This window comes from Cygnus atratus, chromosome 3, assembly GCF_013377495.2.
Source record: "Cygnus atratus isolate AKBS03 ecotype Queensland, Australia chromosome 3, CAtr_DNAZoo_HiC_assembly, whole genome shotgun sequence".
Lineage (NCBI taxonomy): Eukaryota > Metazoa > Chordata > Aves > Anseriformes > Anatidae > Cygnus > Cygnus atratus.
Window position 1 is genome coordinate 89,429,898 of NC_066364.1, and position 72,089 is coordinate 89,501,986.

Below are 72,089 nucleotides of genomic sequence, written 5' to 3' on the forward strand. Positions count from 1 at the left end.
TGCAGATGTCTCCACCTCTATCGTGGGTATCACTGACTCACATTTTGCTACCCATTAAGGCAGGCGGCTATATTTTCTAAGGCATTTTAAGGCAACCACTGTAGTTGAAAGACTGTAAATACTGCTAGACCTCCAGACTATGAGCACTGCTGCTAAAAATCTTGTGAAAATTCATTAACAGCCACTCAGATATTTCAATAGCTCTGGCATGAGATGCAGACATTAGCTATAAACATCTCTTATTTTATCATAGTACTGATCAATTCTAACACTTCCTGTCTCACTGCATCTTCTTTAAAAATAAACAGCCCCTTGAAAAAACACTGTTGTAGAATAAACTTTTCTACCCCCTTCAACAGCTGTCCCAAATCCTTGCCGTATAATATTTTGCTACGCTGTATTTAACTGCAGACTAGATGCTGCTGGTCACCAATACTCCATACAAGTGGTGGCATCTGCTTGCATAAAACAACTCGCTTTATCGGCTCCTTACACCTTCAAGCTCTTTGGAACAGGACCAGCCTCATCTGTGAGATGCATTACAACTATAGGGAGCTGTAAAAAGAAATTTAATTTCTCGACTGAGAGGGTAAATTGTAAAATTTTTATTGCAAAATATTAAAATAAATTACATTTTACAAAGACTTAGCAAATATTTACATACAGTGTGATTCCAGTGACAATCAGCAACAAAGAATAGACAGACAGGCATATTATGGAGTGATAGAGTCAGAACTGTACAAACTTCAAAAGCAATTATGAAAGACAAGCTAATTTTCTAAAAGGTAAATCCATCACAAGTGGAATGAATCCAACGAGGCACAAAAATCACAAGTCTACAACAGAACTCTTGGTTTTCTGTTTAGGTCAACAGACTTGTATATTGCTTTTTGCTCTCCTCATCAGCAACGCTTGTCTGTCTCTACTTGTACTCTCCAAGCTCAGCTGGAGAAAAATATCTCAACATATACAGCTGTGTCACCACGGATCTGTTATCAGTCTCTATGGTTTTATTTCTGCATGTTTTGTGACATCTATTGCCAGCAACAGATTCACAAATCATTAGGTTCAGAAAAATTTAACACATCACTTCTTGTATTTCCTCAGTGATTTCGTACCAGTGTATCAGATGTGTTAGATTGCCTGCCATGAGATATGTATCTGAAAACTATGCCCTTCTGGTAAAAACAGGCTTCAATAGCACAAGAAAAGAGCAAGAAGTGTCACAATCACGTCATGAAGGATGGGGTAACCTAGTCTATAACATTTAAAAGGGCCTTTATAGGAATAGATTTTTGTCACATTTCAAGATTTATTTTTCTATTTTTTAAAGTATTGGCTCATCTTGGCAAAATTAGTAAGTTACTGTTGTGAATGCAGACCTATGCTTCACATCATGTGACTGGAAATACAAGCTACTTATAGGCAACAGGTAGAAAGAAGAGTTTTCACTTCTACTCCATCTTTTCCTTATATGTGCTTTTAAATTATTAAAAAAAAAAAAAAAAAAGACTCCCCTTTCCTCTCTTTCCAGTAAGAGATCTGCCTCACCTATAAAAAGTAATTACATAGTGTTAAGGGAGCTCCTAACATCACTAGTTAGCCAAATTAGATCTTACACGGCATCCAAAGAAAATGTTTCCAGGTTGACCAGATAACTGAAAAAACTACAAAACCTTACCAAATAGCACTAGGGAATTCATTGAAATTAATCGGAGGCACTTTTGAGGCTGAAAAGCTCAAAATCCAGCCTGGACACCCCTCTAACTCACTTTTCTCAAGACATGGAAGACAGGCAGACAAAAAACTGTCTTGCTTAGCACTTCGGTACTTCTGAGATGGCACCATAATATTAAAACCCTTGGGAAATGGTTCAACTTTTTGGAGAGCCAGCATGAAAATCACGTGCCAACCAAATCCCTCCAGAACACTGAAAACAAGTAGGGTTTAATGAGACCAATTATGTTGGCCCCTGTAAAGATTATTTTTTCCCCCCAGTATTAGAACTGCATTAAGGCACATGGTGGGGATGTCTTGAGAACAGTTTTGTAAGGTGTGATCATGTTTCCCCAAAAAAGTGGGAATTTCGTACTTTGTTTTAATAAGTTTAAACTATTACTTTAAACTCCATGATGCTGATTATACATACAGTCTATGCTGACTACATTGGGAAAGGCCAAAGAGCTGCATCTAACATGATAATATGAAACAGATCCCATCCATTCTCAGCTCTGGCATACAAGTGCACTTCACAACGGAGAATGGAGAATCTGGGTTCCAGTGTGCAACAACCCTCCCAATCAAAGAAGCCCAGCCAAATATCTGGGTCGTATTATTTCTGTCTTAAAGAGAAATTTATTCACTTATTATTTTGCAATGAAGATCAGACTTTGACTATGCTTTTCCATTTCATATGATTTCAGCAAGCATTTTCTCTCCTTACTGTCCTGTAGCTTTTTAACTGTTGCTAAAACTTTTGATCTTTGCATCAATAATGGAAGACAAGTCGGAGGACAACAAAAGCTATATGGAGTGCTTTTTCATTTTCTTTCAACCTAATATGAACATTTTTAAATTAAAAAAATGCAGGCTAGACTTGTTACACAAACACCTTGTATATCAGGTATGCCATCTTACCTAAAATTTCTTAGGGTTACAAGGTACAGCTGTCAACCACAACCCTTCAGATACAAAGAAATAGTTGAAGAAGGGCTTGGAGTCATTTTAAAACAATGCAGGGGTGGGTGTGTGTACGGTGGGGGAGTCATTTAGAAGTAAGTCAGAATCTTTTTGATAGCACATCTCCCTCTTTTCCTTCAGATGCAATAACATAATGCAATTGTATTTCAAATTAGAATCTCCCCAAATTATTATCAAATACATACTAACTACTGATTCCAATGATGTTGGTTCCACATTTTTGTCAGTATAACAGGCTTGGCCCTAGTTCACTTTCTATTTGAAAAATCTCATATACGTGGAAGATGCTGAAAAGAAATCAATACAGACAATTTCTCTTATTTCACAGCAGGCAACTTCAATACTTCTTGTCAACAGGACATCCAACCAGACTGCCAGTTTCCAAAGGAGAGGCCGGCAATTGAAGCTGCAGCCCATATTTGTAGTTATTAGAAAAATGCAGTAATTCAAGATTAGCACTGTAGGATTCCATAAGCTCATTTTACAGAGCTAGCAAGTCGGCCAGCATTACACTGAAAATGAGAATGAAACAACTTAACTGTTCACTGAACTTTGAAAACTTGAGGACATAGTGGAATGACTTAAACACAGCAAAACTATACAAAATAACAGAACTTGAGATGTTAAGGTTCAAAGGTCTTGGCTATTTTCTGTTCCAAGTAGATTGGATACAACCGAAGTCAGTACCTTTTGCCAATGCATAATCAACAGCCTCATTTGAAAGAGTTCTCCAGGTTAATGCAAGGATACGGAAAAAGAAAAGGAAAAAACATGGTATAATTTTCTTTGCAGCCAAAATGACTTGGGCTTAAACGTTATGAAAAAGACATATTTCCTTCTCAATGAGAAGCCCATTTCCAAGCCACATATAATACTTTCAGGAGCTTAGAGCCAAAGTCCCTTTCAAAAAGTGCTTTATGGCTTTAAGTCACTTGATCACATCTCAGCTTTGCACAAGATTTGACATTGTTCAGCCTTCTTGAAAGTGGGATAGAATAACCATTGTATACGCACATAGATCAGGCTTTAAAACAAAACAAATAAGCAAAGTATAATCAACTGTTTCAAAAATCATCTCTCATTCAAGTCTAGTCTGAAGTACCAAGGCAGGGAGGAACATCAAACAATACTGACTAACACACTGCACAGGTCAGCAGCAGTGCTGCAGGTCCCTTCTGACAGGCATTAGGGCATTTAGAGAATATCTGCATCTCCAAAGGCGATTTTTTTTCCCCTCAGAAGAGCAGTGTCACTAAAACTTCACCTGTACATAGATACTGTATAAGGTTCATTCAAGTATTTCCTCTAGGAAATGGACAGTGGAAGGACACTTTCAACATTAAGAAAAGTCTGTTGCATCCTGCTTGTGCTCGTACATGCTTTGATCAATAGGTTTTCCAGTCACCTTAATCTTCAACAGTTCTGGGGCTGATGTGCAGTTTAGCAGCCCAATTGGTGAGCTTCATCCCACAGGATTTTTGCCTTCTCAATCCATTCCTTGGAATTTTAAATTTGAATATTTTGTTCACAAAACTACAACTATGATTTGACAAGCACTGACATATTCCAGACAGATGTTTTAGAAGCATCCTCCTCTCCTCAGTCTGCCAGTGCACCCCAGCTCAGATCTGTGTGCCCCTGGTATTCCATCTAAAGTTTCTCATTAAGAACCACTAGTGGTTGCACCATTTTTTTTGTGGTACAAACTTAACAATGGGTAGTAAAACAAAAAAAAAAACAACACAATACAAAAACAACCCTTGCTTTCATTTTTGATCAAAGCAGGATTCAAATCCAGGTTTTCAGAGTTGAAGGGCTAGTGGAGTAACCGAACACATTTGATGCCCAAACCAGTCTCTTTGCAACAGTATAGTTAAACTCCAAAACTAATTCCTCAATGAAATGCGTAAATGCAGAACAGGTCCAGTGTATTAACTAGTCTTTTCTTGTCTACTTTGTTCAAGAACCATAAAATCCCAAGACGGAGCAGGACTCCTGATTCAACTGTTATTTTACAAGTCTCTTCAGATAAGCAAAGCTGATGGGCTCAGAAACCAACTTAGGATAGGAAAAGGACACTGGAGGTCATTAGTTTGGGTCTTGCTTTTGTTTTCAAAGAGACAGGAGAAGTTGCAAAAACATGCTTTTCTCCTTGCTCCATTAATTTGTTCAATATGCACTGACCATTTTCAGAAAACCACTGTCCAGCATGTTTCACGTTGCAGCCTTCACATTGCTTACTGTATTATACTCATTCATCAGTTGTTCATAAGGCACAGAAAGTTCTAGCTCGTTGTTGGTAAAGGTAGATTCATCAGAGGATGGGAATTTTACCAGTTTTTTTGCAGTTTCAGGTTCCTCTACAAGATTATCATCCATGGAGGATTTTGAAGTTTCCTCATCATCTGAGATATCTTCCTCTTCATCATCATCCTCATTTACAAACGTTATATTGGCATTCTCAAATATTAAGGGTCGATAGTCTCTGGAATCCCATACTTCACCTTCTTCTTCACTTATCCTGTCTAGCTGGTTTACAAACATGGTTCCTTCTAGGGGGCTGTCTCCAATACGTTTATCATGCAGGTGTCTGAGTACATGACCATTTTGAATGTCCAGGGAAGACTCCTCATACTCAAATGACTCTGTTTTTGTGTAAGTCACCTGAGCATCTTTACTGGCATTCTGCATATTTTGTTTGGTATTTTCTACTTTGATCATCTTGTCATTGTTTGTCTTCAGGGCCTTCTTCCCAATTTGTTTAATAAGATCATTGTAGGTCTCTTCCTTCTTTGAAAGGAAGCTGAAAATGTTCACATCCTTGGAGGTACCCATTTGAAGGGGTTTTTTAGACCTAGGATGGTTGTCAAAAGACTCTTTTCTTTTTTTCCTCCGTTTCTTGATTGCTTTATGAACCTCCACAAACATACTGACCTTCCAGTTGACAAAAAGTGAAAGCCAAGCTAGTCCCAGATAGATCCATAACTCCACAAAGTATCTGTAAAGGGCATGATAGTTTGCATCCGGATTTACGCCTACAAAGAATTAAAAACAAGAACATTATTGAAAGAGGACTCACAGATGAGAAATTTTAAGTTACTACCCTGAGAAGCACTCCATTCCATACAGTCTGACCGCTGGGCTACAACATAAAATGGCAGCACATGCTCCTTGTAAGCTATAAAAGTAACTTTTTTCTTTTTGAAAAAATATAAGCATTCCCCCAGCCCTTAAAGTACAGGTGTAGGTACTTTGCTTGAGAAAAGGATCAGCCTCAGAATTCCACTTCCCAAGGACCATCTCCAAAGCCCCAAATAACATAGCAGATTTTAGAGAAAGACAGGATTTATGAGATAGACACCAGTATGTTCAGCATTTCCTGTTGACTAGTTCTAGACAGCTGCACAGTATCACACAGCGCTGATGCACTCTGCTTAGGTGATCCCCTTTAAAAATGCTTAACTGTCATGGTGGATAGGAAAGCTCCATGCCTGAAATAGGGACCTGGGGCAGCTGAAAGAATGACCAGCTCCAGAATTTGGCTCCAGACTAAGTCAGTAAAGGTCTTAGGTATCTAAACTAAGATGGAAAAGCCAGATGCAGTCCATTGGAGCAGTACTCAGATTTTATTGAATCAGAAAAATTCAGAAAAATGTTTTTAAAAAGCTTAGAAAATAGTTTTTAGAATTAGAGTTTAGAAACAGAATTGCCACACACTGTGCATGTAGTAAAATAATACATAAAATATAATTACTTACCAGCCACAAAATCTCCAAATCCTATGGTGGTGATAGTGATGAATGAGAAATAGAGGCCTTCAATGTAGTCCCATCCTTCAGTCACCATAAAGACAAAAGGAGGAATAACTAGATGGACCAAGACACCCCAAACGATGAAAATAGCTGTGCATGTAATTTGTGCCTTCCTCTGCAAAGAAAGAAGAAAAAAGTCAGGGAAAAAAAAGTAATTATCTTTTCCTTCCATGGCATAGAGCATCATTTGACAGCATCAGTCATTTCAGAGTTTTGTACTAACAGTTTATCAGCTGTAACTGAAGGTCACTGACTGAAGTGAACACAACTATTTTCTACAACAGTTCATTTGTGCATAGAGGGTCAGGACTGCTTATGTTGCTTCTCTCCTATTGATGCTTCCTACCTTTTGGCACTCATCTAACCTCTGCACAAACCCTGCTTCACAAAGCTGCATACACACACGTTTCACCAGCATTTTCTGTACCTTCTTGGGTGTTGAACCAAGGCAGTTGTTGCTCTATCTGAAACTAGGGCCCAAACTAGTCCCACCCTCCTCCATACACTCAGTCCCTGCATTCGCTCCCACCTCTGTGCAGTTAGAACTGAGACAAAACTTGGCCAACACAAAAAAACACCAAGTAAAGTGCTTATGTTAGCACAGAAGCAGGTAGGAACAAAGCAGGACAGCTCATTTCCATGCCAGAGGAGCTTGTAGAGAACGTTTGTGAAACTAGAGCCTCACCTATATTGATCCTATAGGTTTCTCATGTATGGAGATATATGTCTTCAAAGAAATTACAATATTTATTACCAAATGCTTCTGCAAGACCTCATTTTCTTAAAACTTCTAGCAGAATTAACATACCCAATCCACCTCCCAGTTACTTTCATGCAACAACCATTTGGGAAATTCGTATTTGTACAAGTGTTTGTTTATTACCACAATTAGCAGATGAATTAAGCTTATACTTTATGCATCAAAAATACACAGCAGGAGAATAAACAAGCAGAGGACCTTACCAGGCTTACTCCTCTTTTTGTCAGAAACTGGCCTAGCCTCTTTGCACGTCCTCCAAAGAACTTTCCCAGAGCACTGATCCATGTCAAGCAGAGAGGAACTCCAAAGAGCCCATAAAATATGCAAAAGAGACGTCCAGAGGGTGTCTTTGGTGAAACATTTCCGTAACCTAAAAGAGATAAGCATATGCACAGTCTGTCTGTGTTGTATAGAATTCAAGGCAATTCTACCTATACATAAAACAACATTGTGTGGCCTTCTGCTGTATCAGATGCTCCTTACTTCACTGTCTATGAGAACATTAGCCTACTCCAGCTGATCTTCTGAATCTGGATGCCTTCCAGTGCTACTTCAGAAAATGTGTATTCCATTACTGTAGGCTGAGAGGAGTACTACATTTTAAGTGTTCCCTGGATAGTGTGCATCTTTTTCCTTGACAAGATGAGATAAATATGAAATAAAACTCATCTCAAAACCTCTAATAAGATTCCCCAGCCTTGAGCAGTAATGTTAAAAGCTCGAGTTTGAATCAATTTTATGAAATAAAACCTCAAAATTCACCCTGAATTTAGCTTTCCCATGAAAGATCCATTAATGCGTATTTACTTTGTGACCTGTTACCTTCCCAGGGTAAGGGTTTGAGAGTTAAGTGGAAGGTGAGTTGTGACACTGCAAGGCATTTTCAATTGAATTTCATTCTTTGCTGGTCACAGAACCCAAAAGCACATTACAAACTTAAAATCAGAATCCCTCCTGAACTTGTGCCAGATTTTTTTATTTAGGTTCCTGACTTCGTGTCATAAACTAGATTATAAGATGGGTATTGTGAGTTTCAAATAATGAAAAACACAGTGCTGTATACGACCTAACAGCAAGGCTTCCATTTACATGTACCTCCAGCCTTCTCTGGTTATTTTGCATTTCTGTTTATGTTGTAGGGGTAGCCGGGGTGTACCAATACCTTGTAGCAAAGATTACTCCCTAAAAGATGGCAATGTACCCTCTGTATGTCAATGCAAAGGGTTTTATAAGCACAAATCAGTAACGAGATTTAGAAGACCACACTTCTTGTTCCTTGTCTTCTTTAAGAGTTTAAAAATAGTCTAGATTGTTCTGTAAGCCAAGAACACTGCTAATTCAGTAGCTGAAGAGGGTGAATGTGAGCAACAGGACAGTTATACAAAAACCTTATATGCATGTGCTTTAAATATTAGTTTAATGAAATGTCTGGTAATGCTTTTGGTTAGGGACTTTATGATTTGTTAATTTAAGTGCATGAATGAATGAATAGAACTGGAATGACCCCAATTATCCCCATCAGCACCTTGACTCAGTTACTTATTAGAACAACACACTCTTATATACACCCATGAGTAAAGTGCCCAAAAATATTTTTCCTCTACAAACCTGTGTATTCTACACAACTCCAGCCATAGCAAGTTTATTCAGTGACTAGCCTGACACAGAAATGGAAGAGTACAAGCACAGCGGATCATAAGGAAAACTACAGTTAGGACAGTTGATGTAGCAAATGCTTACCGATTGTAGTGATTACAGTAGCAGCAAAGATCACAGCATTAGGCCAGTTCCAGTTGTTGAAAGTGTTGTTCCCAGTGATGGCAACCCCCTGACCAGCAGCATTTGACACAACCTGTAGGAAACAGTTTACAGTCATTCTTGGGAAATCCTGGAAGCCTGAAACAAAAATGTGTCTGTCCCTCTGGGATTTTCTCCCTTTGTTTACACTTGCAAAATGACCACATAAGTTTTTTTGTGTGTGTGTGTTGTTTTTGTTTTGTTTTGGCTTTTTTTTTTTTTTTTTGCGAAGGCCAGCCTAGTAAATTAAAAATTTTATGAAATATGAAAAATTTGCTTCAGCTAGTAAGAAGTACTGCAGATGCTCTGACATTTAAATAAGGGTTTTAATCAGATAAGCTCTTACTTGATTTACCAGTTTAACCCAAAGGGATCTCTTCCAGATGCTCAACACACTCCTCCAGGCTGAACTAGCATTTAACCTTCAGTGTAGTTCCTGAATTTGGTTTAATGTTTGGGACATCATCAGAACTACTATCCATTTCAAAACACTGTTACATGTCCCAGCTTGACTTAGGTATGAACAAGACGTCACAGAATCCCTGGCAAAGAGTGTGTGATTCATGTTAATTCACCTGCTGTACCTGGCAAAGTCAGACCATCTACAAGCCAATGTAACACTGTATTTTCAGTGAAGAAAGACAAATTAACACTTTTCCAAAAAATTTAATGTAACAAGACTAATTGATTTTGAATTTGGTCCCTTTTTCATTCCCCATTTTCCCCCATAGGAAGGGACTCTGAACACAGCCTCCCCTGGCTTTCCAAGACTAGACTGTAGAAAATACACTAATAAAAGAACCTGATGATTTAACACACAAAGTCAAAGCTTCAGATCAACATTGGACATCTTGCTGATTTGGACGTGTATTTCTAGCTCCCTGAAGTGAAAGAGAAGTACAGTTTACCACATTCTCTCCTGAAAGTCCCTAGTTATATAAATCTTTCCTCTGTCACATAATGCTGCTATTAAAGCCTTATTAGCTTGCTCTGCTTTTTTCCCAACTGTAAACCAAGGTGGTCTAACCAAAACTCTAAGGCTACATTCACATACAGAGGTGAAGGTGCCACCAAAAGATGATTCAGAATATTATCTCACTTTCCATCTCTCCCTTGATAAGTTTGAACACAAAAACTAGCTTGAGCTAAATATCTAAAATTAGGTTTTATATTCATATACATATTATATATATATATATATATACATACGCATTCTTTTAACATGACAGGTGAGGTTTACCTTAAACTGGTAATAACTTACATAGGGGCCTACAACCAACCCTTCCTTCCTTCATTTGCCCCTTCCTTCCTTCCTACTTGATTAAGATCTGATCCTGGACCTAGCAAAGACTCAACACAAAGTTCAATCACTGTTAAAAACATACACAAGTTAACACAAGTTTTAATTATTCTTGAGACTTACATATCACCACCCTTCTTCTGTAATAAAAATGCCCTCAAAGTGAATATATTGAGCATATATGAGATGCAAACAATTTAATTAAAAATGCACTTTCAACACACAAGCTATTATGGAAGATAAAAGGAGAAGCACTGAAAGTGAATGAAGGTACAGAACTAAACCTTTCTGCTGGAAAACTGAAGGTGTGTGCAAAGCTGCATGCGGTCTTTCCATAGCCTCCAGGCTCTCACCAGAAAAGGATGCAGAGAGAGTTCTCACCAAGGCAGTCATTTGTCAAAAGAAAATAGCACTTAAGAAATAGCCCTAAAACGGGCAGTTTGACAGCAGACAAGTAAGCCACCCGCTTCCAAAAGAATATTTGAGGCAGCTATAACAGATCACAAAGTTCAGCTGAATAGAGACCAAAGTAACTTCATTTCTGCCACGCTCTGTAGATGAATCTCCTGAAAGTCCCAAAGACATCCAAAGCACTCAATAGACACAATCTGTGATCTATCATCCCTGAAAAGATGCCTTGACTTCTTCCACTGCCCAGCAAAACTGCACGAAATGGTAATATCAAACACCAGTTCTCCAGTTATTTTCTGCTGTAAACTCACTTGGATTTTTATTTTTTCTCACAAAGCAACTGATCTCATACGAGATGCACTGAAGTATGTTTCCATTGTCACTGGGCCATTATCTCATTGCATTACTCCACCTTCAGTTCATGAGCACAGTTCCCCACTAAGTATGTACAGTTACTTCAAGGTCTGCCAGTGTTTGAGGTCTGGAGGTGGGAAGGGGGCCCAGATCCAAGGGGAAGAAGCTGCTGGGATGGGTAGCACACGGCTGCCCTTCACACCCAGTCATCTGGCATTTTGGACAAGATAGCAGGTCTCTGAGCCATATAAACACTTAACATTGGGAATCACAGCTACTCTCCAGCCAAAGCTGCCACCTCCTTCTTGTCCCTGTTAGCATAGCTATCTGCTATTAGCATATGATTGTCTGCAATCTTCAGTCTAACCTTTTCAAGTTACTTTTACTCCCAGCTGCAGGAACAGAGATGGTCACAAAACAAGCTTTAATAGCTTTGGTGCAGCAGGGAAAATGTAGCTGCTTTCCAACAAGCAAAACTTTTGCCCATACTGAAATGATTAAATATTTTGGCTTCAACAAATAATACAAGTGGACACTGTACAACTGAACAGCAACTATGTTTGCCTTTTTTTTTCCCCTTGGTAAATATGTTAGGCACTGTCATAGACACCTCTATTATCATAAGCTAGGATATACAATGTCCCGGGTTGCCTGCATTGGACTTCTTAAACTACGGAAAATTTACTTTTAAAGGCCTTCACATACAAAAACAGAGGGTGAGGAGGGAGAGGAAGAAGAGAGCAGATTGTTTAAGTGCTCTCAATGCCCGGAGAGATGTCATTTAGAAAACACATCTTCAAGTACGCCCAAATTCAAAAGCTGAAAACGGTTTGCTAACTCGGAATTTACATGTCTCTTTAGACCCCACCTCATGATGGTTTAGTATGGAAAAAGTGAAGAAGAACTTATTTTCTGTCAAATGACTTTTGCCTCACATCAGTCAAGCCTCCTCCTCTCCTCCGTCACTCCCCACCACCCCAATTCTGTACTTTGGCAAGTGAAAAAGGAAAATAAGATCGCTTGTCCCTAGAGCTATTGCTGAGAGTAAACAGACATTGCAACTGCAGAGCGATTCTTAAGATGCAAATAAAAGTAATGCATCTTCTGATTACATTAACACAAGCAGAAACCAGGAGGTCATCTGAATATAATCAAGCAGACAATTTGCACATTTGCAGGTACATCCCCAACAGACAAACCCCAGGACTGCTTCACTCCAGCTCTGTGCATCTCCTGGGTTTGGTGACATTTTTACAGGCTCTCTGATGATCAACTTTGCTCAAGATTTACCAGAGCACACAAGAACTACTTGTTACATCTCCTGTGTCTTGGGCAAAGGAGAGGAGCATCTCAGATGCTTTGAGAACATACCATTTGCATCCCCCTGTACAAGTAACAACATGACTGAGAAGTTCTCAAAACCAACTTGAAGAGAGAGAAAACAGAAAGAAGCAGCCTTGACCCACAGAAATATGAATACTTTCCTACCTCTGTTTATTCTACTACGCCGTTTTCTGCTTGGGGGCAAGCCCAGAACAGCAGCAAGGTCACCCCAAACTGGGAAGCCACATACTAATATTTCTTCAAGTTGTTTTTCTTCCTAGTGGCCTCTCAACATTTGCTAGGGCAAGTCTCTATGGTGGTTTAAAAGTTTGCAATAGTCAGCCAACTCATCTTGGTCTTCTGGCTTTGTAATAGCAGGAGGCATGGTGAGTTTGAAATTTGATCGGTAGCACTACAACGTAAAATCAGTCACAACAGAATGACATTTAGTCCCTCTAGAAGTAATGCGATGGTATAAAACTAGAGGAATTGGCAAACTGGAGTCTGTCTGCATGCTTAGGAGGGAGCATTATTGTAACTATGTGGAACGTGACATTTTACTTCAGCTTCTTAAACTTCAGAAGAAAGGAAAATGGGACAGGACTATCACTTTCTGCCATTCGATGTGTGAAGAAATACACATATTTTCTTCTTTCTAGGAAACATGTTTAGCAGGTGGCTTCCATCCAGTAAGAAGTCCCGAGTAAAATGTGAAACCTGTTAAAAGTCAGTTGTACAACTCCATTACAAAAATATGACTTGCAAGTAAATTCTGATCTGAAATCTCTTTAGAGTGGTACCTTTAGTTAGATATTCACCTCTAATAAGAAAGAGGTTGTAAAGAAGGCAGCGTACATACACCATTTTCAGACACCAGTACTGATTTTTGAACTAATTCATCATTATCTAAACCCAGTCATATTTCAAACTCAGTCAAGTTGTTATAGCTGTAGTTCACACAGAATTATCTGAATATGAGTTTGAATGCATTTGACTTTTCTGTGTTAAGACAGGAGAGAGATGGATCATAAGACTACCTTTGCTACAGCAAAAAACAACTTCCCCAAGTACTAGCAGTTATTCCTGCAGTCTTTGGCACAGAAGCAATTCCGTACCAGCGCAAGAATCACAGAATGGTTGAGGTGTGAGAGGATCCACATGTGGTTAGTGATGTTATATTAAGTTAAGGACTGCAGTAAAGCTGTGATACAGGTTTTGCATATCAGGTAGGCATAATTTTATATTTGGAGTGAAATCCTAGACACTTTAGTAAGGATTGCCTGAATCTGACAAAAATAAGCAATAGGAAAAAAGAGAACTTCTGGGGTGCTTATGGCCAAATGAGCTAAACACACAGAAAAATAATCAGGCTATATATACTAGAGCAAGAGATCCTGCCCACAGGCACCCTATTACATACAAAAAGAACAGCCAGATACTACTTAGTGCCAGGTCTCCTTTGAAGAGGCTGAAGCCTCTGTGTTATTCAAAGCATTCCCTAGAGATCCGACACATAAGCCTAAGGGTAGCTTTAAAGTTCTCTCAGTGGTATGAACAATTCCCCTTTTCTCCATAAGAAAGGGGATGTGATTGAACCATTAAACCCGAAGTGAGAACCGCTGGCTTTCATTCTACTCACAAGTATTATCATGTGTTTCCTACAACAAGGGCAATCACAACTGTCTGGTGCGTCCAAAGCAGAGCATTAAAGCAACAACTGATGCGTCCTTTCAGGTCTCCTGGGCTTTATCCCCACTTCCGAAAGACTGTGAAATCACCTTCCTTCATCTAGGTGTGAGCATTTAATGCACAGATAAACACTGAGCACTACAAATCTACCAAGATGATCTTCCTACAAGGCATAAAGCTTCAGCAGCAATCTCATTTTTCACCTCGACATCCAAATCTTACACAATTTGAAGAAGTCAGGAAACTGTGGAGGAGTCACTTAATCACAGGTATATATAATACAGACAATTTAGCCATGCATAATAAAATTGTCCAGGTTTATAGGGTTTAGATTTACAATAATCAGATGAAACTCTATATTGCTGTTCCTTTTTAAGCAGTTTTTTAGTTTTAAAACCAAATTTAGCAGCAAAAGACTAACATAGCAGGATTCAAGTCTACTGGCAATCACAGCACTTCTGTGTTGTCTTTGATTTACACAAGGCATTTTAGCAGAAGAGTGATCTCTTCTGCTAGCCAAAAATGGAAGGAGATCCACACACAGAATGAAAGCTACATCTGCTTATATGTAGATGCCAGTGCCCACCCTGAGATGAGAGAAGTCTAGCCATGGCTCCCAAAACAGAATCCTGATCAACTCTGCTTTTGGACTTCTGTGCTGGTGAAGTCTCCTTAACAACAGCCTTCCATAAAGGAACCTGCAATGTGCAATGCGGTACAGAGGAAAGGCACAACTCCAATAAACAAATCAGAACTAGGACAGAGATCATCCAGCAACCTCCAGAAAGCCCAGTTAAATGCTACATAATACCAACAAAGAAGTATAGGTGACATTCACAGTCTATGAGTAAAACGTGTTGAGAGATCACCTCCAGCTACCAGAGAAAAAATAAAGTGGTGCAAGAAGCTGTATGGATATTTTTCACGGCGTACAGAATCAAGAGCGAGCTTTGGACTTCTTAAATGGCTTAAAAAATGAATAAATAAATCAATCCATATCGCGCAACCTTCACACCTTTCTTAGGCAACAAATTGCCTACATTTTTTGCAGTTACCTGGCTTATCTGGCTAGAGCTATAAAGTTACAGTAGCAGTCAGCTGTTTACAATAATCAGATTTTAAATGCAATCAAAACATATTTAGTCGTTGATGTTTATCTTTGCAATATTTTTTTAAAAGTCTCTTTTTTTTCTATGCTCCAAGGCGAGATCTACATTACACAGTTTGGCTGACCTAGATAATATTGTCTTAGGATTACGTGTAAATAGAGAAAAGAAGTACACTACATCAGTATTCTTTTTCAAGAGAAAAAAAATAACGCTCATGTGTGGTCAGACCTAGACTGACAGAAGAACTTCATCAGACTCCTTGTGCAGGCAGGCAACACAGTCACCATAGCCAGAAATGTCCTGCTCTGCTGGCATGTTGCACTTGGACATCTGTTTGTATATTAAAAGCAGCAGAAGCAATTTCACAGGCACAGCCTGAATTTGTAAGTACCATACAGCTAGATCAAAAGTAGTAGATTCACAGTCAAACTAGGAATATGCCACGAATTAAAAAAAAAAACAAAAAACCAAAAAAAACCATAATCTGTTGTTTTGAGTTGTACTTGCGGGGAGGGGGTGGGGGGGTGGCGGGGTGGAATAAAAGGAAAAAGATTCAAGGCAACTGCCTTCCTCCTCCCCTTCCCTGATGTGTCCTGATTGAATGGAGGATAGTGCACGGAGAAAATATTTTCCTCACTAAAGTCTCTTGGCAGCATGGGGTTTGGGTAAGGAAAGGGAAAGGGAAGCCAACTATGCAACTAATGGTTTTACCAATGAGTACGACTCAGAGAAACTTTTTTCCCCCAATCACTTTTCATGCCTGGATATATGAGGTATATACATGTAATGATTTATGAAATTTTTCTGTTTGAATTCTCCAAAACCTTCACATTAACCTATATATTCTTGAAACTACAATATTTCAAGCCAGCCTTTGCTTCCAAAGATAGCTGCACTACTGCTACGAAAACCTTGCTATGCCACGATGCTTGCTTTGGTAGCCAGAGACACAACGTGGCAGAGCTGCAGAAAGACAAGAGAATACATGTAAGTAAGGTTAAATGACTTGATCTAGGTAGCTCAAATGGCAGCTCTTCCGGTGTCATCTTTAGGAGGACTGCTGTGTACAGAGAAACCAAAGCTCATCACTTCTGGGAGACATATGAAGAAAACCTTCAAGGGAACCAAACCCTGTGGCCCAAAATACAAAACAGCAGCACCTTGGTTGGACTGGCACATTTCTGCCAACCATGTGGCATCTGGCAAATTCTGTACGTAATCCACCCAGCTCAGGAGTTCGCAGGAAACCATGGCTGTAACTGTCTACCCCTCCAAAAGAGCTCTAAGTCACCAGAAAAACACAGACCTGTAGTTCCTGGAATCCTTTTTTTCCCCACTCCCATCTCTAATTTAGGACAGGCTTATCCTGATAGCTCACTTGGACTCCTAGTTCCCAGCTGACTGAAATACACTGGCATATGACAAGGGCCAACACAAAGGGCCAAGAGAACAAGCCTTTCAGACTGCCTTAGCCACTTTACAGTCCACGCAGGACTATGCTAACTAGCAGGCCTTTGGATGGTTGACCTTTCATTTCCCTCTCAGCATTATCTGCATTTGCAATATGAATATGATGTTTGTTAGGACAAGAACTATGCCAGATGTGAAAAGAAGACTTTTAGCTGAGTCCTGGATTTCCTACTTCACTTCTGTGGGGAATGGTTTGCGACCTTTTTTGTAGAAAGAAAAAAAAGACAAGTGAACCATATTGTCTCGATCTAACAGGCAACACCCTTGTGTCTTGCTAACCTGTCAAAGTTTTACTGTCCTTTACTGACCTATGCAGAGAGTAGAGTTAGAAGGTGGTTGGGGCAAAAGGTGCAGGATATGAGTCAGCAGCACCTGCATGAGAGAAGGATGATAGGGTTGAATAAAACAAGAAAAATTCCACATTTGTTAAAGAGGACATTGCTTAACTGCACAAGTCTGATTCCAGATGAACTGAGCACGTGTAAGTGAATCCTCAGTTAATTCAGCTACTGTGTTTGGCATTTTTTTCAAGCTGTCCTCCATGAAAAGTTGCCAGGTTCTCCAGACTCATGCAGATCCTAGCACTTGTACAGTCTATTTTAATGAGTGTAAGATCCAACATCGAAACAGGAAGCTTTTAATAGCATAATGTGATTATGGGCAGTAGCCACCTACCACAAGTCAAAAGTTGAAATTTAGTCAAGCAATGGGAAGTAGTCATTGAGGGAATAACGTCAGCTTACTTCTAAAAGAATAAAAAACACAGCCCTCACATTTGGTGTTGGCAGATGCAAATAATAAACCTAAGCAAAAGCATACATTAACAGCACCTGAAAAGCCAAAGAGACCAATATTAGCATACAAGATTCCTTCCCTCTTATCTATGAATTGAGCTAGAACAAAAATAAAATCAAACCCTGCAAAGCAAGTGTTAGTCCCACTGTTTACATTCCTACGTAGAACAACTACAAATAGCAGGGGACACAATTTTTCTCCTTTCTGTCATATGCTGCTTTAAAAAATGGTTTATTAAGTGTTGTTGCAAGTAAAAACATATTTTGCATTTTTTAATCAACAGTTTAATCTTAAAATACTGTTCCCATCAAAGGGCACACTTTTGAAAGTTACAGCTTAGAAAAAAAATCCTGGCAAAATATGGGTTTACATACTTGAGGGGAGGGTTTTCTTTCCAGCAATGCAAAAATTTAAGCCTGAACGAGATGGTATTTTCACACTCCTACTGACACAGTAAATAGAATGTCTTCAGAGAAACGAAAACTAAGTTCTCCTTGATTCTTTTTCTTACTTGCTTCAACATATCTGTGTTTTTTTTTTTGTTTGTTTGTTTTTAAAACAAGGCAATCATAAAAGTTATTTAAATTGGCTAAAGGTGATTTTAAATGATCTACCAGTATCTTAGCATACAAAATAGAAAGTTACATATATAGGTCAAATGCACTGTAGGTACCACATTTTAACCAAAAGGATTATTACAAAAAGATTTAACTTGCTCTGCAGAATAAGTTTAACTCCTCTTGTTGATGCTTCGTTTACCGAAGCAGCTTCTCAGTGTTTCATGCTATTTATGCAATGGTGATTCCGTACACACATACAAGTTGCAGATCCAAGACACTTTACAGTTATTACTTTCCCTCCATTAGGCTTAACTTTGGTCTGTCAGCAACTTGGACTTCCATCTAAGCATACCTCTTCTTACCCAATAGAGCCTCCAGCACATGCCACTTTATACAGAGCTGTCCCTGCATCTAAGCCCAACATTTAAAGAATGCACGTAAATACATGCCTGGTTTTCACTTTGCATAATTCTGTTACATAACAGGACAGCAAACTAAACATTGTTTGCATCTGTTAATATAAAATACAGCACACCCAGAGGGCCCTCTTGATTTACTAATTAGTTTGTTTTGTCACAACTCTTTATTGAAAATACTGGGGAAACTCCTGTTTCTAGACTTCAGTGTGCCTAGCACTAATTCATTTATTTTAGCAGACTTACTGGTTTTATTAGCTGGAGAAAGCACAGAGTGGGCTATGTTGTCATGCATTGGACTTTGAAACCAGACAGATTCCAACGAAAGCCTGTGCTATGAGGAGAGCCGTGGATTACAGCTGCTGATTCCTTTACATCTACTGATCAGCCAGAAAGCAGAACAGGCTGTGCAGTAAAAACACCGGAAGATCAGTGCTAAACATGGGCATACAAAGTAAAACAAAGCAGAAATGGCCTTTAGCAGAAGGAAAACACTCTCGCCTAAGTGACTGCATTACTCTGCTGTTAAAAAACAAACAAAAAAAAACACACGTACGTCCTCCAAAGGCCATGAATGACTAAGCTTGAAGACTAGAAAGCACTCCGATCTAAGCCCTACATACTGATATGCTAGAAAATGTTGCTATTTAGTGTAACTCTCAGGAAGCTACATGTGAGGTTTATTTAGGTGCTCATAACTGAGGAAGAACACAGAAATATCCCAAAGCAAACAGGGATTGCTGAACAGCAAACATTAAGATGCATCAGAAGCAGCATGGCCAGCAGAGTGAAGGAGGGGATTGTCCCCCTCTGCTCTGCTCTTGTAAGGCCCAACCTGGATCCTTGCGTTCAGCTCTGGACCCCAGCATAAGAAGGACAGGAACCTATTAGAAAAAGTCCAAAGGAGGGCCACCAGGATGATCAAGGGGCTGGAGCACCTCTCCTATGCAGACAGGCTAAGGGAGCTGGGGTGGGAGATGAGTGGTTAGAAAGCTGCCTGGCAGAGAAGGACCCGAGAGTGTTGGTTGATAGTCGGCTGAATATGAGACAGCAGTGTGCTCAAGTGGCCAAGAAGGCCGACAGCATCCTGGCTTGCATAAGAAACAGTGCAGCCAGCAGGGCTAGGGAAGTGATTGTCCCCCTGTACTCGGCTCTGGTGAGGCCACACCTCGAGTACTGTGCTCAGTTTTGGGCCCCTTGCTGCAAGAAGGACGTCGAGGTGCTCGAGAGAGTCCAGAGAAAGGCGACGAAGCTGGTGAGGGGTCTGGAGAACAAGTCTTACGAGGAGCAGCTGAGGGAGCTAGGATTGTTCAGCCTGGAGAAGAGGAGGCTCAGGGGTGACCTTATCGCTCTCTACAGGTACCTTAAAGAAGGCTGTAGCGAGGTGGGGGTTGGTCTATTCTCCCACGTGCCTGGTGACAGGACGAGGGGGAATGAGCTAAAGTTGTGCCAGGGGAGGTTTAGGTTGGATATTAGGAAGAACTTCTTTACTGAAAGGGTTGTTAGGCATTGGAATGGGCTGCCCAGGGAAGTGGTTGAGTCACCATCCCTGGAGGTCTTTAAAAGACATTTAGATTTAGAGCTTAGTGATATGGTTTAGTGGAGGCCTTGTTAGTGTTAGGTCAGAGGTTGGACTAGATGATCTTGGAGGTCTCTTCCAACCTAGGTGATTCTGTGATGTTGTGATTGTTCAGCCTGGAGAAGAGAAGGCTCCAGGGAAACTGTGGAGCAGCCTTCCACCACCTAAAGGGGGCCTACAGGAAAGCTGGGGAGGGACTCTTTGTCAAGGGGTATAGTGATAGGACAAGGGGGAACAGCCTTAATGTAAAAGAAGGGAGGTTTAGATTAGATATTAGGAAGAAGCTCTTTACTCTGAGGGTGGTGAGGCACCGGCACAGGCTGCCCAGAGAAGCTGTGGATGCCCCATCCCTGGAGGTGTTCAAGGCCAGGCTGGATGGGGCTTTGGGCAACCTGGTCTGGTGGGAGGTGTCTCTGCCCATGGCAGAGGGTTGGTATTAGATGGTCTTTATAGTTCTTTCAACCCCAAACCATTCTGTGATTCTAAGATATCTCTGAGAGACAGTTTGTCAGATAAGCTAATTAATTCCTACTTGCACCTAAGTTATATGAGGTTAGCTGTTCTTTTCAAATTTTACACTGCCCAGCCTCAGAATAACCTGTAAGTATGGAGAGAGTTTAAACAAGAGCATCTTTCCTATGGGCTAGTGCACTATTGCATACAGGCTTCTGGACTTCTCAAGAATTTGAGGAGTGGAGTTTCTCAAAAGCATTTGTGTTTCTATGCAATGCAAACAGAAATAAATCTTAAGAGATAATACTGTTACAGGTCTCTACCTTTATTAGGGTAATGGCCTAAGAATCCATCCTGCCCTTGCAGAAGGGACCTTCCTTCTAACTATTCTCCTAAATATAAAGGAGTTGTCCTCCCCTTCTCCTCCCAAGCACTGATGGCAGCTTTTTCCTCCCCCTGTAGCATCGTTATTTTAACTCACCACCAATTATGCATATTAAACCAGGCAGGAAGTTCTCAGGTAGATTGAGTCTCAAAGGGAACAGAGCACAGACTTACATCTGGGCACTAGATTTTGTTTTACGTTCTTGCAAGTGCAATGTGTGTGTGAGAACAGTATGAAAAAGCTAGCATTTGTAACAGAGACCAATCATCAAGCTTTTTTAATCCAAAACTACTAGCCCTGACAGCATGGAGAAGAGGGGAAATAATTTTCTCGGCCTGCAAAGGGCATTCTCAGTGAAGATAGCATTGCAGGCACAAGCATATTAAGCCACTGTTCTCTTACTCCACACCCTACCTAGCTGGAAAAAAAGACCAGGGTAAAGAATGCACATTTGTCACAGACAGGGACACTTGTTACTTCATTCTTCTAAGTGCTCATTTGTTTTCTTGTTAGCTTACAATTTAACCAGATTAAGTGATCCTTTGAAAAGGCAATCTATTGATTAACCCATATTGTGCAGAACAAGCCATGCTCTTCAAGAACAATCTCAATTTATTAACCAAAAATAGCTCTAATTGGTCAGAGACCAGGAGGGAGGGGAGAGGGAAGAGGTTTATACATGTAAAATTAAAAGATTTATGATTTAGTCTGGCTTCAGCTTGTTATCAGAAGGCCATGCAATAAATCAAGAATTTAGAGGAGACGTAAAGAACCATCTTTGTACTTGCTTGAACCTGAAAGACTCATAAAAAATTCAATTGTAGCTAGTATTTATGAGTCCAGAGGCCTCAAGACACAGTCCAGTGGAAACAATTTGTGAGTCTACAGTCAAATTAATTCCACATTATTTCTTGGGTATAGAGAAGGTAAGCAACTGTGCCAGCAACTCCCTGCTTGGAAAGATGATCAGAATTAGACAAAGTATGAGCATGATTAAATTCACAGGATACAGAAATAAATAAGTAATATCTTGGACATTTCTATAGTGCCAGCATTAGGTCTTCTGAATATTCCACTTTCCTCCCTCTGTCTGCCCATCCCCAAATTAAAGCCAGATGTTCGTGAGCTGACCATTCCAGTAGTTAATACAGATGTAAATGCTGATCTCTGCACTGAATTCTGCCCTACCTACAGCTAGCCCTTATGTTGCTCCTATGTCAAAAAAGTGAGTCTTAGCATTCCTGTAATGCACTGCAACACTACCTTCTCAACGAGCCTTATTTACCCGGTCAAACAGCATCTTTCACTGCCACCCCGGTAACTAGAACCACTGCCTCTTCACTCCCACCAGGGTGAGCACCAGCTTTGCAAAGTTTATGCTCTGCATGGAAAGTTACAGCTCAGTAATAAATCTAATTGAGAGAGCTTGCCTGAGGACAGGTTGCTTCCCAAGATGCAAGTGCATGCTTGTTTTAACTTTTGTCCTTTGGCATGTGGAACAAGGACTAATAGAGTGTTAATAGAAATGGAAAATATCCCGGGAAATGATCCCCACTAACATGACAAAAGAATTGTCTCTTATGGGACAAACAAGTGACCAAGGAATAAATGTACCACTTAACACCCCTGGCTTCCCAACTTCTACAGTACCTGCAAAACAACAGAGAAAGTAGCTCCAGGAAAGGGCATTGATTTAACAGAAACATACACAATATGATCAATTGCCCACAGAAGAGAAACACTGGAAAGTTGTCTGATTTGGCTGAATTATATCCTCCCACAAGAGACAGCAGGCTGGCAAAATGCAGCTTAACGTTTGTCAAGTTGGTACAAATTCCTTTTCCAGTCTATGCTGTGGACAGAGGCTCTCCTTCAATTAACCTAAAGAAAGAGGAGTGTTCCAAAACTTCTGTATCTTGAAATTGGATCTTATTGCCCTTGAAGGAAATATGGGTTTTGTAATTGATTTTATTTAGAGAAGATAAGGTCTTATACAGGTAGAACATGGGCTGCGATAAGCTCCAGCAGTGCTGCAAGCACAGAAGTAATGACATAGAAGTAGTGACAGAGCAGTCATCTGGCAGACTGGCCATATCTTCCACAGTTCCAGTTTCCTGGCAGCATCTCAGTCCTTATAAATGGAAGGTCCAATGCCATTCTTGCTGTTACCTGTGGACTTGAGCACCTGGTAAATCTGGTGACATTATAGACTTTGACATGCCTTAAATATATAAACACCTTTTTCAGATATTTATTGCATGGCTGATTTGACAGGCCTGCAAACAGTCCTGACCAACTGTACACAAGTAAATTGTATTATTTTGTTAGTTTCAAGGAAAATATATCTTAATGAAGAACCTTTTTCAAAAAAAAAAAAAAAAAAAGAATTGGTATTTTAAAAGCCTGACTTAAGATGTTCTAGGCACCCACCACAATTTATTCTGCCCTTCCTTTCCCATTCCCTGACATATACCAGGAGCTGTAAGTGCAAGGAGAAATACCTGTTTTTCATTATGTCTCAGGCACCCAATCATACATTTTAGGCATCTCAAAAACAGAAACACATCAATAAAGACAAAACAACAAGAAGTTAAATGCTTGAAATCTCTTTTCCTTGATGTATTACTGTCATTCAGCAGAGCATTGGTGAAACTCAGCTGGCATGATTAGCACACTTTTAGTCATCCACCTTCAAGAAATGGGAGCAGAAGCAGACGGGATAGAAGAATGAGGGGACTCTCGTATAGGCCAGTCAAAGCAATTTGGACTGCAGAAATGCGAGCTGAGAAGGGATGGAAGTGCTGTCTTTGTACTAAATCAGAAACAGGAATGTAAGACAATAAATAACAAAAGCCATTTAAATGAAAAACAGTGTTGGTAAAAGAACAAAATAAATTGAGCATGATCAAAATTAAACTGTAAATTAAAACAAGTTCTCAACCTAAGTAATAGTTTTTAATCAACTCATTAAGCGTGGTAGTGTAGATGAACTTCCCCATCTAAACCAAGCTCCAGCTTAACAGTGGTTGGTTATGTTTAACGAAAATATTTCTATGATGTGGTGTTGCAGGTAAGATTTCAGATTTGAAATCCTTATTACAATTACAATGCGTTGGGAAGAGTAATATTGTCCTACAGTAACATCCTCTTAGTAACAAAGAAAAGGAGTACTTCAGACAGAGGTTATAAGAAAGAGTAAACAATGTCACCCTTTTCTGTGGCACCATTCAAAGGCATACAGGAGCTTATTCTCAAGGACTGGCATAGGCTGAGATAAAAGCTGAAGAGTAAAACAGGTTACTTGGGAAGAAACAACCATACTGATAATCAGAACAATAAAACTTTAGCAGCACCAGCATGACTTATATTTTTTGTGGAAGACTTCTACCAAGCTTTAAAAGTCTCTCAACAAGGCCCAACCAACATAAAATACTTGCTTCCTTTACTGGGTACACTAATGGTTCTACAAGGTGGAGACAACACCTTCCTGATTTTGTAAAGCCTTATCATGAGATCACATTTATGAGAAGCACAAGTCAAGATTACTGATTTTGTAGTGATAATTTGCACTTGTTACTTGTACAAAGTGCTGCTTTACTGAAGGTTTACAGCCGGCTGTTATGTCTACTGCTATCGGACAAAACACAAGAGCTGTCCTCTTCAGATTAAGCAAATTTTGCATGAAAATATTCCAGCTGATAATGTAAACAGAAGCCTAATCAAGGACTGCAGTGGAAACACTACACAACTCAAAGAAAAGTGGAGAAGGGTAGGTCTGCATCTTTTTGTTTCATTAAAAGCAAAGCGAGAGTTTTGCTTGCCCTTGCAGCTTTCATTTATAAGCAACTGTTTTACAAAATAGTAATTTAAAAATAGACAGCTTCAGAAATTTTCGGTCAAAAGGCATATAAGTGCTTTTTTTGTAAAAAAATATCACATTGTGTACATGTGTTTGTGGAAACCTACTGTACTTGGTCCAACACGGATTTGGATAACGCTTATTGATTTCACGGTCTGCAACAAGTTCTGTGTTTTGCCTTTTTCTCCATCCTCATGGAAACTCCCAGTTGTATTCCCAAACTACCTCTAATGAAAGGAATGTCAACGTCTGAGGCTTCAGTTTTCACACAGCAAATTCAAGAATGAGGCCACAAAAGGAGGTTCAGCCCAAACAAGGCTGGACCTAAGCGCAAACCTTTTTGTCCTTACCAAGGGGAACAAGGCCAAACAAGCACTGCTCATGTGACTTTACAAAAAAGCTGTGAGTAGTCAGGTCTTTGGAGATATTTCGTGCTGTTTCTGTGCCTTAAGTGTGTAATAGTGAAGCCTCTCGTGGCTGTATCGGCAATTTTCATTTGTAGATTGCATCATGTAACCAAGTCCCTAAGAAAAGCAAAGAAGAAAACGCCACTGTTTGGTCAGAAATCAGGTAGTCTTAAACTGTTACAGGGTGATTTTTTTTATTTTTTAGACAAATTGAACAGTTATTGTTGAATAGCTAAAGTTTCCCCTCACTACCAATGCCTCTCAAACACAGCATTGTAGAAACTTAGACTCACGTGTCTTTTGCAGGTTTTAAATGGTCCAAATGACTTCATTTGCCAGTGCCAAGGAACTACAAGACAACCTTCATATGCAGAAGTCAGCCAGCAGATCCTGCTGCTAGCCTTCTTTTTGCATTAAGAACTAGCTAGCAGCACTCTTTATTAATGACCTCCCAGCCTAACTGCGCGAAAAAATGAGACTAAGAGCAACGTATTGTAATGAGAGAGGGAATGAATTCCCCTGCAATAAACCCAAGTTCCGTAATATTTTCTATTTTAGCACAAATAAAATCATATTGATACTTAGGTGGTAAGAGCCCGTTAAAAAAAAATTGAGCTCTACTTTCATTCTGAAGTAAAACTAGGTGTTACTGTTTCCTCTGGAAAAAAAGTTCTAATTTGTAGGGATATTAACCTCTTGGAGGTATGTCAATATTTTTACAGCATGCACTGTTTAAGACCTGGTTGTGTATCATGTATAGCATGGACAGTTAATTTTCCTATAAGTCATAATTCATAGGACAAACAATGTGAGGGATATTAATGGAAAGAGATCAACAAGGTTATTTCCTTTTGTGGCTTTCTGCAGAGTTAAATAATAAGTGAAACTCATAATTCAGCAAATTAGTTAACTGGAACGATTTTGTCATAGCAGAATTGAATGCTAAAGCTTACCTAATTGTGATACTTGCAGATCCCATGCTTGAATGAACTAAGTGCTCTTTAACTTTATATCCCCCTTTCACTTATGTGCAATGGACTTAAACACCGACAGTTTTGAAAAGGCAACTGGCATCTTTGAAAGATCATGACTACAAAGTTTGACATTTCAGATGGATTTTTTCCCCACTATTAATTTCAGGACTAGATTCCAGTTTAATGAACTAGTTAAACTATTTTGATGAAAAGCACATTCATTGCTTTACCAGCATTCCCTTGCTTTTGTGATTAATACAATTATAGAACTGTTTCTTCTTCACTTTCCCAAGTTCCACATAGACATGTTTTGAAGACAAATTAACTAAAGGTTACTGCTGCATGAGAGCTGCAGCTGTTCTGCAGATGCTGAGTGCCACAACTTTTCTTTGGCCTCAGAAGATTACTATCATTCAGAAATAAAACATATCAGAGGATTTCATAGCTTTCATTAATACAGTTTAACTTTGAGGGCTCCTGTGCAGATACCGTTATACCACTCCTTTCCTTGGCTGGAAAAAAAAGGTACTTAACAACTCTTACGTTGCATCTATTGCTTCAAGAAGCTGGAAAGCAGTAATAGCAGATTAGGCTTCCTTCCTATCTGAATACATACATGGTGACTGATGGAGCCAACTCCCCTTTAGAAGGGCTTTGGAAAATGCTGTTGTCCCCATTTTACAGATAAGAAAGTGGAAGCAGAAGAGTCAAGAGTTTAATCTATCCCTCACACCAGTTGGTGACCTATGTAAGGCAGGGTTAGAACCAGACCGCATTTACATGAGGCTATTGCAACAGAGCTGTTACCGATTGCATAAATAGATGCTAACCCACACAGCAGTCTGAATTTCCAGAATAATGTTTTTCTGCTTAGCTGAAATTAAATTAAGTAGATTTAAGTTAAATCAAAACAATAACCCTAGTGTCAATGAAAACAGTTTATGGAGATTAATTTACTAGCTGGAGAGATGTTGGACCATATCTTTGTAGTGCTGCTTTTTATTTTTGTTATTTTCTTTCTACAGGCAAGGCCTCAAGACCTAGAGCAGCAAACAGATCAATCTCTGCAGATTTTACCCACCTATAAAATGGCAAAACGGGAGTATTTCAACAGAAAAATTTTGATATTTCACTAAAGAAGTAAAAGGGGAAGTTGAGTTTAGAGTGAAGCTTCATTCCCATGGTGCTTTCAGTGTAAGAATAGTTCATTAGTACAAGACAAGCACAGGTGATCCAAGCTTGATAATTTTGCCTAAAAATGTTTTTCAACTCATTGAATGAATTACAGCATATAGTAATATTGCATTAAGAAGCTTATTATACCATCCCCCTCCCCCCCCATTTATAGCCATGTATAAAAACATGCATCAGGTTAAGAAAATCCCAACAGCTTCTAGGATCAAAATGTTACAGTCTTTTAGATTTCATTCCCCAGATTTCTATACAACATTAAAAGTCTTGCTTCTCTGAAGATAAACTAAGAGGTGCTGCTGGAAAATGCTGGTAGCTTCACACATCTCATTTCCTATTTAATAGTCCATCTTAAGGAAAAAGAAGGAAAAAAGCAGGTTCTAGTAAAACTACTTATGCTCGTCTGACACTTCAGTGAGCATACACATGCTAGAATAAAAATCTTATTTTTCCTCTGACAGCATCAACTCAATGAAACAAAACTAAAAGTGATCAGACTTGGGTGGAGCAGAGCACTAAGTATAATGTCATTTTTTAATCAAGCAGACTTTTGAACTACACAACAGGAGCAAGAGCCACACTGTAACACTGTAGACCATTAACTCTTTGGGGGCATAACCTTTACTAACTCACCTCGTTAAGCCAAACAAACAAAAAGGTTTCCAGGGTAGTTTTAAGTCAACCAAAAACTTTACATAACCTCAACCGCACTGATCTCTCTGCCTGTATCATTCCATCAGACAGCAGGAGGAGGCAAGGCAAGCTTCCAACATCAACTTGGACAGGATGCTTTGTAAGAATAGCAAGGTGATGGGTTTATGTTAGAGGAGTAGCAAGGGAAAGAAACTGCCACAGAAACAATATTTGCTTTGAGACTTCTGTTATTATGTATTTAGCTTTATCCATGGCATAACTTAAAACAGAATTTGGTTATGTACTACAAACCCCCCCATCCATCTCAAAGATCAGTCTTGAGCTAATCTAGCATTGAAGGGAAGGAGAAGAGGCTACTCCGGACAAATGTTTTCAAATATAAATACAGAGATCTGCCAGCACAGTTACGGCAGGATATGAAGAAGCGTGATCAGTAACTAAGATAACTGTGCTGGGGAAGGGCCTGATCTAGACACTCTCAGACCTGTAACAGAGTAAATTCCCGAGTGTGTCTTGTTCCATGCGATGGGGGTGTGAATTTGACTGGTAATAACATCACTTTGTTGGTAAGAGCTGCCTAGGCATCAGAATTTTTCTTAAACACAGTTATATCAGCATACATAAAACCTATTTTTGCAGGAATAGCAGAACATTAAAACCACTTGTACATGTACACTGGAGCAGTCTTTTCTATTTTATTATGTTCAATGCTACACTGTTATGTACACAGAAGAGGATCTTCCCGTGTGAGCCTCCAATCTGTAACTTGGACCAAAACCAAAATAAACAACAAAAAAGAGTACATACAGAACTAAAAGATTATCAAATTTTTTTTTTTGAGGTAATATCACATTTAGTTCCTGAGCAAAAACTGATGGCAAAAAAGTCACTACATATATCCTGTATAATGTGTATTGAATAAACAAAGTTTTTCAACTGAAAAATCTTTAAGCAAACTTGTTTCACAGCTTGAATTTAGCTTGAAAGTTTTCAATTGTTTTTGCTGTAATACTAAGCTAGCAGGTCTTGGTGATTAATTAGTCTTCAAATTGAGCTTTAGCAGTACAAAATTTTTTCACGCTGTTTTTACATTTTTCACTCCCAGCCACCTGAATATCAAGCCAGCTTTGCTTAGACTTTGCAGTGGCAGCATCATACAAGCTAGTTCATTAACTGTGATAAGGACGTTTGCCATGTCATTACAATGCTGTTTTACATCTTACTACTGAAATCAAAAGGAAGATGGGAAATGCTCTAACAATTACCAAAATGAGAATTTCCCCACTAAAAACACAGAGAAGAAAATGAGTTCATATGATGCAGAACTGAGAAGGTATGGGAGCCCACAAAGCCCAGCTTCAACCATCATCTACACAAGGCATCGGTGACTTTGGAATGAATGAGGACACAGCTACTTCACCTACTGCATTTTACATGTAACAAGTTGTATCCGTTATTCACTCAGTTTCAGCAGAATTACTGCACAGAAAAATTCTGCTCATTTGGTGCAACTTTAACCCTACCTCACGCTCACCATGCCCCCGTTATCAAACTACCAAACTGCACACATCCAGATTGAAAGTTTCCCATATATTCGCAGGTCACTCTGCTGTGGTTTAGCCCCAGCAGGCGGCTCAGCACCACCCCGCCACTCGCTCATTCACCCCACATGGGACGGGGAAGAGACCTGGAAAGGTAAAGGTGAGAGAACTCAGGGGTTGAGATAAAGACAGCTTACTAGGTAAGTCAAAAGCTCCTTGGACAAGCAACACAAAACAGGCAATCCATTTGCCACTTCCTATCGGCAGGCAGGTGTTCAGCCACGTCTTGAACAGCAGGGCTCAGCACGCATCATGGTTTCTTGGAAAGACAAATGCCATCACTCTGAACGTCTCCCCCCCCCTGCTTTTATTGCTGAGCCACATGGTGTGGGACATCCCTTTGGTCAGTTGGGGTCAGCTGTCCTGGCTGTTTCCCCTCCCAGCCCCTGGTGCACCCCCAGCCTGTCAGTAGACAGGGCAGCTCAAGGAGCAGGAAAGACCTTGGCCCTGTGGGAGGGAGGTAATAAATAGTCTATGCCCTGTTATTTCTCAACTGCCCCACCCTGGGGATGTACAAAAGCCAAACCACCCTGCCATCTTCTTGCTACTCTATTACGGGAAGAGGATCAGCTTCCCAAGAACTGAAAGCTATTACCAGTTCCTCAGAAGCTGGAGGCAGAGACACTTGCACTCTGATAAGCAGAAAAACCTCCAGCTTAAAAGCTGCTTAGCATCCAAAACGCTCAGAAAGCCATCAAAACCACAGGAAAACTTCAGTTACCTTAAATAAGTGAGACAGTTTTCTAAGATGCACAAAATTCAGCTGTAAGCACCTAGTCGACACTCAGTGTGAAACTACTTGATCCTCACTATGAAACAAAAACACAGCTGTGGAGACATCTGCCCAAATTACCAACTGTCTCTACTGTAGCAGAGCTGAGCAAACAAAGCCAAGGCACGCTCAAAGTGTGAACTGTTATCTTAGATTTAAGAGGTAAAACAAAGACATCCAGGTTCATTTCACTCATCAAGTTGACAGCTTTAGGACTTTGTGGAGACTATGTAGAAACTTCATGAGAAACTGCCTTTATGCTGCAGATACAGCCAGCTAAGGTACTACCTTGAAAATCTGGTGCCACCATAGTAAATTACATAGGGACACAACAGTTATCTACTGCCATGCTGCTCTGATAGAATCAAATTCAAAGTTCCATATTCTTCCTTTCCTTCCCCTTCCCTCCACCTCAACACCCACCAAAAATAAGTTGTAAACATGGAATTATTATTCTAAAAGGGCAAATTGGCAGTGATCACTCAAAAGAGGTGAAAAGCTTTCAGACTGCACGGATACCAAGGAGAAAGCATAAATTTCTAAACATGAACTCCAATGCCCTTCAAAAACCCTTGTGCCAAGGTGAACGCTGATTACAGAATTGCCCTCGATGACTCTGCAGTCACGTACGCACCACTTACACAGGCCTGAAGGCTGAAATTCTAACTTAACCAGCAAGTTATCATAGCCCAACTATTTAAGTCGGTTTTAGCATATTAGCATCCCAGTCTGCAAAGCTCCTCAGCAGTAACTGTAACAGCTGCATCTGTAACAGAGTATTGCAGCCAGACAGCTGCAAGAGAAGCCGTGGAAGAAGTCAGTACCAGCACTAAGACCTCCCTGTTCCTTGGGTGCCTGGAGGAGATTCATCAGCCTCACGTCCCTTGAAGGCCAGAGAAAACATACTTAGAGCTGCTGTGTCTCTGGCAAGGGACCACACATGATTCTTGAGCAACTTTGCTTCAAAGATTTTTTTTTTTTTTTTTTTTTTTTTTTTTTTACTCCTGTAGAGTAGGTTGGGAATAGGAGCACTTGGAAGTTATGCACAGAACTCATCACGTTACAGCATTAGTGGATAGGGGAAGAGCAACTGACATCATCCACTTGGGCTTATGCAAAGCATAATGCATGATGGACAGCACTGATGGACATTGGGCATGGGCATTGATGCTGTCCGTCATGACATCCTTGTCTCTGGAGGGAAGAGATGCCATCCTGAGGGACCTGAGCAGGCTTGAGGTGGGCCTGTGAGAACCTCAGAAAGTTCAACAAGACCAAGTGCAAGGTCCTGCAGCTAGGGTGGGGCAATCCTAAGCATAAATACAGGCAGGGTGGAGACTGGATTGACAGCAGCCCTGAGGAGAAGGCCCTGGGGATGTTGGTTGATAAGGAGCTCAACATGAGCTGGGAATGTGTGCTTGCAGCCCAGAAAGCCAGCCATATCCTGGGCTGCATCAGAAGCAGGCTAGTCAGCAGGGCGAGGGAGGGGATTCTCCCCCTCTGCTCTGCTCTCATGAGAGCCCACCTGGAGCCCTGCGTCCAGATCTGGGGCCTCCAGCACCAGAAGGACATGGATGTATTGAACAAGTCCAGAGGAGGGCCACCAGGATGATCAGAGGGCTGGAGCACCTCACCTATGGAGACAGGATGAGGGAGCTGGGGTTGTTCAGCCTGGAGAAGAGAAGGCTCCAGGAAGATCTTACAGCACCTAAAGGGGGCCTACAGGAAAGCTGGGGAGGGACTCTTTGTCAGGGGGTGTAATGATAGGACAAGGTGGACTGGCTTTAACGTAAAAGAAGGGAGGTTTAGATTAGATATTAGGAAGAAGTTCTTTACTCTGAGGGTGGTGAGGCTGCACAGGCTGCCCAGAGAAGCTGTGGATGCCCCATCCCTGGAGGTGTTCAAGGCCAGGCTGGATGGGGCTTTGGGCAACCTGGTCTGGTGGGTGTCCCTGCCCATGGCAGGGGGTTGGAACTGAATAGTCTTTAAGGTCTTTAAGGTCCCTTCCAACGCAAAATATTCTGTAACTCTATGATCACTGATGACTTTGACATTTTAGCCAGTCCACCAAAAATACTGTACCATAAATGACTATTATTTCTACCTCAGGACCTTCACAGAATTACTTTCAGGTTCCATTAGCTATGTCACTTGTAAGCCACCATCATCCAACAACTTCAGGCCTTCCTCTGGAATCCAAACTACTGTTAAGGAGCGTATACCTTTGCTATTAAAAAGGGTCAGAGTTCAGAGACCTGTGATAGGTCCAGCTGAGACTTCTTTATTTGCACCTGTTGTAACCTCAAAGAGGTTGTTGCTGGGTTTTGTTTCTGAACAGCTGGAACTTGCTTACACAACATTTGCAAGATGCTGGCGCAGAACAAAGTCAATTTAGTATTTGCCAATTTGCTCAATACTATCTGCTTCAACCTTTTCGCTAAGGCAGAAATACAGTCCTACAGATAGGTACAGCAACAACTGGTTCCACAGCGAGGATTAAAGGCAGGTCAATCATGAGAAACACTACCAGTGCCCATGTTGGTAGAAAAGGAACATGGAATGTGATTTCAGACTCAGCAGAGGCTATGATATACCACTCGTTACTAGTTTCTTGCTCCCTTTTCATTACTCATATTTCTTCCTAAGAAAACAGTGTATGACGCTTGAGTTTAAAACATTTCAGAAGCTACTTCACACCCAACAGTTCCTTTGATCCACTGGAACTCACACAACACACACACACAAACAAAAAGAAAAAAAAGTATATTATAATTTCCTTACTCATTTGACTGTAAATGTAGCCGCTAGGGTAAGGCATGCCTGGGAGGGATTTCTCCTGCCTACAATTAAGATGTTGGTAAGTACATAATTAATACCGTAATATCTAAGACCTCTAATATAAAAACATGATAAAGTAAGATGGATGGGAACAGAAAATAAACTGCAAGTCCGAAGTTTCTTGCTAAAGCACCTACTGTTTTACAGAGAGGATCTAATAATACCAGGTCCTGCTGTTGAGGAACCTGAATCAGAAGACAGGAAACAAAGCAAGACAAAGTTACGCCTACAAACTTATGCCATCCCTTCAACAAACATATCTAGTAAAGACAAGGAGTGCATATCGCATGCCATGCTTTTAGGGGTTTAATCTGACTTCAAGTACGGCTCTCCTGAAGATGTCTGTAGCAGCATACAGAACTTCAGGTGTTACCACAGTGGTATTTTAATTTAGATGAACAATACACAAGAGCACAAGACTCCCAGTTGTCCCCTATCAATGTCACACTTCTAACTGCGGAACAGGATCAGAGCATATAAGCTGAACTCATTTTGGACCAAACTAGACCTGAAGATGTACTCCATGAAGAAATCTAATACATGTGACCTACTTGCTCGTGAGCATTCAATCCATAGGATCATACAAGAGTCAGCAAGAAGTAAAAATCCCTGCAAATGCAGACACTCATCATCACGTCCACAGCACCAGACATTTTGTTCTCTGGGTCTGCTCTTATTGAGCTGCACTACATGCTGATATAGACAAAACTTTAGAGCATTTGGTTTCTAGTTTTTAACAAAAAATCATAATGAGACCTTTTTGAAACACAGAACACAATGAGAACAAAAAGATTATCCCAGTGGCATAAAAACTAAATAGATTTTATAACCTTTCAAAAGCCCTTTCCGGATATAGTTGGTTCAGTTGAATTTTATATATAAAATATATAATTACATATATATATTATATATATTATTATTATATATATATATATATATATAATTATACATATATATTATTTCAAGCAGTAGCATTCTTTCTTGCTTCCCAGCTAACCAAACTATTGACTGCCACTTGCAATCCATCTTGGTTCTGGTTTTACGCCACTACATTAACATCTACGTGCAGTGCCAGCATGAAATGCGATTGCTTTGAAGGTCAACACCACCCAAAGAAAAGCACAGCAATTCATTTTGTTTAATTAACATTAATAGCAAAAGCAACAAATTGTTTTAAAATGGAAATCTACACGAAGTCATCATTACACTATTTTCACTGGGTACAGAAGACATTTTGCAATAATAACACGTACAGTATGAAGCAAAGCAGGGGTTTCATGATCTTTTAGGACAACAGGCTGTTGATAATCGACAAATCTACTTGCACACCATGCTCTCTAGAGCAGAGCTTGCCAGAAAACACACCTAGCAGCAGAAGGTAACATGTCAGGTAATACAAACATTCCATCCCCAAAAGAACAGAAGGACAACATACTAGAAGCACTCAAGGATTAAGTCCATAGCAGGAAAACTAGAACTTCTGATCGATTGCTATTGCTCCATCAGCAGAGAGAGTTGCAGCATATGCACTATCAGGTTTGTTTAACTATGTTCCAAGAAAGTTTAAACAATGTAATGGTTAAACAGGGAAAAGCCTGGAGGGACAAACAAAACACAACAGACAAGCATGCCTGGTTACATACAACTTTGCATGGAGGTACACTGAGAAAAGCTACGGCATGAAGGACTACTGGCCTGTCCTCAGTTTTCCTCTTCTTATGCTGCAGCAGCAATAACTCACAGGCTGAGATGCCACAGATACACTGTGGGCCGCAGTCCTGCATTTTAATCTCCATTCATCGCTGCTGAACTTAGAGGATGCAAAATTGAAGTTACACATTTGGAAGCATCGGGCAATAGCTATTTCTCAGGCATAAGCCTTAGCTTATACTGTCAAGTTTTCATGTAAGAGGTATTAGGTACTGCTGTTAACAGCTTTGTGGTTAAACATTTTCATTGGCAATCACTTGCCCTTGTCTGGTAGCTGCTCATTTTTACTTTGTTCAGCCCATATGAAAGTCTTTAGAGGACAGATTATCTGGCATTTCAACCAAGAAATGCAGTATACAATTAGTTTCCTTCACCTTCAATACCTTAGATAGAAGGAATCAGGAAGTAAAAGCCCAAACAAACAAACCCTAGAAGCCTGAAACCTTTCTAATTGTATTTGTGCACCTCCTGAAAAACAGAGGGGAAGGGAAAAATTATTAAAAATATGCCTGCATTAACTTTACACATGTGACCAAATCACTCTACAAACAATGAGGAAAACCTATTAGTTCCTTTATTGAATGTTGAACTAATGAAAAGCATTTCAAACTTAACTTTTTAGAAAACTTGAGTTTGGAAGTGCACCTGTCAGTATTTGCAAGTGGAGAAGATATCATGGCTTTAAAAAAAAAAAAAAATCAGAAGAGAAACTACTATTAAGCCACTTGAGGTTATTTCCTTTAGCATAATCCTCCTGTGTGCCAAGTATACCCTAGCAGAAGCTCTCCTTGAAAGTCTTCTAAATGTTTGTTCACAGCACTGGGCTCTAAGTCTAAACATTTAGTTTCCTAAAGCTCTTTGTCAGGCCTGTTTACAGTCATGTATATTTTTCAAATAAAGACCTCAATTATTTGTTCTTATACTCAGTAAGTTTGTATGCTTCTCCTAAATTAAGCCAGTTTCTCTTTTCTTTTTATTACTGTTTTTTTTTTTAAAGTAACCGTTTTCACTTCTCTTTAAATTCTTCCCTTTCTTTTCACCAGCCTTGAGGTTTATCAGTGGGAAGCATTTAATTTATTGATGACTGTGGTGGGCCAGTAAAAGAGACTTCCCAGTAAACAAGATGTAGCTCAGTGTTGCAAACCTTTGCTCATATGAATAGTGACATGAGGGTCAAGAGGGCTCCTCCTTGGATGAATAGCTCCTTTATCATTAAGCTGATGTTTCACAATCAGGATGGAGCAATAAAGAGTAAAAGTAAGGAACTACAGAATAGGGAAACGACTACATTGCCTTACATTTGCTTCTGTCATCAAAACTCATTCCTACAGCAGGGTAGGCAAAGGTGTCATCACTGTGGGTCTCACAGCCTTCTTCCTCTTCCTCCTCCCAGAGTCCCAGGACAGACTCTGGGCCACAGCAGCAAGGCAAGGATAAACCATAGACTTATATCAACCAGCCTCTACACAGTCCAGAGTCAGTCACTTTTAACATAAGAGTCTAACGTACTCCAATAAGAGTTTAAGGAGTACTTCCATTACACATTACAGTTAGGGTAAGTAGTATGGCACTTAAAATAATTGAAAGCAAACTGATTCTTCACGTGACTTCTAGGTGCTCTTTTTAAGCTTACTTTTAGACTTTTAGGATTGGGAGAAAAAAAGACTTTCTTTCTAGCATATCCTAAAACACTCAGCTTGTGAGCTTTGTGAAAGTGTTTGTTAAACATTTCAATAAAAGTTTATTGCAGTGTATTTGTACTGTAATCAGGTGTTGTGAAATCTTCTATTACAGAATGCAAGCTTTAGACAGTATTTGACATAATACAGCCCCCTTAATAATCACTTGAATTGTTGGTATAAACATACCAGTCCGTACATGAATTGAGAGTCTGTGCTGATAAAAACAAAAACCAAAAACGAGTAGGTTAAGTGGTTAAGATCACCCTACACATCTAACTTTGCAGCCATTCCACACACTTTCCATTACACTTACAGCTAACATAAGGCTGAGATGAACACATGAGCTAACCTGGGTGGGGAACAAGGGCAGCAGAGAGATCTGTCTCTGAATAAGTCAGTCCTTGTCACCTTTCAGCTTGCTTCTGTAAACAAAATTGAATTGTTAGTTCAAGTTGAACATTTCTTGGCATCGTTGCATTTTACCAACAACCATTTAAAGTCTTATATCTGGTGATATTTGCTAAAAAATTTTATCTAGTGTTTTTTAAATTGGGATATTAAAGAGAATATCAGAGAAGTAACTAGAAGAGCTGAATGTGGCTCCACAGAACAGTAGTGGGCACCACAAGAAGAGAGATAAAAGGCTTTGAAATGAACTGAAGGCCATGAAACAGGAGGCAAAAGCTGAGAAATGGGTTAAGTCATGCAAAATCTCAGGAACTAGTTCTGGGATTCCATGGAAGAAGCTCAGAGGAGCAAAACAGAAGTGTGGATTAGGAAAAAAATACATGTTTTAAAATCAACAACATTCTGGATGAATTGTAAGAGAACAAATTTGGGGGGTTAATATGAGAGCAGGGAGATCGGGATTTGCCAAAAGAGAACAGAGATTTATAATGTTTAAAAGAATTAGCAGAACCCAAGAGAAAAAGCATAGATAGTGCTTGACAAAGCACTGTTACAAATACTATTTCCAGTATACTTCACAGCTTATTCAAGTTGAAATCCTGATGCCCTTACATGATTTTTTTTCTCCCTTCTTTTTATCAGCTGGGCTAGATTTCACCCTTCCGTTCTCCTCTGTAGGAAACGCTACTTACTTCCCTCCTCACCACTTCTCACACAAAATGAGAACAGCAACAAAAGTACAAGTCTAGATGAAAGCAAGCAGTGAAGTTTCCAGTTACCAACAAGAGTAAAAGAAGAGCGAGCTATGTTTTACGTTTTAGCTAAACTGGGCTTAAGAGGACAGCAGAATATCTAAAAGTGATCATCAGACCAGCAAGGTCAGACATGGAAAGTAAGGTATAATTGGAAGCAGTACAGAGACAAAACAGAAATACACCAGGAGCTAACACACTGAAGAGGGAAGGCCCTCCTCACTGAGGTGTGCAGAGGTACTCAAAACAAATACTTTGATCTGCCCACAGTTTGCTTTATGCTCCTTCTCCTCACTAACTCTGCACCCATCACCACTCTACAACACGCTATAGTCCATCCTAATGAACTAATCTATAACTTTTTCCCTGGTCATTTTATATTTTAGGAAAAAAATCTTTCTGCAACTTCAGGATCAGTTGTGATAAAGGTCATGGAAAAACACTAGCTAAATGATTCCCTCATACCAACGTCAATTTCATCCTAAACTGAGCCAGAGTCTGGATTCTGAATGATATCTACAGCAAGTCAAGCACACTAGGTTTAAGGTACACCCCAGTCCAAATAAGGTTTTTCTCTCGGGGATCTTGGACAGGTTTAGGATAACCTAGACTAAGATTTCAGTGAGATTCCAGTACAGCAAAGGCATCCTCAAAAGCACAGCACATCTTTCATTTTCCCAACATCCCTCCACAATTTCGAGCCTCCATCCACCATTCCACTCCATACCACAACATTGTATTTAATGGGGGTATTGAGACGGTAACAATAAGGACACTGCCAACAGAAAGCTCTACTATCTGAAGCAGACAGAAAGCAGCCACCAACTGAAGGACATAGACTTAAACCACAAACTTTTAGAACCAAGAACCATACCCCCTTCTAAGCTTGCACAGTATCGATTACGCCAACAGTCATGAGTCATTTTCCCCGTCTTCTGTATTTTAGCATTTTAGTAGACTTCTTAGTGAATTTAAAAATAAAGTTTTTTAAAAATCCGAAACACAATGAACATGAGGTCTAGTCAATATAAACATCTCTGAAATACAGTCCCAAAGGACTCATTTCCACCGCTGGAGCCCCGCGTATCTAGGCAGCCTATTTTCCACGGTTCACCGTTGCTGGCCACCATCTTTTAATGGACACCACGTCCATAAAAAGACACTAACCAAGTTTATACTACTCTGCGATTTTATACATGCTATTGATTAATAATTAGATTTGAAGAGGCATTCTGCCAGATAAGAGGGAGGACGATTAATCCGCTCCGCATGCTTAGAAAGAGGTCTTTGGGCTGAAGTGGAAGAGGGCTGCAAGCATCCCTGGGTGCGAGGCGCTCAACCCTGGGCGGCCTGAACTTTCCTTCAGCTGCCCCGACTGACCCCTCGGACCTGCACTCAGCGCCCAGACAACTCACAACGAGGGCATTCAGTACGGGGAAGAAAATATGGGAAATAAATAAATATAAGTCCAGCCCAAACAGAAGACGCTCAAGACGCTCGGCTTCACCTTCCCCTCCTCACACACGAGGGAGGGAGCCCCTCCGGGTGGGCCAAGAGCCGCAGTGAGCACCTCGGTGCTGGGCTGGCAGCGAACCGGGGGCTCCCTCCTCGCCCCGATCGCGGGCCCCCGGGGCTCGGAGCTTTCCTCGAGGAGGCTCCGGGCTCGGCGGGGACGGGACCACCGCTGGCTCTCCCCGGGGAGCCCGGCACTGCCCCTGCCCTGCTCCCGGCCCCGCTCCCGGTCCCGGTCCCGCCCCGGGGCGCCCGGCGGCACCTGCTCCCGCCCGGCCGCCAGCCCGGTACCTGCAGGATCTTGTCCAGCCCCTCCTGGCCCAGGCAGGGGAACTGCTTGAGCAGCTCCGTCTTCTGCCGCTTGTAGTCGTCGGTGGCCGAGCGCCAGTGCGGCTCCTCCAGCACCTCGAAGATCGCCGCCCCGATGGACAGGTAGAAGATGATGGCCGAGGTCAGCAAGGGGCCCCTGTCCACCATGGTGCCGCCGGCGGGGAGGCGAGGAGAGGAGAGAGGAGAGGAAGAAAAAGGGCCAGAGAGGGCGGGCGGGCGGAGCGCGGCGGGCGGGCCGGGGAGGCTGCCCCGCGTTGCGGCCGTGGGTGCCCGCGGCCGCCCCTGACACCTCTGCCTTGCCCCGCCGTGCGCCGCGCCGCCTCTCCCGGCCGCTGCCGCTTTCCCTTAGAGCCTTCCACACTCCCCTCCCACTCTCCTCCTCCCTCACTTCTCCTCCTCCGCTCCGCTCCTCTCCCCCCGGCTTGCCTCCTTCCCCCGTTTTTTTTTTTCGGTTTTTTTTTTTCTTTCTTTTTTCCCTCCCCTCCCTCCTTAGCAGCGATTTGAATTTGGTGCCCTCCCGCTTCCTCCCCCTCCGCCCAGCCCCAGCGTGCGCATGCGGGGCTGCGGGCGGGGGAGAGGCCGGCGGGGCGCCCCGAGGTGCGGCCAACGGGTGGCCCCGGCTCTGATCTCGGTCCTGGCCCCTATCCCCATCCCAATCCCGGTCCCGGTCCCGATCCCGGCCCTCACCCGCCCGTGAGGGGCCGCGCCGGGGAGAGGAGGGTGCGCGACCTCCCCGCCGCCGTTGGGAGCGAGTGTGGGGGCCGCTGAGGTGAGCCCGGCCTCGCTTCCTTCAGTGACTTTTTGTTACCGTCGCTGTTACTTGACTTATCCTGCCAGGTTCCCCGGAGGTTTTCGTTTTCGACGCTGGAAGGTTGTGAAATAAGTCGTTTGGCAAAGCGCTGGAGGAGAGGTGGCAGCAGCTCTGAGGAGGACAGAAGAGGGGCGGCAGGCAGGCTTTGCCCTTGCCCCGGGATGTTGTCCGTGGGTGTTATGGACCCTTCACCACAAGAACAGCATCTCCCTTCCGTCATGCATTTTGTACACTCAATAAATCACACGTTTGTGTATGCACCCATGTGTGTGGGCCTGTGAGTTTCCATGAGATGTTCAAGCTCTCTGGGGTGAAGTTCGCCAGCTTGCCGTGATCATGGAGCCCTTCCCAGGAGTCTTTCAGGGCCACGCTCCTACACAGTTGTACATCAGGGCTGCTGGAAGTGGAGTTGAATGGTCAGAGAAAGATCAAGTCAGTGACAAGATAGAGCTGTGTGTTACACGATGTGGCAAAGGGCTCCTGGCGTGCATGCAGTTCGTGTTAGGAATGCTGTTATTGTGGTATAACTTAATTCCCCGACTCCCCTAGCCCTCTTCCCCCTGGACAGCAAGAAAATGGTCAAAAATGCAGAGGTGTCCAAAGGATTTTGAGGTGCTTAGGTATGTCAGCTGGAGTCCACACACCAAAGGGCTGAGGTCAGCCTGCTGAAATTCTCATGTGGCCCTAATTGAAATGGGAGGAGGGAGAATGGAGAAAACTGGAAAGAGGAAGGAAACAAGGAGAAAATACACAACAAAGTATGAGAAAGGAAAAATGAGAACGTGGAAGGCAAAGGAACTGCCTCGGTTAGGAGGTAGCCAGAGACACCTATCTGTAAAACTTTGACTCATGCCAAATGGATGCTCTTGTGAGACTGCCCACAGAAATTTACATGGCCCTTAAGCAGTCCTTCCTACTAGCTTGTACAGTGCTTGATGAAAATACATCTGCCAGAGGTTCCTGGCAGCTTAAAAAGCAGGACTGGAGAAACCACAAAATCCACAAGCATGTTACGTGATCAGCATCGCTCTTTTTTTGCATGGGATTCCCCAGTTATGTAAAGGCAACATTAAGAAGACAAAAGGATTGCCAAACTGTAGTAGTAAAAAAAAAAAAAAAAAAGTAATTATGTGCTAGAAGAGAGATCAAGTAGAAGGTGGCATAATACACATTTTAAAAATAATGAACGGTATGGGGAAATTTCAATAACTTATTTTAAAGCAAAAATGGGGGGTGTTTCATGAAGTTGTAAGGCAGAACTCTTAATTAAATGGAAAAGAAGGATTTCATGATGCATGATTATTGCAGGAAAATTATTCCCAGGTGCTATCATTTGGCCCAAGAGCTTTGCAAAACTTGAAAAGCCATTGGCCATATAAATGAGTAATGTGAGCATCCATCATTGCCTTACTTAAGGATTTAAAATTAAAGTTAAAAAGAGTAAGGTATGTAAAAACTCAAAGCAAGTGACTGAAAGCATTAAGCAAGACGTTTCCCATAGGGTGAACTATGATATAATTCTACTTCTGGTGTTCTCGCACCTTCTTCTGAATCACCTGCAAGTGGTTAGGATATTCCAACAGCAGGAACAGTAGTCTGACACGTTATAGCAGTGTTTCACTTGTGTGTTCCTGACCCTGAACATCTGTGCTTCATAACTGGAAGGTATTTGATTAAATTTTGAAAATGTACTCTTCTCCATCTGTCTCCGAGTCTCTAAAGGCCCATTTATATTATACCATTGAAACTCTATCTTAAAGGGATGAGGAATGACACGAATGACCCTGAACCTACTGCAATTATATAAGCACGGATGAGAATGCTTTCAGGCATTTTAGAGGAAGTTTGTTTGCAATTTCAATTCAACATTTCTGCTTTCCACTCTAAACTCTCAATCACTGATTGCTTAATTAGTGCTCTCAGTAACTGAGTCAGTCAGTGTTTAAAAACAAACAAACCTGTAGATCACACACCATTTTTCCCTGTGTTGAAATGCTATTGCACTTGTTAGACAATCTCCTTGTGTTTCTCCAAGTTCCAAAGAGATGATCCTGGTAAGGATAATACCGTCTAGAAGAATAGTTTATTCCCCAATGAACAGTAGCCAACTACTCCTGCAGTTAGTAGCGATCCTCTCAGTATCAACAAACTTCTTGCATTGAGGTGTTTTACTTCTTTTCTGCAGAGCAAATTACAAAGCATTTTTTCATGCTGCTGTCCAAGCAAGTGCGGCAAGAAAGAATGTTTCTGTAGCTGGCCTCTCTTTGCACCTCCTGATTTAAAATGCCTCTCCTGACCTCATAAAAGATCCCATATCCTTTTATTCATGGCCCTTTTATACTCTCTGTTTCCCTTGGATTAAACAGTACCCCTATTGTTAACCCACAGCACCTGCCACATAGGCCCCACAGCTTTTCATGCTAGCTAAATTAATGAAAAGTCTAGGGTTATTCACTCAAAGGCTTTTAAATCTCATTAAAAACCGGGGGAGAAACAGCAGATAGCACTCTGGTGAGCAATACTACAAGTATCAATCATTTGTAGTATTTGCATAGGTCATTATTCAGGCTGTCCAGTCCAAAAGGAAATCTCTTTCATCCAAGCTGTATGTCTAAGACACATTTGCTGTACAGATGTTTCCTAGAACAGCCTGAAATGAATGAATAAATGTCAAAAAATGTTTTAGATGGAGCAAATAGAAGACATTATTTGGGCAAAGGGAACCTGTCATGTAGTGTCAAAGACTGTGTATTGAACTGAGTACAAACAAGGAAAAACGATTAGGTCTCTTCAAGCCTGTGCTATTTTTCACTTGGAAGTCTATTTTTGGCTCGTCAATGCCCCTGTTCTAGATGATACCTGTCAACTCTGCATCTTTTGGTTTTCTTTATCCATCACAATTTGGGCACCTCCAACATCGCTTTCAAGTGTTACACATCTAGCCATAGTTTTAAGTAAGCTGAGAGGTGTACTATCGTGACTAGCAGTTCTGCTTCTTTAGTACAGTTGGGTGTGTACAGAAAGGGTAAGGCTGGTCTGCAGATGATGCAGAATTTTATATGAGACATTTGTAGAAAGTTCAAAATTTTTTCCATGCATTCATTCACACCTTTTGGACTAAATATTTATACATAGCACATTTTGTGCCCATGTGTACCATGAACATACAATAACGTATTCTAAGTACAAAAAAGAATAAAAACCTTACCAAAACAATGCACATACCACTGCAACAGACTTCTTCACCCATGGGCAGATAATGAGTGAACAAACACCACATGACAGATGTTAGTCATACTGCTTAATGAATAACTGGTGATGAGTACAATACCTGTGTGGAATGGCTGTAATGTGTTCAAGGAAAAATACACATTTGGACCATCTCTTTTGCACTGGGATACCCACAGTGTTGGAGAGAAATGTCTTCATCAGGAAGTCCAGATATTTCAACATTTTTTCGGTGTGTACTTCCTTGACTGCCTTGCTCCTCAGCCATCCATCCACAGCTGTCTTGGGATCTTCACAACTGGATGATGAAACCTCATTTCCTTCAAAATATTTTACAAAGAAAGACTCTGGCCTTGTATTTTGACTTTCCTGTGGCCTGAATCTTGCAGCTGAATGCTGGTAGTACCAAATGCTTCTGATAGTCCTTGACTCGGACATTCATGCCAGTGATCTGGAAAGTTCAGAGTACAGCTTTATAAAAAAAAAGAGCTTGGATAGTTTCAGTTCTGGACAGGGTTTCACCATCACGATACCTGGAGCACGTTAGTATTCTAGATGGTGTGCTCAAGACTGGCTGAGCACCATGGCAACAGAATAATGCAATTTTCTGTGATTTTGTTATGTAAAACATCACTGCCAGGTCTTATTTTGGAGTGATTAAGAAGGAGTTAAATTCTATTTGTGTACAGTAATATGGATGTAACATTCCTCTGAGTCTTGCTTCCCAAACCAGTTTAAATTCGCTTGCATCTTGTGTCACAGCACGAAAAGGCTTCTCCTGTGTTATGGTGAACGTACTGGGCAGACCACAGGGCAGAATTCAAGGAGCTGTGACCTCCCCCCTCCCCCAGTGGGGTTGCTCAGCGGCATGTCTGTAAGCCAGCTTGTGCAATGGAGGCCCTTGTGTGGGACCGGGCAGTTCCCACATCCACGCTGGGCTCCATTCCGTGCCCGGCATGTAACCCTCACGTTTTGTAAGTCAACGTTACCACCTGCTACAAGGAGCTGTTCCCACCTACATCTTCCCTTTATAGAAACAGAAGTTGCCACATTAATTTTAGCAGAGAAAAGGCAGAGAGGTTGACGGCTTTTCTTATCCATCTTGAGTGAATACAATCTTGTAGATAACAAGTGAGGACAGTTATACACCTCAAAAACATTGAAAAGGAGCACATTTTTATCATATATTCTATTTGTCCAAATCCTGCAGCACCAGCTTGTTAGGTTAGCCTGGGTCATAGCTGGGAAAAAAAAAAAGTTTGAATGAGCAAGTGAGAGAGTGGCTTACATGCTGTTAAAGAAATATCTATTTAAGAATTTTTCTGTATGGACATTATTTGTTTTTGTGTGTGGTATCTTGTAATGGAAGAAGGGTCATGACCCATGCTGTCTCCAAGCACGCGCTTCTTCCTTTGAAGCTGAGTCCCTGGCATAGTCTACCTCTGCAACCTATGAACCCCTTCGCTTGTCACATTACATTGTCCTTTCTGATCCCTCCTCCACCATGTGTGGTATCAGAAAAAAAGACAGCAAAGGTTGAATAATACCCACAGTTGTCCTGCATGAGAGTCACAATGCAAGCTGCTTGTGGCTCATAACTTACAGTTTGTAGCCTCCTGGACCATTACCAGGAGAGACATGAGGAAGTTCTGGAGGGAACTTGGATTTCAGTGTTTGTTGCCCTCCAATGGTGGCTTTCACATGCCAAGACCCAGTGCAGAAGTAGCAAGCAAGCCAGGTCACCAGTAGATATGACTTTAGGGAGGCAACCTAAAGTTAGAACAGCAGGAAAACCTCCACCCGGTTCTAGTGCCTCAGTCAACAACCAGGTTGTTGTCATGGCTGCAGGCAAGAAAGCTGCCTGCAGGCTCTAACTTACACTGGGCCTGGTCTCAAGGTGAGCACCATGCTCTAGGCTCTCATTGGCTTTGCCGGGATGCGTTGTGGGGTCACAGTCAATTACAAGATAATCCATGACTGGAGTGGTAAGGCAAGTCAGCTGCTGAAGGTTTTCCTCATTTTGTGTAGCAGTTAGTACTGCTCCGTTCTTCTTTCTGTCCAGTGGCCCTGTTGGTCTCAGAGCAGAGCAAAATCTGAGGAAACCGGGAAGCAGTGTGTGAAAGGAAGCAGATTAAAACTGGCCACACTGCTGCATGTGACAGCGGTGTTCCCTTCAGGAGCTCTTGGGGAATTCCTGGTAACTCAGATCGGAACAAGGTGTGGGAGCAATGAGGTGTGGGAGAGGCCTGACAGGAATCAGAGTTGAGGAAAAGCAGAGAGTATGTGAATAGACAACCTTTAACGACACCTAAGGATCTGCTAAAATTGTGAAAATCTTTGGAGCAATTGGTGGGGAAGGGGGAGAGAAGACAAAAGGTGAAGGAAACGTTAAGATGAACTGAGGTGGTGCTCTGTAAGGTACCCAAATGGAGGTGAACACCCATACCTGGTTCTTTCTCTCAAGAGGAGTGTCTGAGCTGGCCAGAAGTCCCCAGTGTATATTGCATTGCCAGCAAGGGTTATAGAAACTAATGGTTAGCAGGCTGTTAGAGGTTTCACAACTCACTCCCATTGAATATTAGTTATTTATTTTGCCAAAGAGAGAAGGGGAAAAGGGGAGGAGGAGGAAATAAAAACTACATAGCATGGTTCAGTTATTTGAAAGGCTGAGTCAGTAAGGAGATGGGTGAACTCTGTAGAAGGCAATGCTTCAGTCAGGAGAGAAAAGTCAGTGCTTTCCTTGCATGTATTTAAAATTTCTTTGGAACAAGGAATCTACGCAAATAATGTAATCTTGCACAGTTTATCAGCCTTCGCTCAAAAACTCTCACTGATGCGGGATACTTGCAACAATAGATTCCTCAGGCTGGAAGCTTGCCTCTTGGTCTGCCTCAGCTTTTCCCTTTGCTTCACTCCCTACTCTCACCCCCAATCTTTTGCAATTCAGTGACAATCACAGTTAATAGAAGGTGTGTCTGTGATCCTATAAAGCAATTTGCATCATCATCTTTTGTGATGAAATTTTCACAGGGAAGGAGGAGCAGCAACATTTTGCCCAAGTTAAGGTTACACTGGCAATATACCAAGCAGCCCGAAGCACTTAATTTTCATGAGAGATCTGATTACAGCAGCCCGTATTTGAGTACAGAAATTTGTCCTGCAGAATCTGCAGCCCCTGTGCTGCTTCCAAGGTAAGCCTAAATGCAGTCTGGAGCTTAGAGTCTTGCCTTACAGCCATTGTGTCACAAGCACATGGACAGGCTAGGGTTGCCTTGCTGAAGTTACTGTACTGCAAGTACAACAGACAACGCGACTGCCACCTCTGCCTTACCACAAACATCATTTTTCTTAGCTGGGTTGAAGAAACTGCATTGCTTTCACTAAACAGAAGCCACCAGAACTTGACAGTTGACGTTAACTGTGTTGTATGTTTTTTCAGTTTGTGTCTATTATAAACAGATGACAATGCAACTCTCATTTTAACTAAAGGAACTGATAATTGACACAGCAGTATTAAAGCATAACAAACATGCAATGTCTCAGCCAGTTGAATACAAGAACTGTCAGAAATGTCTTTCTTCTGCTGGGCTGCCTAGTGCAAATACAGCCCTGCTTATTAAACGAGGCCTCATTTAGTTTTGGGCTTGTCTCAACACTAGTTTTACAAGCACTTGGGACAAGATCATTAAACCTGCATATATCAGCTGAAGACCTGCCTCTCAAATTTCCTCCTAATGCTGGGAAAGGCCCTAGTTACACAATAATATATTAACTAACAAATAATTATTCTCAGCAGTGGGAAGTGAGGTATTTTGCAGCTCTCTGGTGGAGTGTTCAGATACCTTATATGAAATCTACAGAGATTAAATTCCTTAGCCCTTCTTTATAGTTGGACAGCTTGCAGGGCATGCTGCAATGTTGGCATCCAAATCTGCTTGGGGAGCAATGTGGAAAGATTAAAATTGGAATACCCATTATCATGATACTGTGTGGAAATCTGGCATCTCTTAACAGAGCAGTGTGGGAAGGACATTATTGGGGCTTATAAGTAAGGCAGAGAACAGATTTTGATACCTAACATCACTAGTACAGAAGGGTGGGAAAAGCTGGTATGGTCCTTCATTGGAAAGGCACAGTGGGGATCATGCTATAGCAGGGAATGGCTGGGCATTGTGAAGGAAGATGGCATTGGAGCCTACAGGAAGGGTCGTGCATGGGTGAGAGCTCACACTAGCAGCTTGATAGTTTGCCCATGCATGTGGAAGCAATATGCACCCTTCAGTTAGTCACTGCACTGAATTATGTTTTCAGTTGTACCTTGTGGAGTGAATAGCAAATAACTTTAGACTATAACACTGTCCAATCTGTTCCCCCATATGCACTCCTCTTCTTTTCCAAAGAATACACCGTACCATGCAGTAATGAGAGCATTCAAATAACAATGGAAAAAATGACTCTGATATTCTGCTGAACTAGCTTGAAAGCTGCATATCCAATTCTCTGCCTTTTTTGGTCAGTCTCTTTACACCATTTATGCCTGGTTTTAAACAGACTGGACACGATAAGAGATTCCAGCACACCTGATCCAATTTTTAAGCTGAGCTCCACAGAAAGGCAGACATTATGCAGTCTCAGAGGGGAAAAAAATAATAATAGAACTTTCCCTGCTCCCAGCACATTTATATTTCTTAAAACCATCAACATGATACGAGAGTGGGAGGTTATACATGAACAGGAATGCAGGACACAAGAGGTCATGTCTTTCTGTAGCACTATTATCTCACATATGGGAGGTCACTTCCAGGCAATATATCAGAACTCACAAACTGTCTTCTAAGCACCTGTGAAAAACCACTGAAACCAGCACAGGCCACCTGCGAAGTGCAAAACCATCAGCCAAAATGCCACATTCACAAAGCTGAGCTATAAAGTCCTCTACAGTCCTCCAGATTCTAAAGGTTTATTGTTCTTCTGGAGTGAGCTTCTGGCACACAACTTATTCCCTTTAAACTCTGAAATGTTCTCATATTCTTTTTCTTTTCACCATATCCTGTCCGTAGCCAATCCTGCAGTCAGTTTGCCTTCTGGCTGGATAAACTGCCTCCGCTGTAATCCCAACATTTGCTGGGCCAATGGAAAAGATAGTGGAGCCAGATACATAGGATAAGAATGGTATGGACATTCTCACCACAGGGTTGTGCATAGCACAATACCGAGTGAAGTTCTTCCCTGTGCGCATGGCCATGATACAGTTTATACAGCACTTGAGCTCTACTTAAACCTCAGCTTGGCTGTAGATAACACACAAATCTTGTGTTATACTTCTGTATGTGGAAGAATTTTGATTAAGGATTATTTAGGGGGAGTGGAGATCTTCATTTTTTCTTCTTGCTGGGAAGTACCCCTAAAGCCATTGTGCCCAATGAACTGCAAAGATAAAGAATGGACATTGCAAATACTACAGGAAGGGAAAGCTTTTACATCACCCCTCTGTCCTGTTTAAGTTGTCCACCTCCATGCATTGTTCCTACTTGGGCACTGCAGTTTCTATTCAGAAATGTTCCTGCTTGAGAGTTTGCTATGTGCAGCAATAATTAACAGAACATTTGTCATGTTCAGAGCCTGGCATGGTGCATTGTTTTGCCTTTCCAGCCTGCCACAAAAGGGCTCAGCTGAGTACAGTGGCTGCAATGACATGGGTCAAGGCTCCCAAGTACGCTCGCTGAAGCAAATGTATTTCTCCAAAAATAGTGCTTCAGAATAGGAGAAGCAGAAAACAGCAAACATTTCACTGAAAAACAAACTGCCTATAATTCTTTCAGTTTTTTTGTTCTCCTTTTGGTCTACAGAGGAACCTATTTCCTCTGTTGGAAGGAACTCTGTTTATGCAGGGGTTGGGTACAAGTCTTTCATGCCTCTAAAATCCTCCACATCTTATAGACAGACAGGTGTCATCCTGTCTTCTCAGACACTTTTCATCCTTGATGCAAAGCAAATCTCACTCAACCCTTTGCAGACCTCTGAACTGTCAAAGGTCTGGAACAGAGACACCCCGGTAATTGCATCATGTGAGTAGGGAGGAGGTCGGAGGGAGTCATCACTCGAGAATGCATGCCCACATGTCAGCTCCTATACAGGATCTGGCACTGGACATGTTAGATCACGCATGGAGGAGATGCACAGGGCACACTGCTGCTGGCAGATGCATGCTGCTAAGCAGGGTTGCTTTGAAGGTAAGTCCTGGCAGGGTCTCTTCCACCTGCCCCAGCTCTGGTCTCATTTACCCATGGGGGTGCCACCAGGAGGGATGAGCACAGTGGAGGAGCAGCAGCAGAAGCAAATCTCACCCTAAACACCTCAGGCTCAGCAGGGCTCCTCTTGCCATCTACCAGTGAACCATCTACCATCTACCATCACAACCACAGAAATAATGACCAAGGTTGACCGTTCCTTTAGAAAATATAGAGATTTCATTTTGTCATGGACTGAAACACACATCTTGGATGTTATTTTACTTGCCAAATGGCTGTAACCTCTCAGCCTTCAGTTTCTTTTTAACAGATCAACCCAACACCTTCTCTAATACCCTGAATATGGTGTTTTGTGTCTTACTGCTGTAAGGCTAGTCTATTTGTGCTAGAACAGAGTTCTCTTCATGAGAAACTGCTACCATACAGGTTACTAAGTTCCTTGTGGCTTCCTCACAAAGCAAATATTCTTGCCTTTTCCCTAGAAAAACCTTGAAACTGTCAAGGGATTAGTGTACATTAAAGAAGAAAAAAATATATATATAGTGAGAAGGTCAGAGAACACAGGCACTCTTTGGGTTCCTGTGTGGCAGAGCCAGAGTACTGAAGAACACTTCTCTTCAGGCTCAAACACATAAACTGTGGCTCTCTGTACTCTCAAAGTGGTGCCAGTAATTGCAGAAGTGTGGAAAGGGAGAGGAAATCTGATGGCATCAGCCAAAGGAAGGAGAGGCATTGAGATGAACAGTGCCTCTTCAACCAACAAGAAAAAGAGGAACCACCAGCTCTGTTTCTGTGCTCACAGGATGCTCCTCCCAACCTCAACTTCATTTAAACTTGTTTTCTCAGAGAGGTAGTTGCACATATCCAAAGTGAGGATTAATTTGTGCCACAGAAAATGAAAGGAACCCCTGCAGTCAGGGAGAGAGGGATGTGAGAAAGAGCTGAGTTTCACTGCCCTGCATTTTGCTTTGAACTTGATTAAGTCCAGGTATATTCAGAACCAGAGCTTTGGAGCAGACCCATCTCTGTTCTCAACTCGCTGAGACTTTGTTGTTATGGACGGATTATCAAAGAATACTGTGTGCAAGATATCACTCAAGGTAAAAATCATAGAAACAAAGACTATCCCAAGCTGGAATAGTCTCACACAAGGATCATCACGTCCTATTCCTGTGTGTAGAAATGTAGAAAAAGGAGTTGCAAATGCAGTTAATAATTTCATTGTTTAAAACACTATAAATAATATGGTTAAGAAAGCTTAACCATAGCTAAAGTGAACTTTAACCATGTAGCTCTGCACACTGGTACAGATAACCATGTCATAAGCTCAAGCACTCTTATGTTAAAGAGGTTAAAACAAGCTGGAATTGTCAGGAACTCTTTAGTTGTGGACAGAATGTATTTCAGCAAGTGGAAAGAAGTACAAAGTGATCAAGGGCTGAAAAAGCTTTTTACTCTGCTCTGAGTTTCAGACAGAGCAAAATTTGCCCCTAAAATATACTGTCAGAAGCTCTTTGAAGGAATACAATATTAGAAATGCAATTATGAAATACTTTTATACCTCTTATATATTGGTCCTAAAATAATTTCTAAGCATTATTTAGCACTAACTACAGCTTTGTGTTATGTGAGTGCATTTTCCCAAGCATCTCTGACATGGTCATGTGAATTATCCTAGGTCACAAGGCTTAGAAAAAGAAAAAAAAAAACACAACAGTATGACAAAAGTGGACAGGAAAGGGGAAGCAAGAGAAGGACTGTGAGAAAAGGGCCAGGGAATCCATCAGGACTGCAGCCTGTTTGTGCTGGATAATATTCTCTGTCACCATCATTCTCACTAACTTACCTCACCAGCATGATGTCAGGTTACATATTGTTATGGCTCTACATGATGTCTTTTTTTAAACTGTTAGTCGCCTTCTCTTTGAACGCTCACCAGGTTCGCTCAGGGGGGATATTAATGTCCCCCTTCAGAGAAGCCCAAGCTGTATTACCATGCTCTAGGAATAGTTTCTGAACTCAGTTCCAGTTGCTGCTTAGATATTGTAATAGGTTCTGTCTGTCAAACCATCCTTTTTAACTTTCCTAATCAGTGGATGTTTGTGGAGTCTTTTACATGTATATAATTACAATGACACATGATTGAAATATGCTTTAAAAAGTCATTTTATAGTAAGCCTTTGTATTCTTACTCAAGAGAGGTTACTTCAGTTTCTGTCTTGTCACAAGAACCTTCCATATAGGAGATATATGGGTCTTTTCATATGGGAGAAAAATTAATAAAGGGAACGTTGTAACTAAGGAGATGTGAGATGAGCGACCATTAAAGGCTCTGTCTGACAAATCAGGGAAATGATTGCCGACCACTTGTTGCTCTGGGAAAAATGTTCTGAGTTTCCCCACCCAATAAAGGCTGGGTCCGAATATTTGTTGTCAGTTGCTAGAGAGCCTGTAACTTGACATAATCAGGCGCTGATGTCAGGGCTTCATGGCTAATACTGAGCTAAGATCTTGCCAGCATTTATAGTTAACCTGTTTGTACTACAGATTGATAGCACAAAGCAAACTTAAGTCAATGTTTGCCTCTACTGTTAAAAGTGAGGAGAAAGAGAGAGTACAGTTGGTGGCTCAAAGAGGGCTTGATAGCCAAAGACTAGTGTCCTTGTAAATCTGACAAATAACAGACAGTCCAAATTTTTGTAAGAGCTCCAAGGTTCTCTGTGGGATTCCTTTAGATAAGAATTTGAAGGGCACTGGTCACTTCTGAAGGTACATTCCCCTCTCAAGGTCCAACATATGAGGAGAAACAACACTTTAAAAAAAAAAAAAAAAGAGGGATAAAGGATTTGGCCCCTCATTGCATAGGGATGGACCCTCTACAGTCTCTACAGTAGAAGAAGCATGCCATCAGTGGATGTGTAAAGCAAGAAGAACAATTAAATGTGATAGTGGTGAGTAGAAACATAAAAAGCAATGGAACTGGGAGGAAAACAAAACAAAATAAAACACTGCCATATATAGCCTCCTCACTCAGAATCATGCCCTAAATACACAGTACTGTCTGAAAGTAGTGTGTGTAGTAAAGTATCTAAACACACACTTACTGCATACTTATTAAATACTTTCCAGATCCAGCATAATATCCTTTAATAGGGAAGAGGTGCCAATCCTGAACCTCCGATCAGAGCTCAGGGTGATTGTCTTAGAGAAGGTTCCTGAAACCTTCTCGCCTCAGGTTCAAAGACTGCTCAAATATTTAGGCTCAAACTAATCAAGTTTAGTACACTCTTGACAGATTATTTTCTCTCTTTCATAGCTCTCCCCTGAGGTATATTAGTCAAACTCAGAAGAACGCCTACATTGCATCCACACCATTTGAGGTAGATTTTAAAATTGTCCCCCACCTGAGCACATAAACCTAGTAACTGTTCAATTACTTATGCAATTTACATGCATAGATCAATTTTGCATTCATAGATGGATGGGCATGTGTATTAAGGAGGGGAATCTGAAAACAGTTCTATTACATTCATTTCACCTAACAAGATTTTATCATATTAAATTATAACCCTATATGTTTATATAAAGTGCTTATATATATATATATACAAATAAACAGGATTTTTCTGTGTTCACTTTACTTCTGAAGCTGTAACAGCGCTTAGCCAATTGAGAATTTGATGGTGGAGATCTGTACAAGACAGTCTTTGCTTGTCACATTTTGGAAAAGTGGGAAAGTGAGTGGGGCAGCAAGACTGGCAACTTTTTCAAACTTTTCTGTCCTGTGAAAATGGTTGCTTCCATACTCTGGGTGTTTGCATTTCAGTTCACTCATCACTGCAACTTTTACTCTTTTTTTTTTTTCTTTTGTAATACAAATGTTCAGGTTATGCAATGCACTGTTCAGATTTGATATTGTCAGAGTTTAGAAAGGAAATGTGTCACCAGTCCCACTGGCCATTTACTGGCGCTGAGTTGTTAGCAAAGCAATGCATGTGTGCTGAGTTTCTGGCACCAATTTTTTGTATTATTTTTTTAGAGAACAGACAAACACAGTTCTGAGTTTTGCAGCCTAATGTAGGAAAATAAGGCAGCTTAACATTTGAAACTGCCAACTCACTGTCAGTACTATCAGTTGCTGTAGTATAATCACAAATGAAAGTACTTTTGCATGATCAGGCCAGGATAAAATTGGGTGTTTACTATAACCAACAATTCACTTAGCCTTAGAGATTTCAACAGTCATTGATGCCTCATGGAAACAGAAATATCTTCCCTACAGTCAGATGCTCTAATTACAGTCTTCCTGTTTACAAAGCAGTTCCCCAATATTATTTTCAGTTTCTACATGGCTAAGAACTCCAGAAGAGTTATTTTTAGAAGTCATCCTACATTTCATATTCAGTGGTCAGGTTGAAGTTTAGGTAGCAGTAATGGCACACCTAGACTTTTCAAATTCTTCTTAGGAACCACAGAGCTACTACTAGGAGTTGTGAATGTGGCTTCGTCGATATGCCTGTAGACATGGGTTTATATGATAAGCTTATAGATTTATAGATTTATGGATTGCCTTTCAGATAAAGACCATTACTCAATATAAGATGTTAGGAATTGATCAAACCACTTGACTAATTCTCCAGTGGCATCTCCCCAGTATTGATCTAGTTTTGGATTAAGGGAAATGTATTCAAATCAAATTATGTTACCATATGGCTTTTAAAATCTTAATCTCAGAGATTCCCAGCAAATGTTGGGAAAACAAAAAAAGATCTACAAAAAGACCTTCAATCATAATCCCAGAAACATTTCAGTACTTTTTCCTTTTAGAAAAAATGGCAAAAGTACACCCCCCAAATTAATGGATCCTCTTTGCATGCACATACTCATAATAACAGAAATTTAAGAAAGATAAAATTTTAGAAAAAAAATAAAAATGTACCAGTGAGCAGACACCTGGTGTAGCACTCCAGCCAACTAGCAAAAGGAAACTTTATTAACTGAGGTGATGAGGGCTCTTTTCTGCCTCCTTAGAACACATTTTCATGGTTTGCAAATTTCCAATTCTAACGCCCTAGAAGGTGTTAGGAGTCAAAAAAGTCTTTGCTAAAGACATTATGTTTCCTTTCCTCCTATCCTCTCACATTATTTAATCAGAGACTGATGCCAGTAATCCAAATAAACAGAAATAAAAAGCTCACTGTAAAACATCCAAGATGCCCAAAGAGTCCTGAAGGTGAATCAGTCTTAAAAAACTAAAGCTGACAATTGCACTTGGCTCCAGAACCTCACAAGAACTAGAAAAACTATTGTTTTCCCTTTGTAGATCACTTTAAGGTCAGGGTATGTTACTTCATTTGAAAATTTCAGTTCTAAAAAAGGAATTGTCAAAAAGAGTATTAATCTTGCCCACTGATTATTTCAGAAGGAATGCTGTTATGGGTACTCTCTGTCCTTTTCTGGCTTTTGGCTGCTGCTGGCTGCCCTTGCTTTTATTGCTGTGATATAGCTTTATCATAGGAGCTTGCTGTGTTGCTGCTTCCTACTGGTGTGCTCTTCTTTCATTTCTTCAGTTACTGTCTAATGTTTATGCCATTTGCAATATGTGAATGGAAACTGAAACCAGGACATGAAAGACATTGACAGTATAGTTAAAGCTATAAATCTATACTTTCTTTTATTCCCCTACTTCTTCTTTACTATCCTCACGTTTATTTTATTTTGTTACAGCAATGTACTGCATTTGTCTTTACCCTGAAAGGGCTTAAATTTTTGGGAACCCTTTTCTTAACTAAGAAAGTAGGAATGCTTTTTTTTTTTCTGTTTGTTTTGTTTTGTTTTGTTTTTCAGGCAGAGCAAGTGTTTTTCTATCCAGCACTATCTTCACAACCTCATGATGTCTTTGACAGATGAGATTATTCATTTCACTGTCTCTGCTAGTGTGGATTACTTAGGGTGATTATGATATTTTGGTCAAAGGCATGACTTTTACCAGCATGACCACATAGCTGAAACCTGTAGGAAGACTGCTACTGAAAAAAAGCATATATCATGTTCTGCTTTTTCTATTGTATTGAAATACTCTGATGTAAACATTTCACTGCCCATATAACTTCATCCACACTTCAGAAGACAGTTGAAGAAGTACAATCTCTGGGTGAAAACTTGGCCCAAATGACTTTTTCATAATTTCTTTTAAACTTAGTTGTCTATCCTGGTAAAGGCACAATTGTGATTCAGTTCCATTATGTATACAGTTTTGTTTAAGTGTTTTATTAAAAATAAATGTATTTTAAACCCTGAGTTAATTTCAGATTAAGTGCTTTACTGCATAGGTATTTAGGTAAGTGCTTAATAGTTCTGTTGAATCAGAAGCCAGTGAGTTAATGAATCCTTACATGCTTTTATAAGTTCTTCTTTTAGACTACATATTATCAGGCTCAAGAACTACTGATGATTCAGCACAATGATTATGACACTTATTTTTTACCAGGAAATGCATTGAATGATAGCATACATTTAAAATAGAACCTATATTATAAAATCCCCCACTATGTGCTAGATGGATAGAATCAAGAAATGGAGTACCCTTGTATGGGAAGGTAATGGTCTAAAGACAAGTGGATAACAATATTCATGGGAAGGGAAATAGTAAATATATGTATTAACCTTAAAATCTCTGGAAGGTGACCTGATACTGAGGGGAAGCGTGTCATTAGAACCTAAAAGGCAATTTTATCTACTCAGACTTCAAATGAAGAGAATAATGAGAATCTTTGTGAGGGTTACCTTAAATTTTTGATAGTCCTTCTTCCTTGCAAACAATTTTAGGTGATCTTCAAGTAGCAGCAGAGTTAAATTAACATGTTGGGATAAACTGTGTGAATATGTAAAAGGTGACTGGGAAAATGTAAGTGTTGAGAGTAGTGAGAAATCTACAATGTAAAAGGGTTTTGTTAGAAAATATATACTCAAAAGACCACAAATATTTCAGCAAAATATTTTCAGTGAGTTTTAGATGGAATACAGGCTGGATCCACTGGCAGCATTTGGCTTACTCAGAATCCAACCAGCAGGTCTGCAAAGCAGTCAAGAACTTGGGATTCCGGGTCTTTAACTCCATGCTAGCATCACGTGGCTGGTTCTGCAGCCCTGTGGCTCTGGTTTAGCCTCCAGGCTTCTCCAGATCCCCTGCTATCAGCTCTGCTTTCACATTTTGTTTCAGAACTAGTAGTCTAAAAGTTTTCCTTACTCCCTGCCTTTCAGGTCAAGTATTTTAAGTCTTGACAGGGACCATCTCTGAGTGTCACCGCTGGAAATATGGAAGTCTGTAAAATCACATCTCTCAGCAGAAAAGAACTTAAGGCTCCCAGAAGTGGTGGGTGATCACATTATGCCACATCAGTATTCCCATTTTTAAAGTATGTGACACCAAATAGTGTCAAAAGCGTTAGATGCCATGGTATGAATGATCTTGACAGTACCAGTCCTATCTGATTGTGCAGTGTAGGAGAAATTTTGATATTTGTATCTTTAACTTCTTTATTGAGTGTAACCCTTTTCTCTTGCAGAATTTTTTGCAGCTAACTCTAGTAGGGAGAGATCAGGGGAAACAGGCACTACATATGTGAGTCTAGGCTCTGGTAGATAGAAGGAACAACAATTAATGAAATGCATGATGATTCAGAAGTTTACTCATTTTCTACTCAACACTTGCTGAAGAACAGAAAATATAAAGATGATAATGGGAATTTATCTGTGCTAAGGACTAAGGATTTGTTCCTAGATACAGAGAAACCATCTCAATCGAAACTAAAGTGTGACAGCTACATCTTTCATCCCAAAAGGGGTGACAGTGAGATCAAGTATGTGGTTATCAGAGCAAGCTGTTGCTGCCACTTCTCAGCTAAGATTGAAATAAATTTGACCAAAGAAACCATCCCGGACCACTTAGCTGTAAGCATATGTGTAGATACTACTTTTATTGTTCCAGGTGGCAAATGATCACAATGTGTGGACAGTCTGATTGTGTACACTGTGATTTGAAATCAGCTAGACATATCCAAGCCCTCCACCACCACAACCCCCCCAAAAAAAAAGGTGAAAAAGAGTTGAGGTCTGGCTGAGCAAACAAGGATTTAAGACTGAGATTTCTCATTTCGATAAGGCATTAGCAATCTGTGTCCAAAAGTAATTTTATTCTCCCAAACAGTGGAAATAATTTTGCAACTAATATTCACAAAAATCTAAACATATGTCCTACCTTGTCCTAACACTTTCCATTTCTTGGAGCAGTTCTTTACGTAAACCTACATTAACACACCTATAGGTATGTTAGGCAAGTAAGCCTTATATTGGTATAGAAACTGGTGTTAAACCAATGTAATCTGAGTGGACATAGCATTCTCTATGTTGATTTAGCCTCATTTAATTGCCTACTGCCTTAAGCCAAATCCTTGAAGACTTCTTACATACTAGGGTATACTCTGTCTAATCATTATACTTTTCTTTTCTGCAAAGAGGCTTAATCTTCAAATGTACCTCGGTGATTTGGAAGCCTAAGACTCCCTTTAGAAACAGCTTGCATGTCTAGCAGCCTCAGGTTTTTTTCGAGATGCTAAAACTTAAGCTTATCTTGAAAATACAATGCAGTAAAAAAAAGAAAATACATGCAGTCTTAAAATGGCATGAGTCTGCACCTGCATTATGCAGCTTAAAGCCTTAGATTAGAAAACAAGTCCAAAGTAAATATTTAATTGAGGATAAACAATTAACAGTTCAGAGAGATCAAAGGGAGAATTCACACTTCTGACTATGATTGTTTAAACTTGCCCAGCTGCAGGTTAGGAACAGTGACCACGTCAAGGTTGCCTTCACAGCCAGAAGCGACAGGAACTTTATCATTTAAGCAATCTCAGGTCTCTAGGCGTAAGATCTGTGGAGAGACCTGAACTCCATGTTAGCTATACATTTTCCATGCCTGGGGATTTCTAACATCCCTTTTAATAATGAGCTCCAACCATAAAAGCCAGTGGTATCACAAATTCTTAAACTGTCAGTTATCTGGTATTTGCATCTCTTGTTGAGGGGAAAAAGCAGAGTGTGGAAGGAGGAAAGATGGCATGCAAGGTGATACCAAAGTCAAAGAAAGATCTGCAAACTCAAAGGCTGAAAAGTCAGCTGCTAATCTACTCTTTAACACAGAGACTCAGGAAAAGTTAGCAATGGGGAGATATCTTCTAGCAGTGTCAATACACTGACAAAGCAAAATGTTAACATGGCTTAAGACTGCTTAATGAGGATAACTCAGCTTCCCCGCCTTATACATTCATTTGATGAATTTAGTATTTTCATCTTTTACCTCACTTGGACATAACGGTATCAGCTCAAAATCTGAGACTCAAAGGTACATCGTCATCATACATTCTCTGCTAAACTTAAAGACCTCAACTTGTAACGTGAATAACGACAATTTCAGTATTAATCCTAGCTTTCTGAAAAGCAAGCGTTTTTCAAAAGAGATAAGATGATTTAAACAGAAAAATTATCTAAACATCTACTTAAGAGACTTACAAGATATCCTTTATCTGTGTCTCGCTAGTGGAACGTGGCCAAATGTGTCAGGTCTTGCTGATGGACTTGGTGGCCTCACCACAACAACCCTTTATATTGTGTGCTGTGAAGCTTTGGAATTCTGTTCAATGCTCCGGGACAGCTGGGCAATGCTGCTCCAGTTGTTGTTCCTCCCCAGTACACTGCCTCGAATGTATTAACAGCAACAAGACACTTCTCTGTCAGTAGCAAGGACAATCATACAATAAAATGACCGTTGAAGGTCCAAAAGACCCCTAATAGAGTTGAAAGCAAAGACTAACCTGTGTGTGAAACAGTCTGAAAAGTACAGAAATTACTTTTTTTTTTTTTTTTTAACAGTTCAGAATGGAAAAGTTGGGCCTCCAAAGTCATGATTAAAACAAATGTTTGTGTTCTTGTGCACATTGTACAGTCTTTATTCCTGGTCTCATTCACGCAGCATGTATGCCAGCATGAATGAGAAGACGTAGTAGACAGCTCGCATGTTTCCCTAAGATTACAAAGTCTTACTGCACTACGGCTCTACTTCACATCCAGCATCACTCTCCTGTCTCATTGCCATGGTTCTTGTGGCTGCAGGTATTCTTTACCTTTCCTTTTATCTTAGGATAGTTGATGTACATCAGTTACCCTAAGGTGTTTTTTTTTTTCTTTTTTAAAAAAAAAAAAGATAGAAAAAGCAGCTTTTAGCACAGAAGACAAGCCCTAAAGGAGATACTGACAAGCAATCTGTCTTGGGGGTAATTTCCAGATGGATCCAGTGCAGAAGCCACATTCCTGAAACTAGTAGATGAAAGCATGGCAGCTGACACAGCTTAAATTTGTGACTCAGGCAAATCTGTGTTTACCCAGGTAGGATTAATACTCATACCAGCCAGAACTGCAGTCACTTAGTGCCAACATTAATGGTTCTGGGGTTGTCCATCTAAACTGACTACTTGCTCTGCTGACTGCTATGAATACACCATTGATTTCTTCATTTATTTAAAAAATGGCAAAACAAACACTCCCAATACAATCTGGGCTTTGACTTGCTGGAGGACTGAGCTGGTTCAGTCAGGTTGTGGTAATTTGTCTGTTGACATTATTCTGATGGAGAAAATGCCTATTATAAATAGGTTTGTTGCTTCTCCCACTCTAGTGGCCTCTAGCCAAAAGTATGGTCTGATTTGGGCTTTAAGAGTTTGCTCTGCAGATGCAGTGCAGCTCCAAACACTTTCTAAGAGAAAATTAATTGGACATACCACTAAGTAGAACAGGGAATCTTATAAGGTGAAATCTTCCCACAGCTCAGTAGAAGAAATGGGAGACATGCATCCTTCTGTAGCTGGTGAATTCAAAGCCTATTCTGCCACATGTGCCACTGGAAAAGGATGCAGATAGTCCATAGACCCACAAGCAGCCTTGGCAGTTTCATAAATAAGTAAATAAATTAATAAATAAATAGATAGGTAAAAACAAAAATAGTTTAAAGTTATTATCTTTAAACCAGGTAATTTCACAAAACAGGTCATCTTGCAGACACACAAATATTTGTTCTAACATAAGGAAGAAGAAGGGAATACAAGGCTAGAAAGGAGAGGAGAAGATTAAGATTAAGGCAGCCGAAACTTAAATGTGCCTGGAACCCTACTCAGAGTTTCAGCATATGCTTTGAGACCACTGAAAAATGAACTGAAACTGCGTATCCTTGTTGAGCTGATCTATCTGTAATTTTAATAGTCATATCAGAGAAGCCAAGCCTTATTTATTTACCAGGGTCCCTGTACCCTTCAAGTTACATCTATCGCTAATGAACACCTTACTCAAAATCCCTTTCCATGTTTCTTTACAAACTGTTTTTAGGATCAAAGATTGCAGCAATAAGATGACACATGGTGACAAAAAGGAGCCAGAAATTTCCACCCATCTCCCTGACCCCTCTGCTTACCAGTGGGAACCAAATGTAGGGAGGCACTCTGCTGTGCCAGGTACCAAGAAGGTTGTCCAGGCATTGAAAAGCATGATAAAAAGAATCAGAAACCCTCATGGGAAGAGAGATTGGAAAGACTTATATTTTCACAGAGTAGAGGATGTTACAGGAGAGAGAAAAAAAAAAAAGTATGTGTAATAAGGCAAATGGTTTGGAAAAGGGAGACTAGGAACTAAATGAAAGACACAGGAGAGTATCTGTGATCTTATACCCCATTATTTAGGCCACTCTGGAGCAGATGGATTTCCATCTGCCTACTACATGCTTCTTCTGCCTGCATCATAAACCGCTGGCCTGACCTCTGTCTCAGGTGGGCTTAGACTAGCTGGATGTTCAATCTGATTTCTCATAGAAATTCCAGTGTTCTTCTAATTGAACGAGGCTCTTCACTCAAGGTTCAAATCTGATTGCTGCGGTGATATTTAAACACATGTTTAAATGATTTGTTAAACCAGAGGTTATGTTGGTACCTGTTCAGGGCACTGTAGAAGTTGCACCACTCTTAAGAACAGACCTCTGGCCACTCTGGATGGGAAAAGATGCAGGCACATGACTGTTAGCTCTGCTGGTTTGATTAGCATATGTTAACCACTTGGGTGGATGTTTATTTAAAACCATCTGCTCAGTTAATCTGTGTAACTATCTGAAACAACTCCTGAGGTCAGTCTTTTAAACAAAGGGATTGGGCAGATGGTCAGCTTTGCAATGCAGGTGGAGCACTAGAGGTTTGAGGAAGCAGATATAATTCCAATATAAGCTTGAATTACCCACTTTTCTTGCAGTTGTTGGATTGTTAGAGCTGTTGCATCAGTTCCCAGGCAGTGCTTCTACTAACCCAACCATATTAATTCATGCTGCTAGTAAGATCTAGTATCTGAGGCCAATCATTGGGGTATGTGAATTTGTAGAATAATTTCACTGCTCAGCTTCCAACTACCACCCCAAAGCTAATGCCTACTGCCCCTTCAGCTGAAAAAACAACAGCAACAAATCACAGAACTATTTGAGTCCCCTTCTAGAGAATGTTTAAACCTCTCTGCTTAATTTGCACTGCTATGTCTGTTACTATGCCTGTGTCATCTACTGTACCTTAGCTGAAATGGGGTGAAATTAGCCTCTGAAGACTGGTAACTCCTGTTGAGCATGAAAATCACAGGAGAAAAGGACAAACCTCGTATGGATTTTTTGATTATCCTTGAAATCTTACAAGAATGTGGGAGCCAAAGGGAAGGTAAATAGTTAAAAATATTTGTTTGGAAATGAGGTTATCTATTCACAGAAACAGAGAAAATCAGCATGGCTTTTCAGTAATTTTTTTGGTGAGCATTTTCATCAGACACCTCTACTAGATGGCTGTCCAAATAATTGGTTTTGTGGCCTGGCAGTTAAATAAAAATCTGGGGGGAAATTCAGCTGGGATCAAACAGAATTCTAATCTTCTTGCCAAACAAAAATTAGAAATTGATTTAATTTGACATGTCATGTTCCAGCTGAGACGAAATATTTCATTTGAAGAACTCATACAGAAGTAGAAATATGGAGAGAAGGAGTAGTTCTAGGAACTGCCTCTAGGGAGGCAGTTCCCCCTTTATTCCCTGTCTCAAGGGCTGTCCCACTTACGTAGGATATGAGCGATTCAGATTCAACTCTGTCCTGTGTCTCCATTACTCATTTCCCAGCTGAGTGGCATAATCAGCACATATGGTTAAAGAGCAGCTCTCCAGTTATGTGCTGATGCACCTTCTCTTTGCTTATTCATAGGAGCAAGGACTGGAGCTCCAGCCTTCCAGGGAGTTTATCACTCACCAGGTGGAAGCACATTCCTGGATACTTTTCTGTGGTCTTCCCTTTGTAATATTTAAATATTTATGCAAATCGGAGTTGTGGTACTAATCCCTGGGTTTCTCACAGTCCAGGCGAATGCTGTACTCCCAGGCTGTCAGATAAATGCGATATTTGTTACATCCTCCTTTATCTTTGTGGTAAAAGAAGAGGAGGATCAGGTTCTGGCCAAGTTATCTAATGATTTCAAACTGAATTTGTAAGTAACCTTAGGATAAATATTCCAAACACACTTTGCTGAAAGTTTGTCTAGCTCCAGTAATTTGTTTGCAAACTCTTGGAGAAAGAATGCCTGCCAGATATATTGTCTGGCATGGGAAAGCTCAGAGGATCCAAGAAGACAGATTGTGGTCAAAACGTTTTAGTTTTAACTTCTTTGAATGTACGCAGTATATAGTAGCCTGCATGAATACAAGACTGTTACACGAATTAGATATAAAATATATCCATGGGCTTGGAAAGATAAATTTAATGTAATATTTGCATTAAACTAACTGTTACTAGCCATTTATGCACTTCAGATGTACAGAGTCATATTTCCTTAAAAAAATATTCACACAAATTTGTTGGAAATACAGTGATTCTAGCCTCTAAAATACAACATTTCTGTACTCCTTGTCAACCACAATTGTCATTTAGCTAAATTAAAATTGAAGGAACTGTATAGAGAAGACAAATAGAGGAAATCTTTAAGGGGTTACTTGAAAAAGATCTAAGAAGGCATGCTGTCTCATGTGTTGCTGATGATGCACAAAAAGTCTCTCTGGAAAAGTTCAAGACAGTGTCAAGAATGCTGGCATAATTAGATAAATGACCAGTGCCTTTGGGGCACTGATGTTTTGTCACATAGAAAAAATAGACAAGACCAACACATGCATTCACATGTAGTAGGAACGAGTAAAATATCTAATACTTTCTTAATCTCAAAAATCTAAGCCAGGAGACTTTCTAAAATATGCTGATAGATCACAAGATAAAGAGGGAAAAGGGGAGCTTAGAGTGGCTTTCATCTTTTTTACTATTCCCCAAATCAATCAATCAATAAAATGAAGTTGTATTTTAGACCATACTGGAAAATGACTGCAGTCTACTGCCACCAACCTTAGACACAAGCTGAAACACAAACTCTGGTCAAAAGTGATATCAAGACCTTTCTACTTGGATGTAACGTTCTTAAGAGAACAAGGGCATAGCTGTGTGCTGCATATTCCAGGTGATGAGTGGTGGCGGGAGGAAAAGAAAAACAAAACAAAACAAAAACATCTTCTGCTTTGTGTATAATTCTAGGTTGCTAACATTATGCTTTGAACAAAATACCAGTGCCAGCAGCTTCCAGCAAATGGAAAGTCACCATTAAAAAAAATGGATATCCAGTCCATTGGCCAGCCAACATACCTGCTCAGCTACAAGCAAGGAAGCCAAGCAGTTGGCCAGTTCCCAAAGAAGCTGGCCAGGCTGTGAGCCCATCAGGCAGTTATACCATTAGCCAGGCAGCCAACTTGCCTGACTTCTGACAAAAGCTTTCCAAGTAGCATTGTGTTTCCAGGAAACAACAACAATAATAACAAAACCAAGAAGTTAAAAAAAATGAAAAAGAGTTATTTTCTGGAAAATGTGTTTTGGTGGAAAAATTGTGATCAGGTCAAGAGCCAATTCTCTCTGAGGTGCTCCAGCAGACTCTATTGCCTGAGGCCTGGAATCATTACAAAATATTGTGGATGCCAAAAGGGAGGTACACACTGGAAATACGGTGCATAGTGTTGAAGGACCAACCCATGAGGTGAGACAGTAGTAGGATTCAAAAGGCTAGCCACAGATAATGAACAGAAGCCTACCCTCCCTGCTAACGGTACTCCACTAAATAAGGAAATACTGTTGCTCGTATTCTCATTACCAGCTACTGCTTTTACCCATGGGACTAAAGCACTTGGGAAATTTTGCCTCTAAATTTACATTCTTGCACATGCAAGGGAAAAAAATAAAGAAAAAAATATTTGCTAATATTTACAAACATATAAATGATATGTTTGATATAGATCAGGAGTACATCAAGAATCACATACGTCTTAGGCACAGCTGACTGCCACCACAGTCCAAGAGCTGGACATTTTATTTCTGTAAAACAAACCCTGTATTATTACTTACCCTTGGCTTGCACACTTGTGTGTCCTGCATTGACCCTCACTGGGGTGAGTGTTGGATATAAAGCTTCTCTTCTTGTTGGCTTCACTGTCATCTCTTTCTAAATGTTCCTTTTATGGTGACTTTCATAACATCATAAAAATCTAAAAGCTCTCACAAGACCTTTATGGGACTTGATAGCAAGAAATAAAAGGGGCCATTGAACTGTGATAGACTACTTATGGGCCTTGAGTACCTTGTGCACTTCCACTGACAGAAGCCAGCAGGAATATACAGCAGAGATAAGACATTATCTTTGCAGCACAAATCACACAACCGTGACAAGCTAGACACTAAAGAGCACTGTGTCACTGAGAAATAGAAACTGTAGATTTAAAGAGACTCTTCATAAGTGCTAAATATGATTCCTGCCCTGATCAGAATTCACAAATCCTGCCACATAACCAAAGGCCATCCAGTTTCCAGGTCCCAGAGGGTCTGCAGTTGGCATTGGAGCTTTCATTTTAGCCAGGGCAGACCTTGGCAGTATCCCCATTTTCATAGTTGTGTAATAGAAATACTTCGCATTCTTCTTCCACCTTTTATCAGTGGATTGATCTCCTCTAAAGACAGTAATGAATCAATGTTCATAATGCCAATGTAAATTGGGATTTGTTTTCCTTGTTCTGCAGATGGAAAAGAACGAAGAACAAAGATGATGCAACTTATTTAAAGAAGGCTTGGGAGAGTGAGACAAAGAATTCAGATCTGATATCCAAGCCACTGCCTTAAATTTTCTGTCAATATCCTTTCAACTTCATGCTATGCAATAAACATTCAAGCTGGGCATAAATACAAAGAAAAACTGCAGCTGCTTTTAAAAATGGGTACCTAAGCTCATGTGTTCGTAGGTAGACATGAGGTGTACCAAATGTTCAGGACATCTTCAGGCATGTGATTTCACTATATCTGTGTATTTTTTGATTTTTTTTTCTCATTTTCTAATAAGCACTTCTATGTGCGTATGCTGTGTGAAAGTATTACAGAAAAGAAAAAGGTACTCTACACAGTACCTGTGCATGTAGCAGCATTTAGGCAGCAAAAATAACTCATCATGGGAACACTGAGGTCAGGAAGGCAGGTCAATAATAAGTTGTTTCACCTATGGCAAGGAACGAGGTGTCTCTTTTTGGCCTAGAGAGCATCACACAGTAATGATACAGTTTCTGGGCAAAAGAAAGCAGAAGGGAAAATAAGCATAATTTTTTCGTCAGATACCTGTCTTTCTAGAGTACTTTAGCCCAGATTTTTTTTTTCCCATTTTTGCTCATCTCTGTTCTTTCTTTCAGGTCTCACTGTTTAGCTTGAAGGAGAATATTTCCTAAAGAGTTACTATTCAGCTCATTCTTATTAATCAGGTCTTTCTAGTTCTTTTGATTTAAAATCCTGAAATATCTGTCCTAATGGTATGTTTAAAGCTCATAGTCATAACATAGAAGTATCTCCAGACACTAAAGGAGACAATATATATGCCCGACTGTAACCCTGTTGCAGTACAGCAGTTTTCCTTCCATGGTAAGCTGAAGTGGAGTTACCTCTAAAAGTTCAGAAAAATATATGTGCATTTTTGAAGGTGAACTCCAGGACAGGACATTCAGTGCAGCTGGGCACCGGTGAAGTATAATTAGTAAATGGAATTCCAGCCTCACCATTCATAATGTCCAAAGGGACAAGCAGAAATTTACCATCCTGTTAGTTAACCGTGGTAGCTAATTATAATTCTAGACTATGTATATAGCAAATCCTCATATGGAGAGTGTGAGGTTTGATGTTTGAGTTCTTTTTGTCTAAGATCACTAATGGATTATTTCAAATGTGCTGGCTAAAGATCCCTGTTGAAAATCAAGGAGTGGGAGGTGTTAGGGACAAAATATATGGTTTCTGGTTTGTCAGGCAAGGTTGTGGGACTACTAAGGGACTTAAGTAGCACAGACAGGAATATGCCATTTCTGACATGCAATTATGAGTTACAACTGTAACGGATCTTTATACAAATCTGGAACAGTGAACAACACGTCCAAATTTTCCACTCCTTGTTTTTGCATTTGTCAGAGAAATGCTCTTCATAAAGACTAGATTTCTTCTAGCCAAAGTATACAGCAATACTAAGCAAAGACTCTCTCAGATAGATCCCTGTAAATACTTGTCTCATCAGAATGATTGTGTCTGTGCTTTTGGTTCTGCAAGACACATTTTAATTTTGTTTATCTTAAGGCACATCTACACTAAATAATGGAAAACAGTTCAGCAATTCCTAATTTAGCATGCCCATATGGCTCTGTGCGGAGGACAAATGCTCGAGATAGTTGCTCAGGACCAGAAGCTGAGTGAGTAGGAGCTGAGCAAGCTGCCACAAGAGCAAGGCAGTGGCAGAGCCAGGCTGGGAGACCTGGGGTCTCCTGGGAGACCTGAAGGTAGGAGGGTGGAGGAGGTGGAGCCTGAAGGTGGAAATGGAGTGAGCCATAGGAATGTGAGAGACATGTGATGATGTGTTGGAAGAGGTTGTTGAGGACTGAGATCTGACACAGTTTAACGAGGGATAATTCCAGTGTCCAGAATTTCAGCGGCTGTAAGCACCTGCAGGGTGGCTGAGTGCCCTCCAGCTCCAGACAGCCACAAGCAACAACAGGTCCAGCTCCTTTCCTAGCTCTTTGCCGTGAGCCATGGACATGGCACCCAGATAGCTGCACAGAAGCTAGTGGTCCCACTACAGACACCTGAGACGAGATTTAATGCCATGTGTTCCACTCATGAGCCTCACGACATATGTTGTTCACTTATCTGCAGCCTTTCTGCATTCAGCTGGCTATTTGCTAGGTACGTGTGCTTTACCTGCCAGGAATCCAAAGCATTCAGTGGTGTGCCAGTATCTGGGCAATTCCTGCCAAGCTGGAGCTGCCCCTGGCTCTGCTGTTATATCCTGTCTGAACAGCTGCCAGAGCTTTGGTCTTCGCATCCTCTCAATCCATCTGAATTCTCAATATTAGTTAGAAAGTGAGCTGAGGGCACGTCATTCTGTGCCTGTTTGAAAAGGTCTGTGTGCTTCCTATGCACTATGTGATTCTCTTAGTTTCATCCACCAAGTAGTAGTGGTCTTTATGTGACCACATAAGGATGGCTTGAAAATGCCATCCTAATTTAACTTGAAGAGTAAGTTTTGCCCAGGCAAAGCTGTACCACTGTAGTAGGTGGGCCACTGGACATCTGGACACAAGCTCTGGGCAGAAAGAGAGGACACATTGGGGAGGACATAGAAGTATGGAGCTAATAAAACAGATATCTAAGCTAGATGCTTATGTGTGTGTTATTAGGAAGTCTCTGGAGCATAATTCAGCATGCCAATATTGGATGCACTGGTTATGGAATTGCTTTCCTGGGCAGTACTCCCTCTGGGTGTCTACATGAGGAAACTGTATCAAGCTTTTCATTAGCTAATTATATGAAGGTAATGAGAAAAAAATACATCACGTAGGCAAGTACTTAGACAAACCTTTATCTATACTTAAATTAACCACCAATATTCTGAAATAAGGTTACCTACATAACCTTTTATTTTGGTACAAAATCTCTTTAAGTCATATGAGAGTAGCTTTCTCTTGCAAGCAATCCATGAGTTTCATGTTGCCGCGTAAATGAGTTCCTTTGTGTGGTCTTTTATTGTCATTGGTTTGACATTTTTTTCCTTTACAAGATCTTGAAATCTGCATATTTCCTGATTTAGATTTTAATCTTTGGGGCAGAAATCATGTTTGTGGGTGTTCGTACAGCAGAATTGGGTCTTGCTTTATGGCTGTGGTTTGTAAATGTTACCGCAATATAAATAGTACATTAATCATTAATTATACTGTTGATACATTGCTATGTCCTGCGTGGTGGCACTGTCTATTACTCTTTGGCTCCTCACAGAGATGATGTCAATACATTTCCATAATCAAAACATTTGTCTCAAGTCATGGCTGCACTAGATCCTCCTGGAACAGATTCAGAAACAGAGGCTTTGCATTGTGAATTTCGGATGCCTAAGGTAACACCCATGTCACAGACTGGTAGATTTTTCATAAGGTTAAAAGTACTAGCTGAGGTACGTGCATTAAGCCATGTGCATTTATACACAGTTTGATGCATCTGAGAATCTCTAACTGCTTTGCCAACATTATTTGGCTTCCTATAATATACAAAAATGTTATAATCTCAGTTTAACTCCAGGATAAACTAGCAAGTTTTGTCAGTACTGTTACAAAAAAAATAAGAAAGTAGATAAACCTGCCTGCTTGTTGCTTATAAGAAATGAGTAAATGTTGGACTCCACAAATTGAGTACAGATATATAGATATATGCCAATTTCTTGTGATAGCTAATGACTAAAGCATTGAGTTTTTTGACTTGAATTGATGTGATTGTCAAGGTCATGCTGGAAATTTGTGGATACCAAAAACGATATAAAACAAAACCAAAACAAACCCCAAAACCAACCAACCAATCAACCAACCAACCGAAAACCACCAGACCTCCTAACTCAGTAAATTACAATTCCTGAATTACAGCAACTGATGATGCATTCCACAACAGCATTTAACTATATAAAGAGCGATGTAAGACAATTTCCCAGCTATCTGAGGCAAGTGAGTCAAAGCTTATCCAAACTGCCTAGGATTAAGACACTAAGCTTGGACTCAGTTTTGTAGTGCTGGTTCCTTAACCTCAACATGAGGATTGGAGGTGTCCACCAGGAATGTCCTTTGCCTGATGACTGGCTGTCCTGCAGAAAGGGAGCCCCGGGTTCAATGGCCCTGAGGCTGAGGATGGCCAGAAACTGACTGTGCAAGTGGTAGCTGCAGGAATGGGCTGTTCTTCCACTTCATATGTTTGTGTTCGAGTGCATGACGGAGATGTTGAAGCTCAAGAGCCAGTTTCAGGTTCTGTCTCACAAAAGCTACCTCCATAGCTGAGTTAAACTACTAAATTAAGAGACAGAACTTCAGACACATCCTTTTTTTCATGGTTTCTTGTCGCATGGCTCAGTGCTCTGTATATTGGGATGCCTGTTGCCAACCTCAAAGTTAAACATCTGCCCCTGCTTGCTCATTGTGTTGGACACCTAACTCAGCACCAGGGGTTCCTTTCCCAGAGGTGGGTACGCACATTTTAGGTACCAGGCAACACACATCCCTAAAACTTTTTAGAGAGGGTCTTCTAAGATTCCTCAGAACCACCATAGCTCAGATATATAAAATCCTTCTTTGATATAGGTCATCTAGAAAGGACTTTAATACACAGAGAAGATGCAGCACTTTAATCATCAGGGAAAGCAAGAAGTAGCCGTGGAAGAAATGACTGGACCTTCTGATCAGGGACTCAGAAGACCTTGATTCATGTTATTACTTCTTGCACAGTAAAGTTATAGGCAAATCTTGTCTCAATACCTCAGCTGACTACTGGTGTGACCCACAAAAAAAGTGTGAAGGATGGGAACAAAGGTCAAAGGCAGAAGCAGTAGTCTGAGTGATTATAATTCAAGTTAAAAGAACTACTCACACTCATAAAGAGAAATTTCTGCTAACAAGCCCCACCTTGTATAAGGCTTCCTAATTTGTCCAGGCACTGTCATATTACAGCAGTTTATTTGCTTCTGAGAACACACTTGGCAAAATCAGTAGTAAATTCTTTGAGCTTTGCAGGGAAAAAGGATCTCCACTCTGGAGCTGCATGTCTGACCCTTTCCTTTCTGACTGTCACGATCATCTGCTACTCTCTGTGCCCCAGTAACACTACGTGGCTTCATATGTAAACTACAGTTCTGACTCACACCACTGTCAGGCTGTCTCCACGTCAGGTGTCTCTAGAGCGGAGAGGCCAGGTACAGCTATTTCACGGGTGATGTGAAAATGCTGATCAGCAGAACATTAGGACCTGGATGAATGTTTGATTTCTTTTCCAGTCTTATCAGGCAAATGACTCCAGGACTCTTAAAATCAAGGTGCAAGAGTAATTCCATTGTTTATTCGTTATTAGAAATAACCCTCATCATTCAGTAATGTGTTGATGTTTATCAGAACAGGTCAAGTGTGGCCATGTGTCTGGAATGGATTGTAGCATAAGTGTTAGATGTTAGACAACCAGTGAAAGAAATTAAGCAAATGGAGGGAGGGGAGAGGTAGGACGAAGGTGACATTTTTCAGCTGGGCTGCTAGAGAATGTGAATATCTAAGTACTTTTCTTCCATTTTAAAAGTTTGCTTCTGGTAGATAATATTAGAGAAACAAGATTCTGGGAGAGGTCTGGAAGGAAAGATTGCAGTCTTAGTAAGTAAGGAGAAGGGGAGGTATTTCATGGAGGGGGTGGAAAAGAAAACACAAAGGTGAGATCAGCAGAGACTTTTCACCAGTGAGACTTCATTTACAGCACGCAAACTACCAGCTGGCCCTTGCTATTCATTTAGAGGAAACTACAGAACTTTTCTTTAATCACAGTCACCCATTTTACAGTGGTGTCTTAAATTCACATGCTGATCATATGCTGCAAATGTACTAGAAGATAATTAACCAACTCTAATGAACCTTGGCACAATCAAGTATTCTCTTCCAAGATTCAGCTGGGTAAAGGTCACTGA

At 40.7% G+C, this 72,089-nt stretch overlaps 1 protein-coding gene across 1 annotated transcript; it reads right to left on the reverse strand.

Moving 5' to 3' along the window:
• Positions 1-590: 590 nt before the first annotated feature.
• On the reverse strand, positions 591-39,938 carry KCNK5 (potassium two pore domain channel subfamily K member 5). The gene is made up of 5 exons (XM_035561148.1): positions 39,565-39,938; positions 9,013-9,124; positions 7,476-7,642; positions 6,459-6,627; positions 591-5,735 (listed from the first exon to the last, which is right to left on the reverse strand). The coding sequence occupies exons 1-5, from the start codon at positions 39,748-39,750 to the stop codon at positions 4,915-4,917; spliced, it is 1,455 nt and encodes a 484-aa protein (XP_035417041.1). The 5' UTR covers positions 39,751-39,938; the 3' UTR covers positions 591-4,914.
• Between the last annotated feature and the right edge of the window lie 32,151 nt (positions 39,939-72,089).

Excerpts from the sequence above, each read along its gene's own strand:
- KCNK5 (XM_035561148.1), bottom strand. The coding sequence starts at position 39,750 with ATGGTGGACAGGGGCCCCTTGCTGACCTCGGCCATCATCTTCTACCTG. Across the intron at positions 9,125-39,564 it reads GGCTGGACAAGATCCTGCAG|GTTGTGTCAAATGCTGCTGG; the intron begins GTACCGGGCTGG and ends TGTTTCCTACAG. Across the intron at positions 6,628-7,475 it reads CAAAAAGAGGAGTAAGCCTG|AGGAAGGCACAAATTACATG; the intron begins GTAAGGTCCTCT and ends CTTTCTTTGCAG.